The 72,089-nt window shown below is 37.1% G+C and overlaps 1 protein-coding gene across 2 annotated transcripts; it reads right to left on the bottom strand.

Annotated features, from left to right (window-relative positions):
- Positions 1 to 40,229: 40,229 nt before the first annotated feature.
- Positions 40,230 to 52,986, bottom strand: ETAA1 (ETAA1 activator of ATR kinase). 2 transcript variants are annotated; one of them, XM_045549747.1, is made up of 6 exons: positions 52,660 to 52,986; positions 51,326 to 51,454; positions 50,984 to 51,060; positions 47,680 to 47,792; positions 45,102 to 47,119; positions 40,230 to 40,720 (listed from the first exon to the last, which is right to left on the bottom strand). In XM_045549747.1, the coding sequence occupies exons 1-6, from the start codon at positions 52,880 to 52,882 to the stop codon at positions 40,602 to 40,604; spliced, it is 2,679 nt and encodes an 892-aa protein (XP_045405703.1). In that variant the 5' UTR covers positions 52,883 to 52,986; the 3' UTR covers positions 40,230 to 40,601. The 2 variants fall into 2 exon arrangements, with proteins under 2 accessions (XP_045405703.1, XP_045405704.1); XM_045549748.1 differs by lacking the exon at positions 52,660 to 52,986 and having other exon boundaries at positions 51,331 to 51,405.
- Between the last annotated feature and the right edge of the window lie 19,103 nt (positions 52,987 to 72,089).

Raw genomic sequence — 72,089 nt, 5'->3', positions numbered from 1 at the left:
AGTATCCCAGGATACTAAGAGAAAGCCTCTACAAAGTGATAATCAGCATCATGAATAATTTGTGTCAGAACAGAAGGAGCCTTAGAAATCATCTTGTCACACTGGTAACATCATTTTACAGACGAGGAAGCTGGAGTCTATAAAAGGTGCTTTTCGTGATTTCAAAGAACCTGCCTCCATGAGTCCTTCAGTGCCGTGGAGCCAGTGGTACCACAACAGCTTCAGGAAGAAATGCTAAGGTTTGAAAACTCTTTAGCCACGAAAGTTGGAACAAGAGCCCAACTTTTCAGACCCTGAGACCCAAAGACTGCATGTGAAAGGACAAGAGGGGGCATTTTGAAAAATTTCATTTTGTCAGCCAACTGGAGGACAGTTTTGCTTGAAGGCTCAGTGGAGGTGTAGTACAATACTGTTTCTGACCAAATGTTCCTACTGTCAATGAGGTTATTGTAAACTGTATTCCTGCCCTAAGTGGGTTTACTTATCTGAGGGTCATTTTTCAACTTTACCTCCCCCAAACCCCTGGGTGATTTTCTCACTGCTATTTCGAGTCCAAATTATCAAGAGAATCCCCCATTTGGCTGATAGCAGAGTTGCAACACTGGATTCTCCCTGTCCCCCTCCACACCCCCCCATCACGGTGCCAGGCTCCTGTCAGTTAAACCCCTGCTATAGACAAATCATCTATGTCACAGGAGTGCATAAGAAAGAGACTTTATTATCCATACCTCTGGGGGAGAGACTAGATCAGATCTAGCCTCATTATTTACCATAAATATTTGGGGCACAGGCTCCAGGGTTGAAGATTTGCAACCCACTTGCTGGATTATGTTCTAGCATCTTATTTTAGGCATTCTGATGTCTGCATTTAGAACCATCAGATGTTTGTCGCTGCCGTTCCCACAGGATATTGGGAGGAGGGCTGATCTATTTGTTTTGGGCAGTTAAAGAACACCTAGAGCAAACCCCAAGAAGCAGTCTTGGCCAAGCACACCACATCAAACAAGCCAGTGAAGCCCCTTCTGAGCCAGAAAGGGTGGGTCATAAAGCTGAACTCTGGACCAAAGGGAAGGGAGAGCTTTGGTTGCTGTGCCAAGAAGGGACCACATGTGCCCTCTGCAGGGCGAGCGCTTTGCCCCGACGTTCGGTGAGTCACGGTCTTGTGCATCTAAGACCTTCCTCACTAAGCCGCTTCCACCCGGGCAGAAGGAAATTAATTAAGATCCTGCATTGACATTCCCTTCAGAGCTCACGCCACCCTCTAGGAAGGGCCACGCATCACTCTGCGAGAGAGCGACCCAGCTGTGGGAGCTGTCTAGACCTGCTGTGATTAAGAAGGACTCTGCTGCCTTAACGTCGACTGTGTTTTCTTATGTCAGTATTGTCTCCTAATTTTAACATGACTTGTCAAAGGATTTTTTTTTTCCCTGCCTACAAAATGACACAAATCCTCTCCTTTTCCATTATATTCCATTGTGTGGCCATGCACAGAATCAACTTTTTTTTAAAGATTTTCAGTTTTCCATGCAATAGCTATAATGCATGAACATGTTTAGGCACTTGGAAAAACATTTTAGAATTAAAATACCTATGTCAATTACAGGCATGCAATACTGAAGATGTGCATGAAGCATGAGCATGGGGACTATATATTCCAAGGAAAACATCGCTGTAGTTATTGTGCATGCTCTATAGCCACTTTGCAAAGGGAAATGTCTCTGCCATTAAAATAGCATTTTTATTTAGTCAAGACACTAAAAGCAATTAGAGGCCAGTGTTGATTGATCACTTGCCAATTTTCAATTTTTAAATCCAAGCTGTTTTGGACGCAGTATGTGTGAGCACCCCCAAACATCCAGAGTCACTTTATTTGCATTTTATGTGCATTCAAAATAACTTACTTTCCCCCTTTAAAAAAAAATGATTGAAGAAACATTTGCTCTCAAGATGAAAAACGTTACACCCCAGAGCAATCTGTTGTAGTTGAATGATGGTCCCCTTGATATAATGATTCTTAATGAAAATTGTGAGGAATTTTCTGCTCCATAAGCTTCAAGGGGGTTGATTGTGGGGGACGTGGGCCCCCCACTGTAGCAACAAGAACAGCAAAGACCTTCCAGATATGCCCATCTTGTGAGGCGATGACATGTACTTGTTTTCCAGTCCTCAAAGTCTGTTCCTTAATTACTTTCAATATTCTCTCCTTAGTAATTGTTTTGGATGTTCTCCTCCTCCCAAAAATCAGAGGAAAAGTCACTTTACCACAAAATAAACAATGTTGTGAAAGGACAGGACTGTAGCAATCTGCCAAGGTTAGAAACTGAGCTACATAAAATTGAAAAGCTCAAAATTTATAATTCTTAGTCATTATTAATATTGTTTTTAAAGTTTTCAAGTACAATCACTAATCAAATGGCCAAGATCTTATTTCATTAGAATTTGATGAGTTATAGAACTTGTGGGAATGGTAACCAAATATTGCCTGAGTTGCATTGTCAAGGTCATCAGATGAAAAGTTGTTTCAATCTAAAACATGTTTCTCAGTAAGTGCTTCATTTGCCCAAGCCAGAACTTTTAATTCCCCTCAATGTTTTCTTTTTAACCACATATAGTTCTTTAGATGAATTCTTGAATAACTATGTAGCCATTAACAACTCTGTTCACAAACCACCTTGAGTACCTACCTTGTACCTAAACGCCATGACAATTATTGTAGGTACAAAAATGAATGCAATGGTCCAGCTTTCAAAGACTTACCGTCCCGTAAAGAAAACAGATACAAAACAAATACCATACAGTGTACAAATCTCATTTGTGTCTTTACAAAAAGAGCCTAGAGGAAGAAGTTACTTATTTTTTTTTTCTGGAAAAGTCAAAAGAAAGGTAAACCTAAGCAGAATTTTAAAATATAAACACAAGCATGCTAGGATCACAGGAGGAAGATGATTTGTACACAGGGAATAATATTTAGAAGAGTATGAAAGAGTGAAACCAGAGAGAGGGAAAGAGGCAGGAGAGAGATATAAAACTTCACCCAGTTTGGTGATACCAGACCACAGGCAGGAAGGGAGGGAGTGTGACAGGCCCTGCTGACAGGGGCTAAATCATGAAAAGCCTTTTGTGCAATACTTAGAAGCTTGGTTTTTATTCTGTGGGTGATGGTGAACCATGAAAGAGGTTTAGGCTTTAAGAAAGATTATTCTAGCGGCATTTTGGAGGCTGTATTACCGATTTGAAGGGAGAGAGAGTAGGATCAAGATGACTATTATATAGTCCAAACAAAAGATAATGTAGACTTTAACTGAGGGAGTAGAGACAGAAAAAATAGATAAGAGAACTATTAGAAAGGAAGACTTGATAGAGTTTGGAGTCAGAGAGAGGAAGTGCCATGGATGACTGTGACCCTTAGCCAAGAACCTCGATGCAGCATTTAAGGAAGGGTGGTATACATGAATGCAGGGGTTAGAGGTGGTCTTGAAATTGTTTTTAATTACTCATCATCAGAAATGATCATTTTTTTTTCAACTAATAGTCAGATTCTGCCTGCATGTTCTACTTTATTCTGGAGAGAGGGGAAAAAGCGCGGTCCATCATACACCACTGCACTTGGCAGATTCGTGGGAGAACAGTCAGTAACTCCCCTGGAGGCCCCATGAGGGCAGCCCAGAGATTACAGTCACCAGAGTTGGGCTAGAACCGGCCCTAGAAGAAACCACCAGTTGGAAAGGGGAAATTTCAGTTAAGTCACGTGGGTGTTTGGTCTATATGCTACTGCTCCCTGTTCTCTCCAAACCTACAAGTCACACGTGCACATGAATACTCACAATGACACACACAAACACATCAGAACTATTTGAGGAGTGTTTTCACAAATATTATTGAATATTTTGACTATAAATGCCATGTCCATGGAAGCTAAGATGATCTCAATACTGGGGAATCCACTCATTTCAAGATCAAGGCTTTGTTTCAGATATGTTCTGAAATGCCAATATTTGTTAGAGGAGAATTTGGTTCTGGATATTTCTCTAATTTCTTCCCTTGCTACTGCTGCTGTTTTCCCCAAAATCTTAGCTTTTTGCAATACAATTTTTCTCTGAAAATAAAGCTATGAATATCTACCTATTTTTGCCCAGATGCTGTGATGTGTTTTATATAACTTACTTTATTTAATCCTCACAACATCCTACAGGTATATACTGGCATTACCCTCAATTTTCAGATAAGAAACAAAAACACAGAGAGGTTAAATGACTTGCCCAAGGTCACACAGCTTGTAAATGTAGAGACAGGCTCAGCCCCCAGGAGTCTGGCTGCTTCTCCAAATGATCTTAGCTACTTTCTCTGTACAATTCATTTGGATTTACAGATGAACCAGGTTTTCTTGTACACAGACCACAAGTCAACCATTTTAATCATTGTCACCAATGCGTTGTGATTTTACAAGCTCAAAGTTCAAACCTGTAGTCATGTGACCCTGTGCAAGCCTAGGGAAAGGCTAAAATGATGAGATAGCACTTTCCCAGTCTGGTGACTACATTGAGATCCAGCTAAACTGCATGAATTGTCAAGGCTAAAACTAGGACTCTTATATCTTAGCTAACACCTGCCTCTCTCTGTGCTGAAATATATTATAATTAGCTGCTCTTCCTGGGAGAGATTGTAAAACTGAATGCAATTAAACAAAAAGAGCGACAGCAGATTGTATAGCAAAAAAAAAAAAAAAAAAGAAAAACAGAAAAAAATGCTTGGGAAGGTGCCGAGATGGATGCATATTCAAAGATAGCAATATTAGAGGCAAGGCAGAGCTTTCTCATTTTGCAGTGATGTTCACAATGGCAAAGACCATAGCCTTTGGCATGTGCTTAGGACTCCATCTTTGTTCACTGGTGCCCACACAGTGTCTGGGGTTGAATTAGGACTTGACAGGACAGCTATTCTCTGGCTGTGGTTTCACATTGGTGGAGGACCACAAGAAGCAGGTGATCTATGCTGTCCAGTCCACAAGCCTGACAGCCAAACAGCCCACTGGGAAGATCCCTGGAGTGCCACAGGTGAGTCTTGGCTGCTTGCAGAGGCTCCTGTGCTAGCTAAAGTAGCCTGATGTGGTGCCAGCCGCTTGGCTTCTTTGGTCCAGATTCTCTAGCTATGAAATGACAGTGCTGGTGTCTGCCCTATTTTCCTCGAGAATATATGATGAGACTCAGTGAGAGCTAAAAACAAATTGACTGTTTTATTCAAGTTTTGCAAATGAAATGCCATAATAGAAGTTCACAATTGGTTGTAGAAGCAACACTGGCCCCTGAGCAAAATTCCAGGGGAAGATCCCATTACTTAGCACAGGGACTCATCACTTTCCTCAAACTGGATGCAGGAACTGCCACTGTCCAAGAGGTAGGCTACACACATGTGCATGTGTGTGTGCACACACACACACAGCAAAAATAAAACACCAAAACGAAACAAAATATAATGAAAAATCCATGGTCCGTTCACTAACCATGAAAAGGTTTGTAAGTGCATCAGAGAAGATTAATCCTTAACTGAAGAAAAACAATAGTCAAGGTGAATGTGTACTGCAAAACATTTTGGCAAAAGAGACCTTGGCGAGAAGCAACAGGGAAGAAAATGAAAACTGCTAGCCTCATACTGGAACATATCAGCCCAGAGATACCATAGGATGCTTTACTGAACAATGCAAAGATGCTTTAATTTAGCAGTGTTTGTTTTGAAAGGTTTGCTACACCAGTGCTCTTTCCAGCACACCATATTTACTGTGTTTTTGGCTGTACCTGGAGGCCCGCTGTGGGCTGATGGATGTCCAGGTGTGGGAAGGCACGTTAGCCATTTATATGCACTGTGGATTTATTTCTTTGCACTTTTTTTGCCCCCCTCCATTGAAATAGTAAACTTTACTGTACTCAAAGCTTAAATAGTCCCCTAGACATTGGTGTTGTAAATTAATAATTGGAAATATGTCCTTTAGTATACCTCTTCCTCATATCACATCTTTCAAATGCAAAATTAATTTGGAATAAGAATCAGAGAAATGTAAAAGGTAACCTGATATTGAACATAACAAGGAGAAAAAAGCAAAGAGGATTTTGAAAATCATCTTCCTAAGGCATACTGAATCCCCAGTGCTCTACTTTTCCAGGTTAACAAATGTTGGTCTCTTCTAGGTGCTTCAACTAGATTACTGGCTGGCCATCTGCAGCAGGCCTACTCCTGGATGTCACGCCCCTGCTAATGAAATCTGGGCGTGCGCTCGTAAACAGACCTGGTGAATGGTAGATGTCAGCCATTGCGTGATGGGCAATCATCAATCATCCATTGTCAGTTATTTCTGTCCCAGTGAGTAAGCCTTTATTTAAAGCATAAAGTAAGAATGTTGCCAGACCACAGGAACAAGCCCTGAGCTGTTTGCAGGTGCTGCTATTCACAGCTGCCAATTAAACCCCTGACATTTCCATATTGGCTGTGAGGCACGGCATATGCTTTCCACATACCAATTCTTTTTAAAAAAATCATCAATCTTGGAGTATCAATACATGTGTCTTTTTCTTTTCCCATAGTTGCAATATTAAGCTTTCAAAAACAGTTTATTTTAGAAATAGAGGAAGGAGAATCAGAAAAAAATTCTAGTGAACTGAATTATTAAAATGCGCACATAACATTCTTTACTGTAGCAGGGAAAGTGGCCAACATTTCAGATGTGAAAAGTCTCCCCTGATGCCTAAATCTACACGGCAAAGTCTCCTTTCAGGATTTCAACTTTAAAAAAAATCTCTTCTTACTTTTTTTTCCCTTACTTTTGATTCCCAAACGATACTACTCATTTAATATAACCCGGTACCATTAAAAGTAGATATTACGATTTTGATCATGTAGCTACATTCTGTTCCTTTCATTGGGATTCAAAACCATTCTAGTTAATAAGTGTGCCTTGTATTTGAAGAATTTTATGAAATTTGCAGAGACTTTTTATTTAGCCTCAAACATAAGTGTGTGAAAGGGTGTGTTCCTACACGGAGTTCACATCAAGCCTTTACATTCACCACATATTTCCAAGTTGGAAGACAAAGCATCCAACCACTCTCAGAGGATTACAGCTATGGTGGATGTGTTCATCTATAAATACTATAAATAGGCAGGGAGAAAAAAGAACTAACTGCATGTGCCTTTCAGAAATATTTCACCATTTTTAATTGATTTTCCAATTTTTCTAGATATGGATCATTCTTGATAAGAAATGAGTTGTAGTGACAATCATGAAAATTTTAACTCTTCTTCCTGATCAGTCTTTAGAACATGTTATGTTCTATACGGTTTCATATTATTTTGCCAAGAATTGGATCAAGATCTTCTGGGATTTTTGAGTCTTTATTTTCCAGGTTGAGTAACAGACTTTGATAGGATTCTACCACCGTCTTCTTTTCCATCCCCTGTCCATACGGCTGAGCTAATAGAGTTACTTCCATGTCCTTTGAAATCCCTGATTCCACTGATTTCAGGGATGTCTGTTGAGAAAAACAAATTTGACAAAGCTAGGATTTCTTTCAAATAAACTTAGCTGATGACTGGAGCAGGTGATCCTTTCTGTCCCTCACGGTGGATAATTTTACATACTTTTTGCTTCTGAGAAGAGGAAAATGTTGCCATCCTTTTTGAGAGATACTCAGCATCTTTCCATTTTAAAAGGGAGGGAAGATGTGTTATAGCCATTTGTATAATGAAAGGCTACTAAAAGACCTAACTTGTAATAAAAATATTTTTCCTCTGTAAATTAATTTTATCATAAAAGCTGCCCTATCAACCTACTGAATGGTGAAGATCTGAACAAGAGTGGAAATCTTAACATTATATTGAGAACACGTGTGTTTGAAATGACGAGAAGACATTACGATGGCTACAGTGATCTTAAGCCTTTGGGCTATGTGAACACTTATCAGTTAACAGAGCTGAGGATGCTGCTGGGCCATTGGCTTTGGGCTGCTCATCTGGGATGTCATCTATCTGCAGGCTTTGAGATAAAAAAGTGAGAGGGAAGGGCTAGACTTGCCTCTGTCATGCTGTGTCCCTAACTAGTGCCATGTGGGCCACTTATCTCCACTTGATCCCAGGTCTTCATGTGCCTCTGATTGATTCATAATGATGATAATAGTGATGACATGATCATGCTATAATAATAACAATGGCAACCATCATCACGGCAGCCTTGTACAGTAGTTGAGAGCACAGATTCTGTAGTCAGCCTGACTGTGTTTAATCCTGGCTCTGCCACTTACTAGCTGTGTGACTCTGGCCAAGTTACTGCATCCTTCTGTGCTTCAGTTGCTTCCTCGGTAAAGTGGAGATAGTAATAGCAGCTGCCTCCCTGGCACGTCGAATGCTCAGAGCAGTACCTGGCATGTACCTCTAGCAAGTGCTACAGGAGCGTTAAATAAGATAACACGAGTGTTCCTAGCACATATACACAGGCTATCTCATTTAATGCTAATAACTTTTTTGCTGTATGTATATAGTTATTCCTATTTTTCATGTGGGGAAACGGAGCCTGTGTGAGGTTAAATAATTCTCCCAAGGCTGACAGCCAGCAATTTGCCAAATGGAGATTTTATCCTGGGTTAGTGTGACTTCAAAACCCACGCTCTCCAGGCTTCCTATCCTATGCAGTCATTTCACAATTGTAGCCACCGATCAAAAGAGAAAAAGCAAGGGGTGGAAGAAAATAGAGATAGAATCAGGGAATGCAAGTATTCCAGAATGTAAGGGCATCGGGAAATAATCTAAAGACAGGGGAAGATAAACATGTTCCCAAGGTCATTGGGCCAGTTAGTCACCACACATACAGCCCCTGAATGCATTTATTCATTCATTTATTTGACAGATATGTATGCCCCTCATATTTATGCACAAAGGTCAGCAGCCTTATGTGTAGCCATTTAATAAGAGCACGTGTTTTATGTAATTTTGTCAAAGAAGAAGGCCCGTGATAGCTTAGGGAAAGATATCAATGAGAAGATGCCAGTATTTTCCTGGCATCTTATTTGGTAGATTTGGGGGCTTCTTCTTCTCCCCTGACTAGATGGATCTCTTAAGGCAGAGGAAGCCGGCACGGAACAAGGCGAGGGCTGGCTGTCCCGAGGCTGAGTCCCATCAGCACATGCGTGTCTCTTGTGGTTGTCTTTATAGAGAGGCTAACAGCTATTGCCTGTGGCATTCTTACCATTGCGATGTTACATTTCAAATGTTTCCAAACCTGAAACACACAAGGTCTTTTATTTCCTTTCTACCTACTAAGGTTATTTAAGTTCTACAAAGCAAAGCAGAGTATTATGCAAGAAATTAATCATATCAGAGCAAAGTAGCTACTGAAAAATTGCCAAACACCATAAACATTGGTCAAAATGGAGCCCAACCATTTGCACAGAGAATAATTGAACCTATGGATTCACTTGGGGTAACTAAGCAACTTTTCATTATGAATTATAAAGCTTTTCAAACATAAAATGATATCTGAGAGGAGTGCATTACCTAAAAGGTTTCGATAAGCAATGAAAGGAGCTTTAAAATATGCAGCAGAGATCAATCATCCAGCTGTATAGCGTTACTTATACTTTGTGGCGTCACCTACATTCCTTGATAAACAATGTCCCATAACCTCTGAGCATTCCCATTATTTTCTTCAGCACCCAGACATAAGAAGTGACAAAAATGTCAGATGATGTTTTATTTACTAATATAAAACAAGTTCTAGTGGAAGTAGACATTCTACGACAATGGAGGTTTATGAAGCGCATTTCCCAGCATCAAGAATGATTCACATTGTCCAAAAAAAAATATATATATATATATAAAGCCTGCTGTTCATGATGAATTTTGATTGGAATGTTACTCATCATGGGCATGAATTTCTTTCATTTGGGAGATGACATGTCCTGCTTCTATAACTGAAGGGCAGCTGAGTATTCCTGGAAAGGAAAAGTGAGTAGTTGAAACAGACTTTTTGACACTCAAAACGTAAGGATACCTTCTAGTTATCTTGGTGTCATCTGCCAAAACAAGTATTCTGATGTTTTTTACAGTCATCCTTTTGTGGGAGACATTTTCATCAGTTACATGAGAAGCCAAACCCAGCATTCTGACTCACATGCAGGGCAGCTCTGCTTTCCTGTATCCTGTCAATGAAAAAACAAAATGGAATGAAATGAGAGAATCAGTTAGGAAAATAACTTGGTGGCAGGGAAGAGTTCCTTACTTGGAATTAGGGAGCTTCCAAGTAGGGAACTCGGACTTCTCCCCAAGATGCTGCAGGGTAGGATATAAAGCAGCAGAGAAAAAAGATCATTGACAGTTACAGATTCTCTTCTGTTTGACAGAAGATGGCCCAGACTGTGATCCTTCAGCATTGATGAATACTAGATAGAGAAGAAAAGAAACTAATGCAAGAAAGGTCAGGGAAAGTGGAATTAAAGCTGGTGAGGTACATGGAGACCAGAAAGGTAATAAAAAATAATAATAAGAGGGGAAATCTGGATATATGAAAACACAGTTTCAGGACTTCATGTCCTTTGCAAAAAGAAAATCACTTACCAACCTTAATGTAACTCAGGAAACACTTTGGTTTAGTAATGCTTAAACCAATGCAATGGACATCCATCCCATGCTTGTGGCGGTAAACTACCTCCCTTGACTAGGAGGAATTGGGTGCCTGCAGCCTGCCACTTTGGAACTCAATCTGAGAACATCAGTTTGCATTGTGGCATCTTGGCCAGCCAGCTTTGTGAGAGTGGTACAAAGCAGTCAATGCTCTATAGATACACAAATTGATTACTTCAATTACCAAAATCAATTTTTCAGAATAGATGGAAATGTATCTCAAAAGGTCATTTAAAATTAGCCTAAATGGCCCACCAGGCCCTGCATTTATAACAGCACCTTGCTGCACGTGGAACTCTCCCTCTCCTCCATCTTTGCCTACAGGAGGTCTGTGGCTCAAAGCACCCATCTGGAACCTGGTACAACAACAACCATGTTGCACTGCACCCTCTGCTTGCACGAATCTTTTCATAAGCAAACCTGATGAAGTTCTTAGTCCAGAGCTAGGGTTTGCTCCTATAAGTAGAAGGTCAGATATTTCATGGTTTTTTTTAAATGAAATAGGTGTTATTTTAATCATGGCTCTCCTTTTTCAACCAGCCTGCCATGTATGTTTTCATATGTTGTATATGTTGTATGAACACATAGACTATTCTGCGTTCAGAGATGATCTGCACTGACATACAACACCATTATCTATCTATCTATATACATAATATCTCTCACAAAGGACTTCTTGCTCTCTTAAAATAATTTCAGATTGCTTGGATGAATTTCTTTACATGTTTTCAACCTACCTAACGGCAAACCTCACTTCATTCTACACTCGTCTAATTAATTTGACAGGACTGGAAACTTGTTCTTCCTGTTCACACTTATTATTCATCTCTTCAGAATGAAGGAAAAATGAAGGCCAACAAAGCAGTATTTACCAAATGCCTCAACGCTAACTGCCCTTTTAGGCTGACTCAGCAGAATGCCAGCACTGAGACGATCTGACTTTAGGGCAGGCTAAGAAAAATGACATTTTATAGAACATCATCTATTGAAACAGGTCTTGAAGAAGAAAACTATATCTGTTTTCCCTTACAGTTTTGCAGTGGACTCTGGGGACCCCAATTTATCCCTGCTGTATCTGAAATCTTTGCTAAAGAAATGACAGAGGTATCATATTTTGCAAGATAAGCCCTCACTCCGCAATGGCAAATGTGGAGGTGATTTCAGGTCTTTAAAGCCCTGCAAATGTAACTTGAAACATTTCAGATATTTTGTGAAGGCCTGGGTTGAAATGCAGAATTGATCAGTGCTAGGAGAAAGAGCTTTTCTTTTTTGGTTAACTTTAAAAATTTCCTCAGCAAGCAAACTTCTGATAGGGGGGAACGATTCTCACAAGGTTGGTACAGGTGGGTAATTAAAAAAATAAGAGTGAATTTATCTGCATACATTATTTAAATACCTAAAGCATTTCTCTGCTTTAATGATAAATTACGATCAGTAAAATCTGTTGGCTGCCTCCAAGCTAACTAATGGATCACTAATCAGCAACAGTGGAATCATCCCAGCTAAGGTGGAACAAATATCTCCAAGGATGCTGCAGCTCATTTTTATGGTCTAAACCTGTAAAGATGCTTGTATATATATCTGTATACACTACATGTGTGTATATGGAAATACACATACATGTGTACAGGTGCATGAGTTAAAAATCTATTCTTTGACACCTCCTTGTCCACCCACATGGCTCCATTCCCCTTGGTCTGTTGTATAAGAAGACTGTTTCTGGAACTAATTAATTCTTAAAGAGATCAGATGATACATCTCATTGTTAGCAATACATTTTTAATTGTTCATTTTACTCAAGCACCATTTGAACACAAGTCAATTTGCAATTTTATTAGAGAACCAAAAAGGCCTGGGGTCGATTCCTGTTTTTTAAAAAAAGAAAAGGATAAAAAGCAGAAAAAAATTCATAAAGGATGTTAATCCTCTAATTAATTTTATGTATCAAGCAAGAATTAATGTGTCCTGCTATTTGAGCAGGAGTTTTCTTGCCAAGGAGTGAATTTTGTCATACCTTCCCCTCCAGAGAAACCTCTTTACAAGCTTTGCAGCCAAATACCCTGGCAACTAATGACTAGCTTTGAAGCAACATTCACAGACCATTTGCTTTGATGACATTTGGAGGCTTCTCTTCCCTCATTCCAATTCTATTGTAAGTAGAGTACACATGCCATACAGCCTTTGAAAACTGATCAATACAGTAAGATTTGTCAGGTTGCAGCTGACTAGTATCACATCTTTTAACTCTTTTCTTGGCTGACATGTTGTACACATGTTTAAGTTAAACCTTATGAAAGGAGTTGGGTAGATCATCCTTACCATATTTACAGGCACGCCAGTGTGACATGGCTCTTTCTTCCATGTTTTAACATCAAAAGCTCATAATCTGTGTAAGTTAACCTTCCATAAAACTAAAATTATATGGTCATAATACATAATCTGATGATTGATTACAGCTGTCAGAAAGTCACAAATTGTGAATGTTTACTACGTTGCACCATGAAAATTACTACACGCTTTGTAAAAATCCACCTAGACAAAATAGACAGTTTACATTCATAGGTTGCAGAACTGAAGCATACATGTTTTCTTTGTGACTTTTGGCTCTCTTAAAATCAATGTTAAAACCCTTAGGTCTGATTTTTCATTTCAGTGTCTTTGTGTAATGTGCCTCAACCATACCTCATCTAATTTAATAAGATGCAAGCTAAGGAAGTACTTAAGTTACTTATCAAGGGTTTTAGATGACACATTATTATTGTATTCAAAAGTCAATATTTGCTAATCATGTTAGTACAGGAACTGTTCCAGGCCTACAATTCTTAAATTGCAGAGATATTTAAGATTAATTAAACCTCTCTCCCCTGGTCCCCTCTCTCCACCTCTATGGAATGAGTAAGTCAATGACATCCTAAGCAAGCCCAGAGAGCCAGAGCTTCAAGTCTGAAAGCCGGTTACATCTTTTGAGCTTCTGTTTGCATCAGTGCTCAATTGTTGAGCCTTTCCAATTTGCCACTGTTGAAGGAATATTTGCATGTTTTGAGACCAAAGTTCACTAATTCACTTGACATAATTAGAGAAGAATGACCAGTCCTGGGCTTATAGCATGGACTCCATTATTTTTTTAAGTTAGGAGAATGCTGAAATAACATATGGCCTGGTTTCTTTTTTCTTTTTATATGACAACTTGTGGGTAAATTTGTGGCAGCCCAAGCTAAAAGGTCACCTGCCCCTTCTCAAGCTGGGCATGATGAGAACGGGTGACTGGGTCCACACCCTGGATGGTTTATGCTATTATGTCCTCCTTCCAATGACCTCTTTACCCTCTTTTATATAAACCTTGGAGCAGAAAAAGCCAACTGTTCAAAGACAAAAGTTCCCTTTACTTTTAGACAGTAAACTCATTATACAAGAACCATTTTTAACCTAATGTTATGTACAGAGCCCAGGTCTTGACTGAGATTAAGTGATAAATGAATGTGAAGTCTTATTAATATGTATTGACTATGAAAAAACTGGGAAACATAGTCCTTAAGTGATGACTTACAGCAGTAGCTAGTTCAGTTCCCTCAGGGAGAAAGACTAGTGCATTAACCCAATAAGCCACCCAGGATATATTTACAGGTAGTTAGTGAAAACAATAATGCTATGCAAACTGAATATCTGGAACATGAATCAATATAGAGCAGCTAATTAGGTTATAAATGCATTGATTTTATTTTTAAAATGTCCTCAAATATAGTCTGCGAGTAAGCATACAGAAATGGGGCTCTTAACCTGAGAAAAGCAAAGATCAGATTATTCTCTGCCACTCTCCAATCAATCCAGAAGAGTTAGGTAAAATACTCTGATGCATATTCTATATAATCAGAATGACACGTCCTATTAATATTCCAATTACTGTTGAACTATTAGCAATGCCCGAGTCTGGTGTCTTAGAGCCTCATAGCAGTAATCTGGGAACCTCGTGTCATCTTTTGGATTCATTCAATTTAAAATGAGACAATTTTCCCTTTAAAGCATTTTTATTAAACATTATTTTATGCATGGATTTAACATCCTAATTGATTTAGGGGGACTCTCACAATAAGTTGCTAACTCCTTTTGTTCTTTTCTTCACTGAAAGAGGTCAGTAGCTGTGATCTTATTTATAAATTTAAATGCCAATTTTTAGCACAGTGAGTTAGTATTAAAATAATAGTTATTCATGTTCACAGAAAGTCTCTATTTACACTGTAAAAACCAGGAATCTAATAATTTAATAAACTAGTCTAGAGTAAGAATGGGCCAGAGTTGTCAACTTCATCTTAGAACACATAAAAATCATAAAATCATACAAATAACAGTGACTTTGAAAAAAGCACTGAGATGTTTCCATTCTTCTGAATATTTTCTCAATCTAAAATTTGCTTATTTTCATTTTGAAACTCATCATTCATAGGGATCTATCCAATATCATAGACAAAATACAGTTCCATAAACTAAATTCCAAACTACTAGCTGAAAAAGGCAAATTTGGCATCATATTCATATGTGTCTATTGAGTCTTTTAGGAGGTTTGCTTTATCTTAAATTCAGCTACATGGGGCTATTGATGATATACATCTACATTCACTTTTGTTATCTCATTCTGTGTAGCTGCCCCTGCCTATTAATATCATGGATATGGTACTTGATGTGGGTGCCTTGGCACAGGATGGGAGAAGTGGAGATAGAGGTGCATGGATTTCAGAGATGTTTGAAGGGGCAAAGTCTAAAACATTAGTAAGTTGAACTTGGGATATAGGTAAGAGGGAGGAATCAAGGACGATACTAGAATTCTGCCTGAGTTACTGAGTAGATGGCCATTTCCAAAGATGGAAAATGCTGGGGGTGTGGGGGTGTTGATGTAACAAAAAATTCTCTTTGGACATGCTAAGTTTGAGATGCCCTAGTGGATATGTCAAAGGTGCAGTCTGAAGCTCAGAAGTCAGCTTTTGACAAAACATGTCAGCTTGAACATGGTGAGCATCTAGATGGTATTTTAAGCTGTGGAAATGGATGAGCTCCCCCCAGGCGTGAGTGTACACAGAGAAGAGTGACTGGAACAGCACCCTGCAGAATCAACACTTAAAAGATAGGCAGTAAGTAGCCTTTGCATAGAGGTCAGAGGTGCTGCTCCAGAAACTGGACCAAATGATGCAAGATGAACTATGAAAGGCATTTCTTTCCTCATATACTCAAAACTTTGCCCAATTCAGACATTTGTTTGTGAGGATTGCTTTGTTGTTCTTGATTGTTTAATTAAACTTTCAATTTAAAAATCCAAACAACTGATTTGAAAATGAGCATAATAAAAGAGTAAAAAGAGACAGGGGGACATACTAGGAACATCCTTTGTAATTGCTGTTCCTTCTGCCTGGAAGAAGCCTACATCTGGCTCCTTCATTTTCTTCTGGTGTCTGCAAATGTCACCCAATCAGTGAGGACTTCATTGACCACCTTATTTAAAATAGTAACCCTATCACTATCTATCTACCTTCCTCTGCTTTATTTTTCTCCATAGAATGTATCACCATGTGATATACATTTACTTGTTTATTTGCTTATTTCTGTCTCCCCTCACTAGAATGTAAGCCCCATGAGGAAAAGGATTTCGTTTCGCCGTTGTGACCAGAATACCCAGAAAAATGCTTGACACATAATAGGTGCTTAATAAACATTTTTCCAATAAATAAATGAAAGAATGAGCCAGCAAAGGATATAAAAGGAGTCAGTGATGTAGGAGGAAAACCTGGAGGTATGTCCGAAGTCAAAAGGAAAGTGTGTTTGCAAATTGAGAGTGATCAAGTATGTTGAATGCTGCCGGAGTCTGATGGGATGATAAAGCAAAATGACCATCAGCTTTGGTATGATGAGCCACTGCTGACCTTAGAGAGCAGTTACAGGGTAATGATGGGAACAAGAGTCAGAACGATTAGGGCTTGTAGAGAGAATGGGAGGTGCAGGAGTGGAAACAGTCAGTAGGTAACTGATTTGAGAAGTTTCGCTGTGAAGAAAAGAAGAGATCTAAGGCAGTAGTTGAAGGGGACTATGAGATCAAGGGAGGGTGTGTTATTAGTTTTTGCTTTGGATTTTTAAAGTGGTATATTGGCTATCTCCTGCTCCAGTAAATGACTGGATCTTCAGTCCCCAACCCCCAGACAGCGGACTGGCACTGGTCTGTGGCCTGTTAGGAACTGGGATGCACAGCAGGAGGGGAGTGGCAGAGGAGCAACTGAAGATCCCAGTTATTCCAGCTGAGGCCAGCCTAGATCAGCCAACAACCAGCCACAATTCAGACATGGAGCAGAGCCACCTAACTAACCACTCCAGGCAGAGAAGCAATAAATCTGTGTTATCGAATACCCCTGAGATTTTGTGGATTTTTCATACATTGAATTTATTGGAGCAGGAGATAGCCAGTTAAAATGGGATTCAGCAGTTAAAATTTCACGAAAATTTATGAGGAGGAGCCAAGACAGAGAAAATAGTGTTTATACGTAATCCACTGCTGACCTCAACAAAGTTTTGATACAGTGCAACATTTAAGACTTGCCCATAGGCTCAAGGGCAAAGAAGTTAAGAATATAACCAAATGGCCAGGAGTTAAAAAGAAAGTATGTGCATGCAAGTGAAGAAAGGATGACAGATGTATGCAAAAGCAGAGAGGGTCTCCAGGATTAGTTACTTTCTAAAAATAATAAGCATCTAATGATTGATCCAGTACAAGGAAACAGCCAAAAGGAAAGAGAGTTGACAATACCAAACTATAAAAGCTCAGTTCTAAACCCATGAAAGGCAAAAGTACTTTTTTTTCCCCAAAAGAAGCCTGATATCTGAGGGATAAAGTCAAAAAAAGAGTTAAGGTAATTAGCGTTTCTAACACAAGATAGAGTTTCATGTACCTTTTACTTATCGTATCTCTAGGATTCTAAGAAGCCATTCTAAGAGGCTTTTCTTTTTTTTAATTTTTTTCTTTCTTATTTTATTTATTTATTTATCTATCTATTTATTTATTTTTTGTTTACAGTATGTGACTTTCAACCCACTAAGAAGCTCTTTGTGGAGGAGAAACACCACATTAAATGTGCATGATGACTCTAGGACGTATTCTGATTGCAGAAATGTGAAAATGTGTGTTGGGGAGTTAGTGCCTCTTAAAATCAAGAAAATAAGGTAAATATTTGACTTGAACCACTTAGATTAAGAGAAAGATGTATTTGGTGAATAGCACTCAAACGATAACAAGGTTTAACAGAGAGCAGAACTCTCGGTGAGGTACAATTAAACAAGCAGTTAAATAATCTAACACACAAGTGCTTAAACAAGCAAACAGTCACAGACTGCCTCCCTCACCGCCCGGTGCACAGAGCGTGAGTCAGAAGAAATTATTTCAGCACCATTGAAAGGAAAAGCCATGTTGTGCTCGATTCTGGTTGACTTCTTGCAAATAAGGATATTAGAGAAAATGAGAAGTTTGTGGCAGAAGGTAGATAAAGTTATTCAGTGACTCAAGGAAATTAATTATAGAGGAAAAGCTCAAAAACTAGGTGTGCCTGTGGTGACCTCATGGAGGTAAGCTAGGATGACAGCTGTTGCAAGGGTGGATACCCTGAAGGGATCTGCATTTATAACAGCTATAAAGGGAAGCATAAAAGTCCCCAGGAGAGGCAGGCTTGAGTAAAATTTAATTGATATCTCTCATCCATCCCCTGATATTCGTTAATATTAGACAGAAACAGTTCTGAGAAATGATTAAGATGAATGCAAACAATTTAAATATGGGCCTGATTAAGCATTCTCAGAGAGAAAAATAAACTATTGCGAAGGCACGTCTTTTAACATTTTACTTCATCTGGACTTCTGCTGACCCTGAAAGAACACTTTACTTAAGGAGAAAAAAGAAATGTACCCCTGTATTGTCTGGAGCTGAGCTGTAAATTCATGCTCTACGTTGACTTTATTTCCAACTAAGTTTTAATATCAGGCAAGTTTTTTTCTTTGTTTATTCTTGAAATTAAAATATTACACAAAATGGCAAAACCTAGGTCGTAGTTTGTTATAACTGCTGTTCAGACACCACGTTTCAGCTGTTAGTTACACACCATGCTGTATGACTCTCAGACACTTCAGCGCCCAAATAACTGCTCCCTCTCTCATTTAAGTCATTTGTATCTGGATCACAGCGATTTCAGCTTTTAGTGAGGAAGAACAGAAGAGAAAAAAGTGCTCAAACTTTATAAACCCAGAATACACATGAACAATAGCTAAAGCAAACACTCATTTGACTTCCATGTAAGCGGTTGATAGAGACAGCTCTTCGGAATATTTCTATGCTGGCCAGTTGAAATGATTTGCTCAAGCCTTGGCATTCAAGAGGCAGATGTGGATGATATTAAAGAGAATGCTCAGGACAGCCCAGAATTTACCTAGAAAATAACTAAATGAAATCTGAATGTTCTTAAACCTCACCATTCTGTGATTGCAAGAAAGGTCACATTCAACAGTAATGGTCAATATCTTGGAGTCAAGAATGCTTTTCTTAAAACAAAATTACATAATCTGTTTCCTAAAATTTTTAAACTTTTACATAACCAAGGGCAATATTAACAGAGTAGAGGTGAGGGAAAAATGACAAAATACTAAAATATAGTTTAGACGTACATAAAAAGGCTACTATCTTAATATAAAAGGCTTAATATACAGAAGCTGTTGCAAAAAAGATTGATAATTGCAGGAGGAAATGGACTGCTGATAGAGACCAAACAGCTGTTCGGCTACTAATAAATAATCAAAGCAAAGCAAAATGAAACAATGAAATAATATGTTTTGCCTCTTATAAAAATAAATTGTTAGTACTCTGAACTGAGCAGGGTGTGGAGGGACCGGTGAAGTCTCTTAGATGGGAGATGAGAAATGAGATTTTAAATTGGAACAACATTTCTAAAGGGCCATTTGGTAAGGTAAATAAATATTTTTAAGTGTGTATATTTTGCCTTGGCAATTCCGGGGAATATATTCCGATGAAATAAGTGGAAAAGCACACAAAGATTGTGTATACAAATATAGGAATTTTATAACAATAAAATAATACAGGATGATTGCAAAAACCCTTAATGTTTATCAGTGAAGTTTGTTTAAATAAAGAATGCCAGTGCCATAAAATAGAATACTGTAAAGACTTCAAAAGGCTAAAGTGATTATTACACAGAGTTTTTTTTTTTTTTTGAGTTTAAGTATGGTTCAACACTAGGAAATTGAGTAATATAATTTCCTATATTAACATGTGAAATATTGTATGAGCACACGTATAAATATTTGTGATAGACTGAATAACGACCCTCTGGAGGAAATCCAGGCAATGTGACCGTGGAGGCAGAGATCAGAATGATGCAGCAACAAACCAAGGAATGCTGGTGGCCACCAGAAGCTAGAAGAGGCAAAAGGAACTGATTCTCCCCAAGACCCTCTAGAGGAGTGAGGCCCTGCCAACACCTTGATTTCAGCCCAGTGAAACTGCTTTTGGACTTCTGGACTCCAGAATTGTGAAAGAGTAAATTTCTGTTGTTTAAAGCCACCAAGTTTCTGGTAATTTGTGGCAAGCACAGGAAATCGAATCAGATTTTGGTAATAAAAATAGGATGCTGCTATAACAAATACATTAAAATGTGGAAGTGGCTTTGGATTGAATAATGGGTAGAAGCAGGAGATACATGGTAGAAAAAGCCTAGATTACCTTAAGCAGGCTGTTGGTGGAAAAATGAATGTTGAAGGTGCTGCTGGTGAGGACTAAGAAGAAGGTGAGAAGCATGACGGAGAATGCCTGTATTATCTTAGAGCAGACATGTATTGTCATAAACAGGATGTTGGTAGAAATATGAATGTTAAAATTGCTGCTGGTGCAGGGTTAGAAAGAAATGAGAAATATGATTTTAGAAACTTGAGGAAAGGGGATCTTTGCTATGCAGTGGCAGAAGGTCTAGCTGAATCATGTTCTGCAATGACCTTGGATATTTAGCTGAGGATATTTCCAAGCAAAATGTTGATGGTGCAGCCTGGTTTCTTCTTGCTGCTTATAGTAAAATGTGAGAAGAAAGAGTTAAACTAAAGGAAGAAGTGTTAAGTAAAAGGAGACAAAGACTTGATTTTAGAAATTCTCTGCCTATCAGATGGCAAAACACACCAAAATTAGGATATTCACTGTAAGGAAGATGTGCTCTACAGAGAAGGTCAAGGGTGTGGCTGGAAAACCTTTTGCTGAAGAGATTAGGTGTGTGACTCGTGGTTATGCTCAACCATCTCAGCAGAAGTGAAGAGTGGAGACAGGATGATCCAGGAAAGATCTGTGGAAGACCCTCTTGTCTAAAGTGTGAATCTCATGATATACACAGGAGACCCACAAGGTTTTGAGAATGTTATACCAACACTACTATTTGCTATATAAATACTGCTGGCTTGGATTAAAAAGGACAGAGAAAGGATGAATGAAGGAACAACTGGACTTCCCAAATTCTACAAGCAAGAAACCTGATAAAACTACTCACCCACAAATGTGTGCTACCCTTCAAGAAAAAGAAAGTATGAACCTGATGGCAGAACCTTAGGTCCAGAATGTAAAGCCATGGAAATGTGTATTGTATAAAATATGTATGTATTTTTACATAAATAGTATTTTATCTCATTCTATTTATTTTATTTAATTGAACACTATGATTTTAAAATTCAATCATGTTGGATATGCACACATCTAATCTGTTGCTCCCACCTCCTAATACTTCCAGTGGACGTTTTTATATATGTCCCTTGTGATGGTCAGTCGGATTAGTTCTCTCTGGCAGCACATGGTAGGGCTGTGATTTCTGACCCGCTTATTGTCAAATGGACCACGTGCCTAGTTCTGGCCAATGAAGGTATAAACAGTGACATATGTCATTTCAGGGCTAAAACATTTAATTACCCTTGGAGAACTCCCCAAGTACATGCTTTTCCTTCCTGCACAGGGATGAACCATGTTCAAAATGGGCCTGCTCTGCCAGCATGGTTGCAAAGAGAGTTAGAGGAGCAGAGAGGCCTCTGATAATGTGTGTTGGACACACAGCATGAACAAGAAATAGATTTGTGTTGTTTCAAACCACTGAGACTCAGGGGCCCTTTGTCTCACAACACAACCAAGCCTATCCTGACAGATACATCTTCTAAGACACTGTGTGAGAATATATGTAGGATATATATACCCAGGAGTGGAACGGGTGTGTATATTTCTAAGCTTCTGACAGATTGCTCTCCAGGATGGTTGCCCCAGCCTATACTGTCTACAGCCCCCATCCTTGCCAACATTTGGCATTTTTTACCTTCTAATTTGTGTCAGTCTAATTGGTATAAATGGATATCTCAGTGTTTCTTTCTTTGTTTTTCCCTGCTTAAAATTAGGTTAAGCAATTATGCTCGTTAGCCTTTGAGGTTTGGTTGCCTATGAATTTTCTTTGTTCATATCCTTTGTCCATTTTTCTATCACACCATTTTGCTGTGATTTTCTTGTTGATTTGTAGGACTTTCTTTTATTTTATAGAAAAATCCTTTGTTAGATTTAAAAATGGCAAATCTCTTCTCTCATACTGCCATTTGTCACTTACTCTTTCCATGATGACCTTAATTGACCAAAAATTCTTAATTCTGTTCTGTAATCAAATGCATCAACTTTCTGTACTTCTGTGATTTTATTTAAGAAATCATTTGCCACTGTTAAGTCACAAATACATTTTTATATACCCTATTCCAAAGCCTAGAATGCTAGAACACTGAAGTGTTAAGTGTTTGAGTAATATGATTTCTGGTACTCTTATTTTTCCTTTTGATATTTTGTGAGCGCTCACTACGTGCAAGGTGCCTTGTGAAGTATCTATCTTACTTAATTCTTACATGATCACTTTGAGGAAGACATCAATACAAACCCCATTTCAGAGAGAAGGAAATTGAGCCTCACAGAGCCATGTAAATTTCCCAGTCATATAGCTAATATGTGACTGAACTCGGATTCCAGTCAAGTGGTCTGATGTCGGAAGCCAGTCTCTGAGCCACCACACTCGACGTGCTGTTCTCACCCATCCCATTCTCAACAGCTACCCATGGTGTAGCACCTTCAGACCCCTCATGATTTCCGTGTGTGACATGCTCCCTAAATCAACGTGTGTCTTTGATGTTTTTAGGGCAAGGTGAGAGCTTGAGAACATCCTTCCCTCCCTCCTTATTGAGAGAACTCCTTATTCTTCAGTTTAGCCTGTCTCAGGTGACACTTCCACTTCCCTTTCTTACTAGACCCTCTAAGAACAGACCAAGTTAGCATTTTGTGCTTGGCTCTAATATAGCATTCTGTACTATGTTGTTTTTGCTTCCACTTCTGCAGGGCTTCTAAACCCCTCCAAACTTCAAGCTCTTTGATATTCTGAGGAAGATATCAAAATTGCCTTATTAAAATTTGTTTCTCTGACATCTGGTATAAAACATCTATAAAAATAGATAATTCTTAGTTGAAATAAATTAAATAAATTTAGTTTCCAAAACTTTTGAGCACACCACATAAAACTCTGTTTGATGTCACTGTTTGTAGACATAAGATAGTATGAGTTCAAGGTTCAGCTAACTGACATCTGTTTATGAAGCATCTGTGTGTGTCACACATCAAGCAAGGTCTGCCTTTAGGAATCCTTAATGAACAATGTCATCATTTCTTACATGTACGTATGTGGCAGTGAATAAAAAGAGACAAGGTCTCCGCACTCCTGGAGGTAGGGGGAGGAGACAGACAGTGAATGCCTATATATCACAAATGGAATTCATTGTGTGAATACCTCCAAGGAGAAGGACAGAGTTCTCTAGGAACAAATAACGGGGGATCTATTCAAGTGTGGGGTCAAGGGAGTAGATTGGAGGAGGAGTTCCTGAAGCACATTTGAGAGATGAGTCTCTCATCCAGGCAGGGCAAGAACATGAGGCCGGGTGTGGTGGCTCACGCCTGTAATCCTAGCACTCTGGGAGGCTGAGGTGGGAGGATCGCTCGAGGTCAAGAGTTCGAGACCAGCCTGAGCAGGAGCGAGACCTCCGTATCTACTAAAAATAGAAAGAAATGATCTGGACAGCTAAAAAAATATATAGAAAAAAATTAGCCAGGCATGATGGCACATGCTTGTAGTCCCAGCTACTCAGGAGGCTGAAGCAGAAGGATTGCTTGAGCCCAGGAGTTTGAGGTTGCTGTGAGCTAGGCTGATGACACTGCACTCCAGCCTGGGCAACAGAGCAAGGCTCTGTCTCAAAAAAAAAAAACATGCCAGGCAGTAGGAACGGCACGGGCCTCAGGCAGGAGGGGTATGCTTTTATCTAGAAAATCCCTGCAGATCACAGGGTTGCCTCCTTGAAGAGGAAAACAAAGAAACAGTTCCCCTGGGATTTAAAAATCCCACAAGTTCTTGTTCAACAAACACATCCCATTTTAGTGATTAGTGTCATGAGGTCCATCTCTTTAAGACAGAGGACTGTAAAATATTCCTTTGTTATAACACTGTAATTTGACATTATGAGTTTATTTTAATTAAAGTATTTGAATAAATCTGAATTATTAAATATTTAATTAAAGTATTTGATGCAAATCAAATCAGAGAAATCAGGTTTCTCTAATGTTCTTCAAACACACACATATTCACACACTCATGATAATACATTCTCACACACATTCACAGACAGTAATGCACCCTCATTCACACACATACACATGCACACACACTCACATATTCATGCTCACACATTCTCATGCATATTCATACACAATAATACGACCTTACACTCACACACATGCTTGTACACACTCTCATGAGCATGCACACATTCTAATGGGTATAGTGTACACACATGCACTTCATCCCTAGAAGAACAGATCATTTATTTATTCACTATTTTAACAAATACTTGTCAATAACCTACCAAGAAGCCAAGCCCTAGAGATACAGCAAGAAACAGGAGTCATCTCAGTCTTCATGAGGCTGGCATTTTAGTGGGAGGAACAGATCAGTGAGAAAACAAATAAATACAGATGATACTTCCCAGTTGTGATGAAAGCCAGGGAGGAAATGAGCCAGGGGATGAGATGAGCAGTTACTGGAGGAGGCCCTTGGACAGGAGAGACAGAGGCTTCCCTGGAAGGCAGTGCTCCCACTGAGGCTGGAACAGTAATAATGAGCCAGCCATTAAGAGAACAGGAGACAGAACAGTGCAGGTTGAGACAAGAGCCAGTGCCTGGAGAAAAGGTTGATATAGACAAGGAATCAAAATGTGGTCATCGTGGCCAACTTTAGTGAGCAAGGAGGAAAGTGGAACAAGACGAAGCTAGGAAGGGAGACAGGAGTCAAATTAAGCCAGGCCTGTAGGTCATGAGACTGAGTTTGATTTTATTCTAAGAACAAAGAGAAATAAGGGACAGTTGACAAGTGCCCCCATGTGATAGGATTTGTGGTCTGCTCTGGGAACAGTCTGGAAAGTGGACTGGAGAGAGATGAGAGTGGACGCTGGGACCCAGGAGGAGGCTGATACCATCTGCCAGGAGGGGCGGCGGTGACCTGGGCACCAGGGGTCACAGCAGGGTGGGGAGAAGAGCATGATTTGGGACTGATTTTGAAAGTAAGAAACACAGGCCTTTGTCCCAGCTGTGATGTGGTGGTGAGAGGAAGGTAAGGCTAAGGATGCCTTCCAGGTCTTTTGTTTGAGCACCTGAGAAAATTGTGGTAACCAGACCTTATTTAATCGCCTGTCTGTGTCATAGTAATGGCTCATATTTATCCAGAGCTTACTGTGTGCCAAGCATGAGTTTTATGTGTATTATCTGATTGTTCTGCACAACATCCCTGTGTGAAGTAGGTCCTATCATTATCTCTGTCTTACAGATGAGGAAAGTAAGGCTCAGTGAGGTTAACATCCTCAAGTTCCAAGGACGTGTCTACAAGTGGTGGAACCAGAGTTTAAATGCAGTACTCTGAACCCAGGACCACCTTGGTAAGACAATGAATAATCATGCTTCACGAACATATCATTCTGGATTTTAATTGTCAAGATCCTTATTACTAGCTTCTATTACGTCCTCAAGTCCATTCAGACGGTGATCATTTCACTGCAGCTCGTACCTCACCCAAGACATGGAAGAACAGGAGAACTACTGATAAGTTATTTCTCTATTTGTGCTAGAAAAACAAGTAGCAAATGGATTAGAATTATACGTGGAAATGAAGTTTGAGGATTATATCTGTTCCATCTCTGGTTAATATAAATAAGGGAGTTAATCATATATAAATTTTATCTATATTAAAACAAATGATTTCAGAGATGAGTGCTTTGGGTGTATTTTTCCCCCTTACCAACTAGGGTTGGGAGAACACTGTGGCACGAATCAGAGTATGTTATTAAATACAATATTACTCCACTTAATTAGATTATTCCTTTTCTGGTACTTCTGGAGCTTCTTCTCCCCATTCAGCAATGCACAACGCATCCTTGACTTGTGACCCTCCTTTCTCTGCGCTTACTCCTGATAGCACCTGCCTCTCTGACTCCAGTTCCCACCACATGGCCAGTCCTCACTCTTCCTGCCTGGACCTCTCAGGATCTGTGCTGCTCTTCTTGTCCACTTGGCTCCAGGCAGAGCAGAGAGGGTGGGGGGAGTGCACCCCCGGCAGGCAGGAGAGCAGAGATCAGCCATAAGAGGAGGAGAGCCAAGTCCAAAGTCCTATCTCAGAAATTTAAGGAAAGTTTTGTCTGCACTATGTGTGCAGGACCCATGCAACAAACCAACATTCAGATTCTGAATGCTGAACTGTTACTGCGTGTGGAGTTCACTGTTCTGTGCTCAATTTAATATTTATAATTGAGCACACACGACGTAAGGACCATAGTCCCTGTGCCTAACTCTCTAAGAATAACTCCTATCCCTCATATATAAAGAGAACAAAATATAATGTAACTAGAGACGGTTCTGGAAAGGCCAGTGGGAGGCACAGAGGAATACTTGGCTGGAGGGTTTATAGGACAGAAGGGGGAAGAAGGCCCAATCCATTATACCCATCACACGGTTGTTAAGAACAACTCTGAACAAAATAGAGGTTAGATTAATGCCTAAAGGAAAGAATGGATGTATTTTTTACACTATGTTCAATCCTCCTCCCTCCCTCCACCCACGTACCAGGATGTCTCTCTCAGAGGATAAAATGGGCAGCAGGAACACAAGGCAAGGAATACAGAGAGAATTAAAAACAGGGCGGGGGGGAGGTGAAAGACACCGATCAATTAATCCTCCGTTTTTCAAATCAGAGAAAGCCTTGGCATTCAGTGATGATGAATCAATGTTGCTGACAGACACATAATGTTAGGATCCTAATAATCTAATTCCTCCATCAACAGAAGAGGCAGGTAATTACCACATTATCAGAAGGCTTAAAAATACAGGAGGGAAGGCCACACAAGCACTAGGCTCATTGTCTGACTCATCCTGTTTACAGATTTAGGACTATGTTCTAAACTGATCAACACTGCTGGAAAGGGTTGGGATGGAGGTGGGAGGAGTTGGTTAAAATCCACAGGTCAGCCAGGTGCGGTGGCTCAGGCCTGTAATCCTAGCACTCTGGGGGCCTGAGGCAGGAGGATTGCTTGAGTTCTGCAGTTCCAGATCAGCCTGAACAAGGGTGAGACCCTGTCTCTACTAAAAATAGAAAACAATCAGCTAGGCATGGTGGTGAATGCCAGTAGTCCCAGCTACTAGGGAGGCTGAGGCAGAAAAATTGCTTGCGGCCTGTGTGCCTGCGAACAGCCACTGCACTCCAGCCCGGGCAATATAGAGAGACCTCATCTCAATAAAAAAAAAAAGAAAAGAAAAATAAAAAATTCAGCAAAATCCAAAAATCCAAACTAGATGTAACTATAAGAAAGAAGCCCCAGAGTACACTGGAGTACACATTGCATTTTCCTCCATAGTGAGATGGAGACTCAAATTATTTAAACTTATATGTTAAAACCCTTTAAGGCTAGAGAAAAAAAATGCCAGAAGGTAAGAAAGAAAAATGTAATAGTACTATGTTCTGCTTGGTGGTATTACAGTATACAGTTAAAAACAATAACTTCTATTTTTTCTGAATTTCTGAAATTTATATAATAAACTTTTTTAAATGGAAACAATTGTTTTAACTAAAGAAGAAATACTATCTGCTTTTCTGAAAAATATGGAAAATAGCAAATACATTACTCTGCAAAAGCAGTTCCTACGGCCCCTGCAGTGTGGTCACAGTTTCCTTAATGTTCACCCTAGACCTAACTGTTGATTTTGAGTTTTACTTGCAAAATAAACAGTGAGCCAAAAGCAAAACACAGATAAAAAAAATTGAGCTTGATCTGATTTATTCTAAAAGCAGGGACTTTCCTAAGGCAAAATTCCTTATGAAAACATTCTAATAGCTAAAAGAAAGCAACGAGCTCGTACTTAAACCAGGTGAATTCTCATTCATAAATTTCTTTCCTGCTCCTTTAACATCATTAAAAAATTAAAAACTGCTGCACTTGGACTTTCAATTTAGTATTTATATGCTTTGTAGGACAAAAGTGTGTGAAAAATGTATAAGGCACCCAATTGATGTTTGTTAGTGTGGTAAGTTTTCATAAATATATTTGGGATCAATTTGAACCAATATTGGAAATCAGGTCTTAGTAAAAAAAGAAATTTTGCTCTCTAATACATACTTAGATGTTTTTAGATTGAAGATCAGGCTTTTATAGGCCTATGGTATATAAATTTGTTGTTGATTTCAGTGTTTACTAGTGATTGTTGAATTTTACCTCATATACCAAATCTATTCTACTCAAACCCTTTGCTGCAAGGAGCTCAGCCCACTTAAACATTTTTCATAAGAGTGTGCTCATTTCTTTTAATACAAATCGATGGTCTGATTTTTCTCTTGCTAATTTATAAACAATAGTTTCCCCTTCTGTATTTGCATTATGGTGTTTTGAAAAAATGTTTCCAAAATTTTGAGAGGAAAAATAAAACAAATGCTCAACGGCTCCTTATTCTCTCTTAACTACTTAGTACATTTTTCAATATCGTTGATATTCTACTTTCCCTCTCCCCTCCACACACACACTTCTTAGACAACATGGAAACAATGGAAATAGGATGCATGTGCTGGAGGAAGGACTTCCCTGGACCTGGTTCACTTCTGCAAATGGAAAGAATGGCAACAACAAGGAATTACGCAGATTAGCTATACTTGCAGAAAGAAGTCTTTTTTGAAGAAAGTAAGAACAGAAATTTGGCATTGTGAATAACCTCCATAGTGCCTATCCTCCTTGACTTGGGAAAATTAAGACTAGACAAATTCATATACACAATTCTGGGTACTCAGGATAATTCCAGCTGACATGGAATGTAGCCCTGAAGTCTCCCATACACAAAACCCCTGAAAATAACTGATGCTGGAGAAATTCATCCACTTTAAAGATAATTAATGAAAAAAGGAAGCATCACCAGAGTCACACACATATGCTACAAGGAAAAGAAGGAAACAAACAAGAGAACTGGCCGGGCGCGGTGGCTCATGCCTGTAATCCTAGCACTCTGGGAAGCCGAGGCGGGTGGATCGCTCGAGGTCAGGAGTTCGAGACTAGCCTGAGCAAGAGTGAGACCCCGTCTCTACTAAAAATAGAAATAAATTAGCTGGCCAACTAAAATATATATAGAAAAAAATTAGCTGGGCATGGTGGCGCATGCCTGTAGTCCCAGCTACTCGGGAGGCTGAGGCAGTAGGATCGCTTAAGCCCAGGAGTTTGAGGTTGCTGTGAGCTAGGCTGACGCCACGGCACTCACTCTAGCCAGGGCAACAAAGTGACACTCTGTCTCACACAAAAAATAAAAAAGAACAAAAAAAAAACCAAGAGAACTATCTTACGAAGAATATTAGGAAGAAAAATGTTCTACTGTGGTAACAGAAAAATTGGGATCAAATTTTTCACTACAAATTTAAAAAGTTCAATCAAGCAATACCTTCTATGAAGAAAGAAGATGAAAATGCATTGAAGGTTTCAGGGAAGAGAGTGTAAGACAACAGGAAGAGATAAAATGTAAGTTCACCTATAAAGTGAAAGAAAAAAATAACATAGCCATTACAAAAATAAAGGCAAAATAGGAAAAAGCACAATGGAGAAATAATTGAAGAACACACAATAAAATAAATAGAAGACAGAAATAAGAAAAGCAAGGAAAATGAAATTAAAATAAACAAGTAAAATGGAATAGAGGCAGATTGACCCAAGATTTTCATAGAGTCCCAAAACAAAACAAAACAAAACAAAAAGCCGAACAAATAATTTACAAACAAATAATACAGCTTAAGAATATTTTACTGAAATAAAAGATCTGGACTTATATAGTGAAAGAACAAACTTTGACAAAGAGATACATCTTCAAAATAATAAACAAGACATATCCTAGCAAATTTATAGGATTCCAATTAAAATGAAATGAGTGCTTGTATAACCAAGCACAAAGAATAAGGGGTGGGGAGGGAGGGATAAAGGTGGTCTCAGGCTTTTCCATAGAAAAAATCAAAGCTAGATATTATAGAGGAATACTATAACATCCTCAAGAAAAGAAAGTGGGTGAGGGGCAGGGAGCCTAAGAATGTTACACCTGGTCAAACTATGACTTAAAAAATAAACCAATATACTAAAACCATAAGAAGTCAGAAAATATTGTTCCCATGGGTCTTTCTTGAGTAATCTATTAGAATGAGAAAATCTATGGAAAAGATGATTGATAATGGCCTTTATTCTCAACATTGAGGACTAAGAGTAAAAAATATAGATGTAGGATTAGAGTTATAGGAGAGTACAAATATTGTATGCTCTTGTGGTACAGAAATAATATAACTAACAAAAATGGAAAGGGCAGGAAGAAGATGAGAAATAGTGTAAGTTTTTTAATTTCCTCATCTTTAATAGCTGCAGATCAAAGTTCATCACTAAAAGCTAACAAATCATTAGTAGAAATATAATTATATAGAGAAAGGTTAATAGCATGAAAGATAATATAATCAACCCAAATCAAATGATACAGGAGAGGGAATGGAGAAGGGAAAAAGAAATACAGTAACTTTATCATTGCTAATGAAAACAACTTAGGTGTGTTTAAAGAAATGGGGAAATAGAAGATTAGTGAATTATGTGATGTTCTTGCTGTAAAGATACTCATTAGAACAAAAGTATAGAACTTGCTAATTATCAGAAGAAATGAATATACATACACATGGGGGAGCCTACATGAAAGATTTTTAACAGGCATAAAAACAAAAAGAAACACATAAAATTGTACAACTAAGACCAAATGCATTTATCATCATAATAAATATAAGTCAATTAACTCATCTATTAAGAGAGATGGACTCAACTAAGATTAGGAGATTCTAGCAATAAATGCAAAAAGGGATAATAGATATTGGGGAGCATAAATTAGTATCTGCCACAATCATCTCCATTAATGATGATAATAAGGCATTTAAAAAAACAATCTTAGTTTTTTTTAGAAAAAAATAAGATAAATAATACAATGAAAATTACTAGCAGGATACGTAACTCAGTCTAAAGCCTGAAATGTAGCCTTTTAAAAAAAAAAAACTGGAAGCGTCTCCATTAAAATCAGGAATATGATAGGATACCCATAACAACCACAATTATTCAGCAGTTTTCTTGCAGGCACTAACCAATGCTAATAAAAATACATAAATGAGAAAAATAAAATTTGTAAAGGAGGAAAAGAACTTTCCAGTTGTTTTGGTTATCTATTCATGCATGCAACACCCACTTAAAAATTATGGACTTAACATTGATTATCTCTTATGATTATGTGGGTTAGCTAGACAGTTCTGCTTTGCTCTCTACACTAATTCAAAGTTTCTATTCTAAATCACTCAAATAGTTTTTATTTATTTATTTATTTATTTATTTATTTATTTATTTATTTATTTATTTATTTCTGAGACAAGAGTCTCGCTCTGTTGCCCTGGCTAGAATGCTGTGGCATCAGCCTAGCTCACAGCAACCTCAAACTCCTGGGCTTAAGCAATCCTTCTGCCTCAGCCTCCCGAGTAGCTGGGACTACAAGCATGCGCCACTATGCCCGGCTAATTTTTTCTATATACATTTTTGGTTGTCCAGCTAATTTCTTTATATTTTTAGTAGAGACGGGGTCTTGCTCTTGTTCAGGCTGGTTTCAAACTCCTGACCTTGAGCAATCCTTCCGCCTCGGCCTCCCAGAGTGCTAGGATTATAGGCGTGAGCCACCGTGCCCAGCCATTCACTCAAATAGTTAACAATTCTAATATAAGATTCTAATATTAGATAATGTCTAACTATTTAAAGAAAGATTTTCAATGCAGGACAAATTTTATCTGTAGGCCATCTATTATATCAAGCTGCCATGGTGATGATAGTGTAAAAATTCAGTTAACCTGAAGATCATTAAAAATTATTCAACCTAAAGAAGAGAGAAAACAACTATAAATAAAGTATAAAGAGTCTCAAGTACTTGTACAAATCAAAAGGGCAATTAAAAATCAAAAAGGAGGCCGGGTGCGGTGGCTCACACCTGTTGTAATCCTAGCACTCTGGGTGGCCGAGGCGGGTGGATTGCTCCAGGTCAGGAGTTCGAGACCAGCCTGAGCAAGAGCGAGACCCCCCCCATCTGTACTAAAAATAGAAAAAAAAAAAAAAATCTAAAAGGAAAGGAGATAAATAATAGGGCAGAAAAATATATAAAGAAAAAATTACTATAAATTTTCCCAATTTAGTGAAAGACAATTACAGCTACAAACAGCTCAGTGAATCTAAAGCAGAATAACTATAAAGAAAATTAAACTAGAGATATCATAAAGTGCAGAAGACCAAGCCAAATAGTTTGGACCATATAAAGTACTTAATGATACTGACTTTAAAATAAATAATTCTAAAGATATAATTGAGGTGTAAACACTTTTGTCTTGAATTTCTTTACATATTTACACACAGCTTTAGGAAGGTATATATTAGCAATTAGGCTGTTTCACTTCCTTATCATTCATGTGATCACTGGAGTATCACATTTAACTTTCTTCAAGAACTTTTCCTTTGCATTCACAACTTGGCTAACTGGCACAAGAGGTTTAGCTTTTGGTCTATTTCAGCTTTTGGCATGCCTTCCTCATTAGGTTTTATCATTTCTAACTTTTGATTTAAAATGAGAGACATGTGACTCTTCCTTGCACTTGAACACTTAGAGGCCATTGTAGAGTTATTATTTGGCCTAATTTCTATATTGTTATGTCTCCAAGAATAGAGAGGTCTGAGGAGAGGGAGAGAGATGAGGGAACAGCTAATCAGTGAAGCAATAAGAACACACACATTTATTGATTAAGTTCATCACGTTATACAGGTGTGCTTCATCATGTTATACAGGTGTTCTTGAATGTTCCTTTCCATTGCCAAATTTTCATTAATATTTACGAACTACTACAACTATTCTCAATACTACTTAGTAATGCAAACACCTATAATTAGCCTGATACATTAACAAACATAAAAATTGACCTAGCAATTTCTCTTGGTTGAAAGAAACAAATGTTTCTTAACCCCAATGGCAACCAATCTAATGTTTCATATGCATTCTTTAACTTTTCTTTTATAAATGTATTATGTGCATACATTTTTAGTCTACCCATATAGTATTCTATTAAAAGTCTTCCCCCAATAGTTGTGTTTAGTTTAATTCATACTGTCAAATGTAATAGTTCTGGCCTGTTGCTTCTAATTGTTGCAAAATGTGCTCTTTAGCAATGGTTCTCAGATCCCTTGGGGTCTACAGGAGAATTTTTCACTGCTATTCACTTGCAGTCAAGAAAAAAAAAAAAAGGCTCTTCACTTAATTCCTGTAACAAAGCAATAATAATTATTATATTTTTTGCCGAATAATAATTATTAATTTCATCAAATTTCAACTCTTGAGCATATATCTAATTCTGTGAGGCCAAATGGGGAGTATACATAAAGCCCTTTTGCTAGGTATTAAACTGTAATGGTTGTCTAGAGGAAAATACTTGGTACAAGAAGAATTCACTTTTTGTTTTGTTTTTGTTTTTTTTACATGGAATAACAATTTCATTTGAAAGAATGACCGACAAGGTATGGTTAGTCAGACTTAGGTATTTGGCAGACATTATTTCAAACATGAACCAAATTAATATGTCACATCAAGGAAAACAATAGAATTTTTTTGCCAATCATAAAATTCAAGCTTTCAAGCAAAAGTCAGAATTTTGGAAAACTTGTATCAGCCAACATGAATATGTCTTCATATCAGTAGTGTTAGTATAGAAAGGTGATTATATAATGAAATGCACCAACATTTGAAAGATCTGCATAACTCAGTGAACCAATAGTTTCCAAATGATCATTGCATGATATTTTACACATGTGTAAAAGATCTATTCGAACACAATATGGACCAATTGATTTTAATAAACTATAAAAAGTTCATTAATTTGGTTTCAAATTTTCACAGCTAACTTTATTTTTAATAAAAAGCTTTAATTGATATACAACTGACATATAACCATTTCACATACTTAAACTTCTGACATGAAGTTTTTACCAATGTCATTTCCCCTGGGACATTTTCATTCTTTTAATCACAACTACTTTGCCCATTCATGTTAAGTTTGCTTTCCCTAAATGCCTAGATATTTGAATGGTGTCAATGTTCTCATCACCGGCTATTTCTTTTATAACTCTATTTATGTTGTATTTGAATTTCACTTCCAATGTTGTAACTTTTCTTGCTGCACTTTTATCTTTCAAATATCCATTTCTATAAAATGTTATGTTTATCACTAGGAGAGAAGGTGGCACACAACTACAAGTTTTGCTGTCTGTGTATAAACTGAATTACAGGTGTGCCGTCATCAATCGTTGACAGACTTTGAAAGTGACACGATTGGTCACTTAGGATTCGCATGTGTCATTTATGTAGTGATTTGTGGACTGAGTAAGTGGTAAAGTGTGTACTTTATACAATTATTCATAGTTAGTATACCACGTTAACGGCAATCTGAACAGTGTTGTTCAGGGACTAGTGTCACGTAACTGAACCTCACGCATGTTGAGTGCAAAATGAGGAATACCTATTCTTTCATTTTTTTTCTCCTGGCCTTTATGCTACTGTCATGTGATAAACTCCACAACATTGTTGTTACTTTTGCTTAACCAGTCAATTATCTTTTAAAGAGACTTAAAATTATACCTTGAAAATCATATATTTACCCATATTTACCATTTCTAGTGCTCATCATTCCTTTGTGTAGATCCATATTTCCACTTTCCTAAGTGCCTGATATCCAGTATCTTGTAATCTATTTTTTCATGTAGTTTGTTTTTCTTATTTGGTTGTTTCAGCATGAAGGGTACATGCAGTCCTTGTTATTCCATCTTGGAACTAACACAAGTAACTTTTAAGAAATTTCCACTTTTCAAGTGTTGGTATAATATAAAAGAATATCCACAATTATATGAACAGATTATTACAAGACTTCTTCCTTTCCCAACTGTGTATCTGTGTGAGAGTGGGCTTTATTTGTACACTTCAACTATAATAACATATTATATCAAATTAAATGCAGAAACATATATGAGAATGTAGCTATCTTCTATAAAGTCAGACATCAAAGATTAGTCAAAAATAGAAACAATGCTATTTTTCTCACTCAAGTTTTTGTTTTAGAAAACATATTTTTTATAAAAGCATGTTTGGGCTGATTATGGTGGCTCACGCCTGTAATCCCAGTGCTTTGGGAGGCTGAGGTAAGAGGGCTGCTTGAGGCCAGGAGTTCGAGATCAGCCTCAGCAATATAACCAGACCCCATCGCTACAAAAAACCAAGTCCCTTGAGAGGACTACAGGTGTGTGCCACCTGTAGTGGGTGGGAGGACTGCTTGAGCCCAAGGTTACAGTAAGCTATGATTGTGCCACTACACTCCTGCTTGAGCAACGCTGTTTTCTAACAACAAAAAGCATGTTTGTTAATACCAATAGATAAAACCCACATAAGCAAAAGCTTTTGGAGTCCTCAGGCCCTAGGACTATAATATTTGAATACCAGTACTCTATATAGTGCTTATCTAACCAGAAACCTTAATTTTACTACTTGAAGTTTTATTATCAGCTTGAGGTATGCCATTATATCTTGGACAAGAAAGTTAAGTTTTCCCCAATAGATTTAAAACTAGAGCACCTAAAAGATAGTAAAATAAGGAATTAAAATAACAGCATTTCAAAATAGCTATGCATTTTATATATTTCTCTATTCTTTTGTTTAACAGTTGAATGAAAAAAATGCAACTTCTATGTGGATTAATATAATCAATATCTACCTACCCACATAAATAAAGTATGGCAGCAGTCATCTGTAATAGAAATTTGGATTGGAAAAAAGTTCTCCTAACCTATAAAATTAGGAGACCTATAATCATGATATTTTTGGCACAAATGCCTGAAATGCTCTTTACCATACAAATAATTTCCATAGATCACTGGTTCGTATGAGTTGTTTCCAGATGACAGTATACTCAATGATTAAGATCACAATATTTGGAATTAAGACTACTTGGGTTCAAACTCCAGCTCTAATTTCTAATTGTGTGACTTTGAGAAAGTCACTTCAATCCGCTTACTTTACTTTCTCTATTTGTAAAATAGGGATTAAAGTATTACCTCTATGGTTGTTCTGAGAAGTAAATGAGTTAAATATAGTTAAAGAGCTTAAACCATTCCTGGTAAATAAAACATTTAGTAATGTTATACAAGTTTAGCAATTATGATTTCTTTTCAATATGCCTATTAATGTACTTTAAAAAGACACATCTGTGGCCGGGCGTGGTGGCTCATGCCTGTAATTCTAGCACTCTGGGAGGCCGAGGCGGGAGGACCGCTCGAGGTCAGGAGTTTGAGACCAGCCTGAGCAAGAGCGAGACCCAGTCTCTACTAAAAAATAGAAAGAAATTAACTGGACAACTAAAAATATATAGAAAAAATTAGCCAGGCATGGTGTCACATGCCTGTAGTCCCAGCTACTCGGGAGGCTGAGGCAGTAGGATTGCTTGAGCCCAAGAGTTTGAGGTTGCTGTGAGCTAGGCTGATGCCACGGCACTCTAGCCTGGGCAACAGAGTAAGACTCTGCCTCAACAAATAAATAAATAAATAAGTAAATAAAAAATAAAAAGACACATCTGAAATCAACTTCTACACGTACTCATTCATGAGCTCTAAGAGAAGGCACAAGGACAAGTTTCTTTTCTGAATCCCACAAGTGATTATGATTACATCTGACAAGAATTAAAAAGCCCGGTCAGCTGGGTACAGTGGCTCATGCCTGTAATCCCAGAGATTTGGAAGGCTGAGGTGGGAGGACCCCCTGAGCACAGGATTTCGAGACCAGCCTGGGCAACATAGTGAGACCTCATCTCTTAAAAAAAGAAAAAAAAAAAAAGAAAAGAAAACAACAAAAACAAACCCTGGTCAGATTTTAAATAAATTATCACTTATACTAATCAGTGTTAGACTAAATTAAAATTGTTTCTAGAAATAATTCATAACCCTGAAGCTCAGGGCATCAGAGTCCAAGTGTTTCAAGTGGTGGAAGTCATAATCTCTGCCACCATAATGAGTCTAAATTCATTCAACATTTGATGAGTAGCCACTGAATATCAGTATCAGGTGGACACAGACGAGTAAGGTGTCTCTGTTCTTGGGAACTTAAAAGCTGGTGATAATAGTTGTGTATAATGACATAAGGCAAGTGTTTCCCATGGTGTGGTACATGTTTGCATATCACTGGCTCTACAATAAGCAACCCAAGTATTCCTGAGATCAGGGTTGTCTGTGTACAACAGGAAAAGAGTAATGATAGCCTCTACTATGCAATAGGCTCTTTTCTGCAATAATGGCATTACTGGCATCAGTCTTTCTGAGATGCAGAAACAGCAGCAGAACTTGAGCTGGAACTTCCCAGGCCTACCAGCTCCCCTTCCCTCTGTGGACACAGATTTCCTACAGACTGTAAAAAGCCAAGCCAGGTAAACCAGACAGCCCTCTGCATGCTCATTCATGGTCCACTCACCCACAGACAGCCCTCTGCAGGCTCATTCATGGGCCGCTCACCCACAGACAGCCCTCTGCATGCTCATTCATTCATGGGCCGCTCACCCACAGACAGCCCTCTGCATGCTCATTCATGGGCCGCTCGCCCACAGACAGCCCTCTGCAGGCTCATTCATGGGCCACTCACCCACAGACAGCCCTCTGCATGCTCATTCATGGGCCGCTCACCCACAGACAGCCCTCTGCACGCTCATTCATGGGCCACTCACCCACAGACAGCCCTCTGCATGCTCATTCATGGGCTGCTCGCCCACAGACAGCCCTCTGCACGCTCATTCATGGGCCACTCGCCCACAGACAGCCCTCTGCATGCTCTTTCATGGGCCACTCCCCCCCTGGGGTTTGCAACAAGGGCTGAAGGAAGAAGAATCAGCAAAGGAAAAAAGAGTGGCATAAATGGCAGGAATTACCTTAGAAACCCAATCACAGGTTCAGATGAGCTGGGCCACTATAACCCCACCTACCTACAAGTGCCATAAAGTTTCCTTTTAAAAAAAGGGAGTCACTTAGAGAAAACTATTATGTAAATAACATTATAGGCTATATGAGAATATGGCAGAATTATGAAAGAGACACAAAATGACAAATTATAAAATACTACTGTAAGATATATACAACTAAACAACATATAAAGCATTATAAAATTGCCCCATGAAAGATACAAGAAATAAGTACCATAATGATCAGAGAGAAGAAATCAATTCCAGTAAAGACGGTGAGGTACAAGATTCAAAGAAACTGAGAATTATTAGGCTGAGTCTAAATGAATGGACAGAAGAGGCTAAAAACACTAATAAAAGCAAGCAGTAAGCAAGGAGCTTAATTTAAGCAAGGATAGAGATATCCAAAGCACAGTCAGAACACAGTGAAGATACTTTACAAAGAGATAAAAGATTTCTAGTTTTTTTTTATTTTCTTACATAGAATTGTATTTATTTAGGTTTATTATATATTTTTAGACAAATAATATAGGTTAGCAAAAATTTATTAGTCCAATGTATATATGAAAATGCCATTTACAAAATGATATACAGGCGGTCCTTGACTTAAGATAGCTCGACTTTAAGATAGCGCAAAAGTGACATTCAGTAGCAAATGTACTTTGAATTTTAAATTTTGATCTTTCCCAGGCTAGAGATATGTGGTACAATATCCTCATCATGCTGGGCAGCAGCTCAACTGATACTCTACACTGTACCGTGTTGCCAGATGATTTGCCCAACTATTGGCTAATATGTGCTCTGAGCATGTTTAAGGTGATCTAGGCTAAGCTGTCATGTTTGGTAGATTAAGTGTATTAAATGCATTTTTAACTTACTATACTTTGGACTTACGATGGGTTCACTGGGATGTAACTCCATGGTTAAGTCGAGGAGTATCTATATATCAACAGAGCAATAATAACCATATTATCATAGCTCTAAGATCTGAATAGTAGTAAAAACCACACCATGATAGGTGTTTCATATCTCTTAACTTTTCTGAGGTCTCCTAAAGCCACTTAGGAAGCATAAAGCATCTTTACTGCCTTAAGCCCTTTGGTTAGATTTCTATTACTGGCTCAGCAAATTCCAAATAGGCAAAAAGGTGAGGAAAAAAGTAATAGAGAAGAAAAAAATCTGTAAAGTGAGTAAATTAATTGAGGGGAGAATTACAGTTACAGGAAAACTGGAAAGACAAAGATTCTCCTTTTTTATCCTGAAAAGATTAATTCTTTAAGACAAAATGTGGAACAATAAAGATTATTAAACAGTCCTTAATATGCTTTTAATTACATTTTGTTTTATACTATAAAATAATTAATGCCCCCTCAAACTATTTTATGTGTTCACACTTTGAAGCAAATGGTGTAACTAAGTGTCCAAAGAAATCATTTTAATCCTAGCACAGTTTGCTTGTGACTTTGAAAATAACAGTATTAATTTTTCTCACCTATATAAGAAAGAAGCTGGACCAGATGATATCTGAAGTTTCTGTCAGTTCTAAATGTTAATGATACTGCATTACTTATATAGCTAATCCACTACTTCCTTTTTCATAAACTATACTTCTTAAATCAGTGTTTTCCCTAAATATAGTGGAAAGTTTCCAAAACGTTTCACATTTTAGAAATTCCAAAATTCAAATCTACTTCTAAGAATTAAAAATAATTTCCTTACAAATAAATTAAAGTCCTTTATTTCCTACCATGTTCCTAGAAATATGGAAACATTATTTAAAATTTGGAACTGTATAAAAACCTTAAAGCAATAATTAATGAAAGTAAAACCGTAAAAATGTCTCCATTAACTTAGTAAGTTGAAGCTTTGCATTAGAAAAAGGTATTACATTAGAAAATTAAGTAGATTACCTATTTTTGGTGAACCTCTGCAATCATAGTACTTAAAAATATAACTACTTTCTTCTGCATAATTTTAGTATATACTTGCTAACTTTCCTGAATTTCCAAAACTTGTATGTAATTACTTTCCCATACATTTCCAAGGAAAGTTTTCATTTACCATTGCAAACATTGATTTATTAAATAATAAAGTAGAAGTCCATGCTTTATAAGTCAGCAATACATTTCTCATAGAGAATTAAAGAAAAAAATTTTCCTATCACAGATAGTTATCAATAGTCTGTTAAGTCTTCCAACCAATATTTCATTAAAGAAATTAAGTGGGAGCTGCATTTACACATGATGCTCGTGCTTTGGTCATTCTCCGAACCAGGGCTTCTTGTCTTTTTCTCTGAATTTCTTCAGGAGAACATTTTCTATTTTTCTCCTCTTCCTCTAAAAATTAAACAAAATATAGGTTTTAGTTTTATCGCCTACAAAGTCATTCTGAATATGAGCTTTAATTTCCACTATTTTATAACCCAGATTTGCCATATTGGCCATTAAATCAAACTAAACTACTAAATACAAGATTCCAGGTGCATACAAATAGATATAATGCTCCAGGTCAATAGAAAATCAAGCACTGATCGACCTGTCCCTATCTGACACACTCTTTTCATAGTGTGATAAAATTCAATTTGATTAAAAACTGTTTATTTTGACTACCCATCAAATAATTCTTGTGAATAATGACATCTAATTTATATGACCTATGAATGAATATCTTAAAAAAGAACTGGGATTTTAAATGTTATATACACTTTAGTAGAAAACTAGGCCAAATATAATGAGTTGGATATCAATACCTCAAATACTGTATTTGTACTATTAAATAAGCTTTATTAATATTCACATCTATTTTTCCTCTATAGAGTTATAAAGTTTTTATTTCATCTATTGAGAAAAAATATTTTAGAGTGACAGAATGAAATCTCTCATGTGAAACTGGCCAACTGTGACTCACTACAAGATTTTTATTTGGAGGATGTATTTTGTAGAAACTTTAAAATAGTCTCCATTAACTTAGAAAGTTGAAGCTTTGTATTAGGAATTATTTTCTCATTTAAATAATATTTTTAAGTTTAAGACCATCCCCTAATACATATTTAAGTAAACTTTTATTGGTAAAACTGTTTGTTGTAAAATACACCTTCTAAGAAATAAGAATTTGTGATACTGTCAGAAGAGAAATATTATTTATACTGACATCTAGAAAAAGATTCAGAATTTATTATAAGACATTTCTCTTGTTAACTAAAAGAGGCATTTTCCAAAATATATTCTGTCTCCCCTGTCTTTCTGGGTATAATCAGAAATGGGAGAGGGTATTCAGGGTAAGAAATATATACTTTAAATAAATTCCCCAGATAATTCTGATGTATTTTATTTCCTAAGCTAGTTATCTAACAGACTGTAGCTATTTTTCCTTACAGAAAGATACTAGAAGACACTTTATAATTAGTTTGACTAATTATTTAGTATTTTAGTCTCAAAGTCTAGACACACAAAAAAACTCAGGATACACACAAACACAGAGAGTTTACAGATTCAATTGATTATATGAAAGGAAAACAGGTTAATAATCTACAACAGCAGAAAAGAATATAACCTCCTAAAATTGGTCTTACAATTGGCTTGGTGATATTTTAGAAAATAATTTCAAATGATATCAAGTCACACCATGAAAACTGATTTAGGGAGTCATCCATTTTTCCCATCAGTCCTTCCTTCAACTCAATCTATAATAAAAATACACAGCCAAGTCTCACACTATTGCAAGGTACTAAGCAAAAGTGATTAATTCTTTACTTTCATTTTAAAGTGCAGGGATTAGCAACTTTTTTCCCATAAAGGGCCAGAAAGCAAGTATGTTAACCTTTGAGATCTCTTTTTGCAACTGCTCACCTCCACCACTGAAACACGAAAATAGTCATGGCTAATACATAAACAAATGATGTGTTGTTTTCAAATAAAACTTTGTTTATGGACAATGAAATCTGGATTTCATATAATTTTCAAATGTCATAAAATAGCCTCCCTTTGATTTTTTTTAAACCATTTAAAATGTAAAAACCATTTTTAGTGTGCTGGTTGTACAAAAACAGGCTGTAGGGTGGATTTGGACAGGCTATAGTTTGCCAACTCCTTACTGAAATCAACGAGGAAGTGAGTTTTGTTTCAAAGATATTCCCTGGAGAGCAGATTGCCATATATGAAAGTAAAAGAAAGGAGAAACACTAGAAAACATCAACAAGGTTAATATTAATTAAGAGATTGCATACTGTCAATAAACTTAAAGGAAAAATTGATAAAGTAAGCTAAAAGGCAGACTATCCATCCATAAAAAATGCAGATGGGATGATAGGAGTTTTAGAAAAACTCAAATACTCCAGAGAGATTTAGTCTTTAATGGAATTATAATGACAGTTGGCCCTTGAACAATATGGATTTGAACTGTGCAGGTCCACTTATATGCAGATTTTCTTCTGCCTCTGCCATCCCTGAGACAGCAAGACCACCCCTACTCTTCCTCTTCCTCCTTAGCCTATTCAATGTGGAAGATGACAAGGATGAAGACCTTTATGATGATCCACTTCCACTTAATGAATAGTAAATGTTTTCTCTTCTTTATGATTTTTTTAATAACATTTTCTTTTCTCTAGCTTACTTCTTTATAAGAATACAGTGTATGATTCACATAATAAGTACGTGTCAATTGACTCTTTATATTACCTGTAAGGCTTCTAGTCAACAGCAGGCTATTAGTAGTTAAGTTTTGGAGGAATTAAAAGTTATATACAGATTTTTGACTACATGGGGGATTAGCACCCTTAATCCCCATGTTGTTCAAGGGTCAACTGTGTATCTAACGAGAACATGGCTGAATTAGTTACAATATATCCACTTTAGTATAACCTTAAATATTTAAAATTATTAGAGATTGACAACAATTTTTAAAGTTTCAAATATCTAGTCTGAGCTCTAATGTAGAGAATTATCCATTGTCAGTGTTGATAATATAAATTGGGGTAACATTTTGGAGAGAAATTTGGTGATATCCATTAAAATTTAAAACTTTCTCTTATATCAATTTTTTAGGAATAGATAAAATCATATAAACATGCACAAATTTATATAGAAGGATATTCACTGGAGCATTGTTTATAATTGCAAAACACTGCAACCAACCTAAACATCATAGAGAAAGTTAAATTATTCTACATCCATATAATACACCACATAGTCATTAAAAAGTCATTGAAGTAAATCTATATATACTAACAGGAAAAGATAGCTATAATATATTAAGTAAAGGCAAAAGCAAGTTGCCAAATAGTGAGTATATGACTCCAGCTATTTAAATAAATTTATAGGCATACACACATATACATATATTTATACACACACACACACACACACACCTTTTTATATGCATAGGAAATGCTACATGATGTACACCAAACTGTTAGTAGTGGTTTCCTAAGGAATGGTTGTGGGAAAGGAGAAATAGAGGACTTAACTTTTTACTTCAAATTATTCTATACTGTTTTACTTCTTTCTTTTTAAACAATCAATGTATTACTGTTATAAGTTAAAAAGAAGAAAGTCACTTAAATAGTAAAGTTGTAGCAGTAATGCCAACCAAAGAGTCACTGAATATTTAATTGCAACTTGTGATAAAAGAAATTAAGAAATAAAAAATAATCAAGGAAAAGACCTACTTATAGACTCATCAAAGAAGGCCTCTATGAGAAATTAATACTTTTATTAAGATACAAGAAAGCACCAAGAAAAAAGTGAGGGTGGGGGAGTCAAATGTTGGGATGAAGTAGTTTTAGTCAAAGGGAATAGCAGTCTAAGTTCCTGAACTAGAAAAGAACACATGAGAAATGGAAAGACAGCTGGTGTAGCTGAAGCTTAGTAGGTAAGGGGAAAAAAAGGAGAGGCAGGTTAAGGAGAGATAATCCAGGGCTTTGTAGATGACAGTGTCAAGTATGGATTTTATTTGAAATGTGATGGGCAGCCACAAGGTTGTCTTAAGCATAGGGATGCCATGTTTGCCTACCTGGTTTTAAAAGACTATTCTGCTATTTGGAGACTAGACTTGAAAAGGGACACATAAAAGAACTGCGATAGTCAAGAAATGTTGGCTTGGACAAGGCTGGCAGCAGTAGAAAGTGAGAAAAATGGATAGTTCTTGAGATATAATTTTTGAGGTAGAAACAGTGGAACTCATTGACAGAATGGAGAATTGGGGAAAAGAGGAACTGGAATCAGAAATGACAGGTTCTATCAAATAAGTAAATCACAACTTTAACCATCACAATTATAATGTTTTATATTAGACATGCTAGCAAAAGTGTTTAATTAGAAAGCTCTAAATTTTAAAGCATTGTTCACCTCACTGTTCTACTAAAAGTAGGAGTAAGATTACTCAAGTTTTAAAACAATGGCATATTTAGTAAATACAACCTTAAAACAGTGTAATACATACATCTAAACTTACAATTTTCCAGGAAATTATTCATAAATCATTCAGTAAATATTTACTTAGTAACTATTACATGCTATCACTGTATTAAGTACTGGGAAAGAATTTGATGTAATCTTTTGAAAATTAAACCACCTATTCTTCATGTACTACAGCATAATTATTTGCAAGAATCACTTTAAGAATTCTAGTTAAACATCATAGGATAGTTTTACCTTATTACGCTCAAAACAACAATTAACTAGTTTTATTAATTTTCAAAGAAAACTATTTCATACATACCTTTTGAAGACTGTTCCAAAGATTGCTGTAGAACAGCCTCTCCCAGTAATGGACTGACAGTAGTAGTTTTCTTTTTCTCCAAACCCTGTGTAATTTTGGTATTGGACATACTTCCTGTTACACAATTTTGATCAAACTGAGAAACAATCTGAGAATTATTCGTCTTTGTAAATGTATACTTTGAAAATCTAACTGTATTGTTAAGGTTGCTCTGAGCTTCATCTGTTATGGTCTTATGGGATAGTTGCTGAGTACTCAATTTCTTCTTATAAGCAGCAATTTCTGTATTCATATGATCTGAATTCACATTCAAACTTGAACTTCCTGCAAGAGCCAATTTAGAACTATTCACTTGTATTGGAACATTAGTGTTACTCCAAGAGGCATGCAGATTATTGATCTGACAATTTGAGTTCTTAGAATACATAGTGAAATTTGGTGTAGTGCCTAAAAAACTTGGAGAATTTCCACATATTTCTCCTTTGTCCACCTTTACTGATTTATCTATTTGTGAGCTATTTGTTAAGGAAGATGTTTGCACTGAGATGCTGCCCAGATTCAAATGCTTTGATTGTACCAAATGACTTCCTTGTTTAGATGTAGTAAACATGTTTTTGGCTCCATGTTTGGAATTATTATTGATCACAAGTATGCTTTCTGATGTCTTGGTATCCTTTCTAATGTCCTGTTGCTGAGTTAGTCTTTCAATATCATCACATGCTTGGTATAACAAATCATCATCTACATCATCTGCTTCCCAGGTATTCTCTAACTGATGACATGCTTCAATAATTTCATTGGCAAAGGATGGATCATTCCAATCATCAAAGAAAGAAGCTAATTTTGATGCATTAGTCTGATTTGGGTTACTAACACTGGTTTCATTGCCTAGAGTTTCAGAGCCAAAAAAATCAATATCAACAGGTGCTTTAATAGACTGATTAAAAATGGGCTTATTTTTTTGTTCATTAGAATATCTTGTGTTCAAAGCAGACTTCTTTTCAGAAGCATTTACACTCGAAGTAAATTTAGTATGAGTAACTTCCTTTATTTTTGTCAGATTAGATGCAACTGCATAATCTTGAATTTTATCTTGGACAATTTTATTGAAAGGTTTCTCAAATTTCATCTTATTTTCAGTGGATGGTAATTTGTTTGATTTATCATTTGGATTTGGTGAAAATCTATATTCTCCAGCATCTATTAATTCTCTGTTATGTGTCTTTGAAGGAAGCTCTTGTAATATTTTTGCATCTCTTAACCTGATATCTAGACTTGTATTTGTTCTTGACTTACTTTTATCATTTTTACTATTAAAGGTACAAATTCCCTTTTGATCAGTAACCCAGGCTGTTTTAGATGGGAATAGTTCAGGCATTTTCACATTTTGCATAACAAAAGCTTCATTACATAGTAAGTTTTCCCAATCATCCTCAAAATCACTGTTACTAAATGCATCAGTGGTCTTATTAGAAGTTTCTGGCTCCTTAGTAAAGGAAGTCACACATGATTTTGTCATTATGGTAGTATCTGCTTGAGGAGAAAGTGAACCCAGGCTTTTACTTGGTAATGTTTCGGTGACCAGAGTTTCATTAGTAATGACTTTGTCCTCTTTCAAAGCATTTTTCTTTCCAAAGGTAGTATTACTGGTGTTCAAAGAAGCTTCTTGGCTTAACTGTCCACTACATTTCTGAGTAGAACCATCGAAAATGGCATTAAAGGCTGCTTCAGCATTTTGATCAAATGGCTTCTGACTGCTATTGTGATCATTTACCACAGATATCTTGGTGTTTCCTTTGATTGGCTTCTTTATTACAGCATTATCTATTTCAGTACCTACATTACATAATGACTGCATCTGTACATTATAATTATTTACAGTCTCTGTTTCTGAAATTGTCTGGATAAAATCGTAATTCCTCTTGTTTTGCTCTTGGATCACATCTAGCTCTTCCATATTTTTATCAAATTGTTTAGCCAATTTCATAAGTTCTTCCTCTTGATTTTGAGTTTTTAACCTATTAAACAACATTAAAAATTATAACTAAGAAATGTTCTAAATGACATTATATTCAATTATTATTTAACATATTTTGATGTTAACACGCAAAAATTTTAACACTTACGTAATTACTTTAACTCCAAAATTTTACAGATTAAAACTAAGAAAATTTTATTAACTATTTTGATATATTCACAAAACCAAAAAAAAAAAAAAATGTTTTTTTTTTAAGAGACAGTGTCACTCTGTCATCCAGGCTGGAGTGCAATGGCATGATCATAGCTTATTACAGCCCCAAACTACTGGGTTAAAGCAATTCTACTGCCTCAGCCTCCTGAGTAGCTAGGACTACAGGTACACACCACCATGCCCAGCTAATTTTTTTATTTTTGTAGAGATGGGATCTCACTCTGTTGCCCAGGCTGGTCTGAAATCCTGGCCTCAAGTGATCCTCCCGCCTCAGCCTCCCAAAGTGCTGGGATTACAGGCGTGAGCCACCTTGCCTGGCAAAAAAGAATATTATAAAAAAATATTTACTTCACTGAAACTCAGAAAATCTGAAAAGTCAGAACTCACTTTGTACAGCTGATTTTTGCTCTTGATTTTCCTTTTGCTACAGTGGGAGTACAAGGAATAGCAGTTTCACCGATCCACACGCCCAGCATAGAGTTTGTTGTTGGTTTTTCATCCTTTTGGCAGAGGGGGAAAAAAGAGGTATAAAGTACCAAAAAAAAAAAAAAAAAAAAAAATGAGAGAGAGAGAGAGAGAGAGAAGTGAAAAAAGAAAGGAAGAAAACAAAACCTAACTACTTTGAATTATTTTCTTAGAGCAATAAATTCTGGTGGGTGATAGTCAAAAACAATCAGAAGTTGGGGGATGGCAATAACAAGTTACAAGAAGTGATCCATTTATGTTTCAGAGAATGAAAACATTCTGAACTACATATTGCTTATTTTCAAAAAAATTAAGTTTTAAGAATTAAATTATTTATCAAATGCATACTTAATAACAAGAACACGTTTTTATCAAAATAAAATGGATATTTCAATTGTCATAAGATACTCATACAAACATTAGTATCAGAAACAACAAACTGTGTGGCAGAAATCATCAGAATTGAGAATAAAGAGAAATACATATGGAATTGTTTCTGTATCATCTGATTCTCCAAATTTTCCTCATCCTCACTATAATCTTTATCTAAAGTTGGACAATCCATGTTGACCTAAATTAAGAACAGTTAGAAGTAAGGTCAGGACTGAGTTACAGATAAGAGCAAGGTTAGAACTGATGCTAAGAATGAGGTAGGAATAAGAACAAAAAATAAGAACAGAAAGAGAAAAAGTTTACCTACTCTAGATTGGGATAACATATAGGAAAAAGCCATTTTAGATCTGGATATTTTTGCATGCCTTTCAATCAGTTGATCACAAAAAAATAAAGAATGAACTTTATGCATCAATTGTAAACCAAACCAACAAATCAAATTGATTAACCATTTTTTACTCTATGTTATAGTACCTAGAATGAACATAAATAACTATAACACATGGTTAAAAATAATCTTATCACTAGATTATAGGTTACTGAAAGACAAAGACTATGATAGCTTGGCATCTACCGCAACACTGGGCATAAAGATGTTGGTTTACATTTATTTACTAGAAGGTTTAGGTGAAAAGACCCCTACAACTTGGTACTTCAAAATCCTCACAGAATCAACAAGCAGTTTTTCAAATGTCCACTTGAACCTAGTTGACTTTAGCTTTACAAATACTCAAGAAAATAATTTTACTTTCAAACTCAATATTTATTTTCCCCTTTTTTTCAACAAGAGTCTTGAATTTTAAGAAAAATAACACTCTTAATGATTTAATTATGGACTATACCGTTACCAAGTAATTTGAAACTCAACCAATTTTCAAAGAATTAAATTATGACAACTTTATGTGTCCAACTTTATATATGCATGGGTCCTATGTGTATGTTTGTATATTATTTGTGTTATATTTTATATATTTCTTCATTAATAATTACATAAATTAGTGATTCCCAATTACAATCCAGGTGCTGTATAAGGTATCTAAATATATTATATATTATTTCATTTAGTCCTAAAGAGTATACTATGTAAAGCTTTATGAATAATGGTAAGATATATACCATCTTCAAATAAACAACATTTGTATAAAAAGTATCCCTGAAAAGTGAAATAACTATCCAATTAAAATGGAAGTACATATTTAAAAAATATGCTATCTCTGAAAACACTGAGAGGAAATGAAATAATGATTTGAGGAAAGTAACTCACCTAAAAATAAACATAAGTATTTGTCATTCTGAGAACATGACAAGCTTTTAAAGAGACCTTGATAATGCTTTAAAAATGCTCAGCTGAAAAGGGTAACATTTAAAAGCAACTAATTTCACTGTATTTTTTCTTTGATACAAGTTACCGCTTGTGTACTGTTGCCATTTCTTTATGTGAGCTATTACTTCCAGCCCATTCAGGTAAAGGGTCCAATAATTTATTCAACTATCTTTTTATCACTACTTAGGCTGGCCAGCCCAAACACATTTTATTATGCTTCTTTCATGTGAAACCCACAATTAATGAAGATCTACTACTAACTTATAGAGTAAGTAGTATTATGGCACAAATGCTATTTAACTAATGAACCATATGTAAAATGAATTTCTATGACATGCCAAACGTGGAATGTAGAGCTAGTAGCAACAGAGATGTTTTGACTGTGCTAGCTGTAATTTTGGATATTTTATAGCTGTTAAGAAAAACTTTATTTCCTGTCTCTTCCACCTGGATGATGGTGATTCCTCATAACCACATTTTGGGCCAGAGCCATCAATTGTTTATGGCTAACGTAACAATGTTATGTTTCCAAGGGCATGTTAAGGAAAAATACCGTACTTCGTTCAGAGAAGACACTATGGAAGACAACTGGATGTTCTCTAGATTTAAATATTGTTAAATAAGAAAAAAGAAGAGAGAAAAGTAAAGAAACTCAGAACAGTTTCGTGTGTCGAGCCTGTGCTTCTTAGTTATAGCAGTATGATAAATAGTATTAGTCACTGAATTCCTTTGTGTCAAATGACTGACTTAAACTTATATTTCTATTTCACTGAAGCAGTACAAGAACTGAAAATTTGAAGATGGCTTTATTACAGTAAGTAACAACCTTAACATAACCTTACATTTATAGTGCTCTATAGTTTACAAAGAATTTTTATCTTATTTAATCCTCATAGTGATCTAATGAAGAGTTCAAGACAAGTAATAATTCTAGTTTATGGCTGAATGAACTGAAGTTGTGAAAGTTTAAGTAACTTGCCTAAGGGTCACCCAGCATAGGAGGCTGAGTGAGGACTACATTTAAATCCAGTGCTCTTGCCACTTTTATAAGTGTTTCCTGGTAAGCCAATGAGTATTAACAAGAGCAGTTTCAATGAAGAAAAGCCGTACTATAGATAGCAAACAAATACTGATCACAAAAATTATAAAAGTTTAAATTTTTATTAATTGCCCTATTCTATTATTTTAGTAACTTGAAAAATGATGCCATATGTTAAACACAACATTAAAGACAAAATAAACACAAAGCTCTAGTCAAAAATCATTACTCTAAAAAAATTAAAACAAGATATATGCCCGAGAAAACATATACATTACCAATTTTATATTATGTTTGTTTTTTTCAAAACATGTATTTCAGACGTAGAAAAGGTAAAAGTAATTTTTGCTGCTCTATTTTGGGGAAAGAGAATTATAAAAGACAAAACATTATTTTTCATTTAAAGGAACTGTACAAAGACTTAGAGGCACATTTTTCACTATTTTACAAACTATAAAACTGATATTTACCTGAGGAGCAATACGATTAACAATATGTGAAATCTCATCGCTATCTGTGGTGTAAATATGTTTTTTTCTTCCTTTACCTAAAGAAACAAAGACATTGCTATAAATTTTAAACAAAAAAGCTTATTTTTAAAAAATAGCTGTCACTTCTTCAAAAATGATTTTAATTAGTGTAGCTTAGATGACTACACACTATATATCACATACATATAGATAAAAATCACATAAGATTCTTAAAAAACATCTGTTGTATAAGTTTCTGATGTTGTTACCCAACTAAAATTCTACAGTTAAATCCGAATCATTTATCCAATATTTACTCACATAAAAATGTTAATAAGTTACCTAACTGCTTTGTCAATGGAGAATTTTGATCCCAAAAGATATCGTTCTGTCCATCTGGATCATTAGGAGAACTGAAGGTAGATGACAATAAATCCATTTTCGGCACTCTCTTTGGTGTTTCATACCTTTCTACATAAAATATGATTAAAATAATAATTGTTACATTTTAAAGCATTACTTTACTTCATAATACCCCAAAGTCAAATAGCTTAGACTAATTTTCATAGTCAAATATAAAATTTTTTCCCAGAGACGATTGTATCACTTGAACCACCACTGAAATGCTTGTTTCATATTAAAAAAAAAATCCATGTAGCACTTCACAAATTTGACATTATAAATAGCAAGTATTTTCAGATAATCTAGAAGCTCTATGAATGCATTATACAATACTATATAACTTGGTCGCTCCATTCACTCATCATCACTGGACTTGGAGGTTTTGGGGAACCACCTGTATGTAACTTATAGGTAGATTTCAAAAATTAAGTGTCCCAACAGAAACTTCAGTAAAAGTCTGTTTCACCAACTCTGTCCAACCTATATTAACTACAGTACTTCAGAAAGCATTAGTGATCCAATCCTTGGGAACTTTTGCCTAGAACCATTTTTAAATTTCTACAAAGTTTTGTTTTTGTTCATTCCCAAATTGCTTTATGGGAGTAAATTAAGAAACACGTAAGGTAACAAAAGCAGTATTTTAAGAACACGCTCTAGGAAAAGATTTTTGTATGAGTTTCAATCCCTACCAGGATTTTTTAGAACTCTTTTAAAAATGAAACACCAAAAATTGATGAGGATGAGAAACCCTTAGTTTCCCACTTAGAGGTATGTTACACATAGCAACTTCCGGTTTATTCATAATGAGATGAGACAACACCAAAGCTCTGAGGAGAGGAGCTATGGCTTTTCACATGGCCCCTTCTCTAAAGCACGTCAGGGCAAAAAAGTTTAAAGGCAAATAAATTCCCTGGAATAAGCTGAGAGCAACAGGCCTATGAGCTGTTCCTCCCGGCTCCACCACGGCTGCGGACTGGAGGAGCAGCCTAGACGGCCGCGGCCCTCCCACCAACAGGTAAACCCCATGACGTATTCCTGCGGCACGGGCAAGTGCGAGGCCAAACCTAACCGGGCAGTGCTCAAACTCGGGGACAGAGGCCGTGGGGGGGTGGCACGCGGTTACTTGTGGACTCGCGAGGGTTATTCTGGAACCCCAGAGAAAGAAAACGCACTTCCAGGCTCCACCCCACCGCCCTCCCCGATTCCCCCGGTGCAGGCTGGGCTGTGGGGGTGCAGCGCCCAAGCCCAGGCAGGCCGCGCTGCCGGCGTCTCACCCTCGGGGTTACTTTTACTGCACGAAGCGGCCGCTGGCGGCTGCTCTTGCTCCCGCATTGGCCCGGGAGGCCTCTCTCCGGCCCCACGGAGCCCAGAGCGGTGGGCCGACTTCAGCCGCCTTCTCCCTGGCTCGACCACCGAGCCGCATTCCTCAGCCGCTGGTGTTTTGCGCGGCGTGTTCTTCAGGCCAGGGCTGTCCCCATGTTTCCTTCGCCGACTCATGGCCTATGACCTGCCTCCACCAGCCGCTTCTCTCCTCACATTTTGCAACCGGAGGAGCCGGGCAACAGCACTAGACGCAACACCCCAAGCAAACGGCCGCCGCCATTTTTGCCGAAGGGGCGCGCGTATAAGGCGGCCACTCATTGGCTGCGCCCGCGAGAGGGGCGGAGCTGTCAGGGTGCAGGCGGCGCGCTTCCGTCCGCAACCTGGACTGGATTCTGTTGGGGCGGGGCGCGGGGAGGAGATTCTGCTCGGCCTGGAAGGCAGAGCTGGTAGGGCTAGTGGTCAGCTCTACTTAGCTGAGAGTGGGAACTTGTTGAGGTGGAAAGGAGGTTGAATACACTAGCAGCTTTGTATTGAATTTGCAACGAAAACTGCACATTCCATTCAGATTATTGTGAATTTGTCAAGAAGAGAAAATAAAACTGCAGTTTTTCATAGATGGTAAGTGCATAGAAAAATCCAAAAAAGTAAACAAAATTAACTATCAGAATTGCTGATTAAGGTCAATATTTAAAGATCAATGCATTTCAACAGATTAGTAACATATAAAATTGAAGTTCTAAAGAAATATTTATAATAGCATATAAGATAGCAAATAACTGGGAATAAATTAAATCAAAGATTGCCACTTCTACAGAGAGAAGTGTAAAACATTTGTGAAAGAAATCGAAGCCCTAAATAAACGAAGGGTTATATTATAATATGTTCATGGGTTGTGATTATCAATATTATTACAATGTCAGTTTGTCCCAAATTGCCCTATAGATTCACTGAAAATACATTCATAGTCCCAGTAGAGGGGTGTGTGTGTGTGTGTGTATAAAACATGACAAGTTTATTCTAAAATTTATATGAAAATGCAAAGGACTAAAAATATACCAGAAATTCTTGAAGATGTCTTGAAGAATAATGAAATTGGATATCTACTAGATATCAAGACGTACATAAAGTTATGATAATTATTAATAAAACAGTGTTAAAATGGTGAAAGGATAGACAAAGATGAAAGAAATAGGATACATAGCCTAGGAACAGCCTTCCACATCAAAGGACACTAGACTAAAGATAAAGGTGACCCTCCTGAGCAATGGGAAAAGGACTTTTGAAAATAAATAGTACTCAATTTTATATTCACCTAAAGAAAGGAAGAAACATGGCCTTTACCTCAAACCATGTCCCCAAATCAAGTGTATATTTATTATGAATTAATTATAAAAGGTAAAACAATATTTTAGGAGATATAAATTGTCTTCATGACAGAGAATCAATTTTAAATAGAACATAAAAGTCACCAACTATATAGAAAATAATTATAAATTCGACTACATTAAATTGATAACTTGAGAACTTTTGTCCATTCAAAGACAACATTAACGAGAATGAAAAGCAAGGCACAGATTGGGTGAAAATATTTATAAGACATATAATCAAGGGCCCATATAGAGGATATATAAATAACTGATATAAATCACTGAGAAAATGATTGACCATCAATTAAGAAAAATGGATGAGACACTTGAGCAGGATCTTCACAAGAGAAAATCTAAATGGTCAACAAAGTTGTAGAACGGTGCTCAGCTCCACTGTTAATTAGAAAAATGCAAATAAAAACCACATCAGAATGGCTGAAATTAAAAAGACTGTCAATACAGCTATCAAGGAAGTAGACCAATGGGGGAACTGTTCTATACTGCTGGTAAGAGTATAAGTTGGTACAACTACTTTGGAAAACAATTTTCAATCTAGCAGTCCCACTCCTAGGAATATACTCTGTGGAAATGCATGAATTTGTTCATCAAGATACATTTTATAAAAATACTTTTAGCAGTAAAATTCAAAATTACCCCACACTGTAAGCAAATCAAATGCCTTTTAACAGTAGTATGGTAAATACATTGAGCTATATTCACATAACAAAATGCTACATAGTAAAGAAAATGAAAAACTACACCTCTGTGCAAGAACATGTATAAACCTCACAAACATAAAGTTGAGGAAAAAAGACTAAATGCCCTCACCCCCCCTTCATTATATTATGTAAATATTATATAAATTTCAACAGGCAAAATTCAACAATGATGTATAGGGATGTAAGCATAACTGTTAAAATGATAAAGAAAAATCTAGCAAGTGATTACCATAAAGGTCAGGATAATAGTTACCTTTGGGAGAAGAGAAGGGATAGTGATTAGAAGTGGACAGGGAGGGGAGTATCCCATGTATTAATATTTATTAGCTTTGTTTATTTTCTCAGTCTAGTTGATTAGAAGAGTGCTCATTTTGTGATAATTTGTTGAGCTATACATTTTATTTTGTGTGCTTTCTGTGTATATTATATTTATGAAGAAAAATTTTGAAAATTTTAATGTAAGGCAAAAATCTTAGTTTCCACTGATGAAGTCATATATTTCTTCTATATTTGTAACTTACTCTGTTTTTACTCTTCAGTTTGGCTGATAGAAATCGTAGAACTAAATTTGAGGTTTATTTCTAGCAAATCATAAAAACTGTTAAGACCAAATAATTCCATTTTCTTGGACCTTCTACTAATACATTCCCTTTCCATGACTGTTTTTAACATATATTTATATATGTGTGTGTGTGTGTATGTATATATATATTTATACATACACACACACACCCCGTTGTTTGTTTTATGTTTTTATGACTGGGTATGACAGGAATATAAGTAATGTTATGTCTTTTAAAATTCAAATTAATTATTTGAACCTCCACTTCCCTAAATGAGTTGGAATATTGTTATTTCTCTCAGCGATCTCTCCTACCTCTGAAATGCCCAAAAATACTAAAAGCATAAAAAAAAAGACTTCATTTACCCAAAGAAATTCCCAGCTTACATTTAGGAAATAGTTGAAATGGTTTAAATAATTTAGTGGTGCTTATAGGAATAATAACCATATGATAATCCTTTAAAACATTAATGCTGCAAATAAAATAACCGTGAATAATTTACCATAACTGTCCAAATTCTATAGGGCGTAAGTAACCATTGTACTAAGGAACAACTTGAGCCTAAAGAACAGGCTTATTATTTTAGCACACCTAGGGTGGCTATAATCTATAATCATTATTTGGTAGGAAACTATCGTAAGTTTTAGCTTGAAAGTTACTTATTTCACACAATCTGTTACAGTTCTAAATGTACTTCAAATTAAGTGTACTTCCTGAATATAACTCCTGAAATAAGTATCGTACAATTAACTCCTTAATAAAATGTTTTTAATGTGAAACAAAAGTCCCATAGGCTTTCGAATGCAAAAAATCCAAATTTTGGCATTTCTGAGCATTTGACTAATTTATATATATAAGTAAGGTTTAATACAACTGAAAACTTCAGTAAGTAAAATGTTTGCTTGGTTCAGTTATAGAAATTATTCATAAACTTGAAGGTAATTATTAAGCCAAACATTGAGACACTGAGAGTTGCTAAGGAGCTTCTCTGCCTGCGCTGTCCTCCTCCGTTACATGACAATGATGCTATCTGCTGGATCAATGTCTAAGTGTGAGCAATGTTTGTTTCAAGAAAAAAATAACATGATCATAATTATGTGATTATATTTACATTATACATACAGAGCTGCAGCTGAAAACCTATGAGAGTACAACTGGCTAAAAGTGAACAAGCAGCAAAATGAGTAGAGGTTTTTTTTACAGCCTTGTTACTGCTATGTTTTTACCCTAAAATGCACTTGGGTAAATGCTGGGCTCATTTTCCCCTCAGTCCTGACCTATCTGCGTTTGTAACTAGAACCACCCACCATGCCTAACTGCTCCATCAAGAGCCTCTGCTGCTTAGGTGATGTGTCTGGCCAGATCTGACTGTCACAAAAAGATACATTGAGACAACCATATTCTCTCTTGGAGATTTGAGCTAAGAATTTGCTAAAGGGCCCTGTGTAAAACCACAGGTTTTGGGGGGAGGGAGTTTGGGAAGGGAGTTCAGAAACTATAAAGAAGACTGCTGGGAGTGGAACCAAATGAAGCAGCAAAATTATGCAGACTGAGAGCTACTGAATTAACATCTGTTGATTCTGGATACCTTGAAACCCAAACAACAATTCAGCTCCAGTGTCCCTCAGGCCACATTCTATTGTGATTCCAGTCTTTTCCTTTTCTCTTTCAATGTGAGCCCTTACAGTAAACTTCCTTTCCTTGATGGTCTCTATTCCTTATATCCAAACAACCTCCTAAAACAGAGCAAAAACACCAGCAGTGGAACAAGGGTCATAGTCTTAATTGTTCCTCAATTCTTGAGAATGAATTAGGAACAGAGAAATGCAAGGTACAAAATGCTTTATTTTTAAATGCTATTTGAAAAACACAATACCAACGCCACCCTTATGGACATGATGATTGCTATAAAATTTGGCAGAATCACATTTAATTATAAATGATTTGAGCGGCTTTTTATAATAAGTTAAAAGAATATTGTTCTGAGGCCGGGCGCGGTGGCTCACGCCTGTAATCCTAGCTCTGGGAGGCCGAGGCGGGTGGATCGCTCGAGGTCAGGAGTTCGAGACCAGCCTGAGCAAGAGTGAGACCCCGTCTCTACTAAAAATAGACAGAAATTATCTGGCCAACTAAAAATATATATACAAAAAAAAAAAATTAGCCGGGCATGGTGGCTCATGCCTGTAGTCCCAGCTACTCGGGAGGCTGAGGCAGTAGGATCGCTTAAGCCCAGGAGTCTGAGGTTGCTGTGAGCCAGGCTGATGCCACGGCACTCACTCTAGCCCGGGCAACAGAGCGAGACTCTGTCTCAAAAAAAAAAAAAAAAAAAAAAAAAAAAAAAAAAAAAAAGAATATTGTTTTGAAAAGTTCAAAATTGAGTGCCACAGAATCCCATTTAAAGATAGAGTTGGTATTTTAATAGGGATGGCGTTGAATCTGTAGATCACTTTGAGTAGTATAGACATTTTAACAATGTTGATTCTGCCAACCCATGAGCGTGGCATGGCTTTCTGCCTGTTTACATCCTTGACTGTTTCCTTCCTTAGTGTTTCATAGTTGTCCCTGTAGAGGTCTTTTACCTCCTTAATTAAATATATTCCTAGGTATTTTATTGTGTTTGTTCCTATTGTGAAGGATATTGTGTCTTTGATTTAGTTCTCAATTTGACTGTTGTTAGCATATAGGAATGCTACTGATTTCTGTACATTGATTTTGTAACCTGAGACTTTGCTGAATTTGTTTATCAATTCCAGTAGTCTCATGGCAGAATCTTTGGGATTTTCTACATATAAGATCATATTGTCAGCAAAGAGCAATAGTTTGACTGCTTCAGTCCTCATTTGGATGCCCTTGATTTCCTTCTCTTGTCTGATTGCTCTGGCTAGGACTTCCAGCACTATGTTGAATAGAAGCAGTGATAGAGGGCAACCTTATCTGGTTCCAGCTCTAAGTGGGAATGCTTTACAGTTTTTCCCCATTTAGTATGATGTTGGCTGTGGGTTTGTCATATATGGCTTGTATTATTTTAGGTAAGTCCCGTCTATGCCTATTTTGTTAAGCGTTCTTACCAAAGGGTGTTGAATTTTGTCGAATGCTTTTTCTGTGTCTATTGAAAGGATCATATGGTGTTTGTTTTTGCTTTTATTTATGTGGTGAATTACATTTAATTTAAAAGCTTTTGCACAGCTAAGGAAACTGTCACAAGAGCAAACAGACAACCTACAGAATGGGAGAAAATATTTGCATGTTACACATCTGATAAAGAGCTGATAACTAGAATCTGTATAGAAGTCAGGAAAATCAGCAAGAAAAAAAAAATCAAACAACCCTATCAAAAAGTGAGCAAAGGACATGAACAGAAACTTTTCAAAAGAAGATAGACTAATGGCCAACAAACATGAAAAAATGCTCAACATCTCTAATCATCAGGCAAATGCAAATCAAAACCACAATGAGATATCACTTATCTCCAGTGAGAATGACCTTTATCAAAAAGTCTCAAAACTGGCCAGGCGTGCGCGTGGTGGCTCACGCCTGTAATCCTAGCACCCTGGGAGGCCGAGGCGGGAGGATCGCTCAAGGTCAGGAGTTCGAGACCAGCTTGAGGAAGAGTGAGACCGCATCTCTACTAAAAAAAAAAAAAAAAAAAAATAGAAATTATCTGGACAACTAAAAATATATGTATAGAAAAAATTAGCTGGGCATGGTGGTGCATGCCTGTAGTCCCAGCGACTTGGGAGGCTGAGGCAGAAGGATTGGTTAAGCCCAGGAGTTTGAGGTTGCTGTGAGCTAGGCAGATGCCATGGCGCTCTAGCCCGGGCAACAGAGCCAGACTCTGTCTCAAAAAAAAAAAAAAGTTCCAAAACAATAAATGTTGGCATGGATGTGAAGAGATAGGAACACTCATACACTGCTAGTGGGACTGCAAACTAGTACAACCTCTGTGGAAAGTAATATGGAGATACCTCAAAGAGCTACAAGTAGAACTACCATTTGATCCAGCAATCCCATTACTGGACATCTACCCAAAGGAAAAAAAGACGTTTTATAAAAAAGACATCTGCACTAGAATATTTATAACAGCACAATTCACAATTGCAAAGATGTAGAAACAACCCAAATGCCCATCAGTACATGAGTGGATTAATAAAATGTGGTATATGTAAACCATGGAGTTCTACTCAGCCACAAAAAACAATGATGATCTAGCACCTCTTGTATTATCCTGGATAGAGCTGGATCCCATTCTACTCAGTGAAGTATCCCAAGAAAGGAAAAACAAGTGTCACATGTACTCACCATCAAATTGGTATTAACTGATCAACACTTATGTGCACATGTAGTAATACCATTCATCGGCTGTCAGGCAGGTGGGAGGAGGGAAGAGGGGATGGGTATATTCACTCCTAATGGATGTGGTGGGCACTGTCTGGGGGATGGACATGCTTGAAGCTCTGACTCAGGAAATATATATAACCTAAACATTTGTACTTCCATGAGATGCTAAAATAAAAGAAATAAATAAAAAAATTAAGATAGAATTGGGAGTTAAGACATTTTAGCAATGCATTTGAACATGAGACAAATTAATAGTGTGCACTGACTGTCATCTGAAATCATTTTTTCTTAAGTTTTTTGGTTCAACTATTTTGTAAAGACCTAACTAAACATTAAAGAAATAAGTAATGTATTTGTTTTCTCTGTAGCCCATACTACTGGGATGACATTGTGACCCTTGCTTTATCATTTTCCTCAATTTCCTCCCCCTCTGAACCCTCCAATACATTTTTCTCACTGGCTTCCAACTTTAGATCAATAATGCCATTTGTTTTCTCAGCTCTTACACCTGAGCTGGTGAGTAGGTTGGAGAGATTCCCAACTGCACCACCATGAACTTGATTTTTCAATGGCACATGATCAAGTGTCACTGATCAGCTCAAGTTCTTTGCATCCTACATCCCAGAGAAAAAAATTGACCTATGATATATAAAATTCCTCATTAAAATTATGAAGAAGATAAGAATGCCTATCATATCCAGTTTTGTTCAGGGTGGGATGTAGCGAGTTTTAAAACAAATCAACCAACCACAAAAACCACTGTATTTCTAAGCCCATTTACAGGTCAAGGAATCCACATGACAAAGTGCAGAAGTCCCTAGTGGAAGCTTCTGGAAAAAATCTTTAAAAATTGCTTGTTGTCCCTCTTCCTGATAGAAATAAGGAACTGCAGAAGCCGTCATGGGATTATGAGGTCTAAAGCCACAGTCTATGGATGGTGGAGCAGAAAAATTCAAGGAGACTATGCTCCCAAGGTATCACAAGGCCACAGTACCTGGCCTGGGTGGCCTACCTCTAGACCGTCAATCCTTTATCCTTTGACACTCATTAGTCCTTTACTTGTTTAAAACAGTAATTTTGATTGTGGTGCCCAGACTAGTAGCATCACTGTCACCTGGGAACTTGTTACAAAGCCATATTCTTGGGCCCAACTCCAAACTTACTGGTTAAGAAACTGAGTGTGGGTCCAGAAATCTGAGTTTTCTCAGATTTAAATAACATGAGCCCTCTACGTAGTTTTGATGCTCCTTTAATGTCTGAGAACCCCTAGTTTAAGCCACTGTCTTTCAGTCTTTCTAAAATCCCAGTGCAAATTAAAAATGTATTATTATGCATATATGGTGCAGAAAAACTTGGCTAGCCTTAAAAAAAGCAACATTGTTATGCATACTATATTAACAGCTAATATAAAAAAATAAGAACTTGTATAATAAATTAAAATGCTTATAATGTAAATATGATATAGAAAAAAAGCAAGTTATGTAGCATTTATCTACTATTCATATACACATGAGTTAGTACATATACCCACATACATTTCAAAGAAAATATTCCAGATATCATCTGTATTTATCTTGGGATTATGGAATTTGATTAATGGTTATTTTCTTTTATTTTTTTTCTTCTGAATTATCTGCAGTGAGGATGTACTGCTTTGAAAACCAGAAAAATATGCATAAAGTATTATATATTAGGCATGAAAATAATAGGTTTAAGAATAGACACTATGTGAGAAGGCTTTAAGAATAGACTTATGAAAAATCGTACATAAAAGTTCATAATGAAATAAATAAGATTTGTAACGTTTTTGGCAATCACTCTATAATACCAAATATGCTCCCTGAAATCTTTACTATTACAATCAAAATAATGAATATATTCATCACCTCAAAAGTTTCTTTGTGTCCCTTTGTATTACTTTTGTTTGTAATATGTAAGTTGATTTAATTTACTTTGGATTCGTGGCCCTTTGACAACGAGTTTGAAAAATTCCTAAGAATTTAATGATCAGCTCTTATGAGCTAGTGTGAGCCGGCTATAGCACACCACTGATTGCTACCTCTGATTCTCCTTTCTCCATTTTAAGTAACCTCAGTTTCTTTGACATTTTCTCCTCTTACTTATTTTTCAAACCTTTCATCAGTTTTAAGCCTCTCAATTCAGTGGTTCAGCTCAGACTGGGGCCTAGAGTGTCCTATACTGTAGGTTACAGGCTTAAAAATGAAGCCAAGCAGTAAATGTTAAAGGAAAAGAAAGCCTGGGGCAATTTACTAGGGCTGAAAAATTGGAAGGTTGCTGGGAAAGACAGCTATACCATAGAAAGGGTCCCTTTCTAACTAAGTCACTCTTGGGAGTTTGTCTGTGAATGTCAGTTAAGAGGACAAAGTGAAGCAGGTTACCCAGTTCTGGTGTGGGGCATACTTTTGCACGCTGTGCTTTCTGCAAGCGCCACTTAGTAGCACTAATTGAATTCAACCCCACTGATCATTTCAGGTACCAACCCCCATCTGGGCTGTATCTGCTCAGGAATAATGGCTGTGGGTGTCATAGAGGTAATTTGAAAAGACATTTTCCTCTCCTGCTTTAAGTGAAACCTTAAGAATATAAAAAAACCTGAGCAGTCCCAAAATGTCTTATTCAGGGTTAATAACTTTCTTTCCACTGGCCATAATGAAATTTAGTCGTCATCTATGTGTTTTTGCTTTTATGCATACCAGAAAGATGGCCTGATTTTAAAGCTTGTCCTTGACTCTTCTTCAAGCAGCAAGATCCAGATCATTCAATCTGTCACCATAATTTTAACGTAAAACACTCCTAAACTTCCTAAACGGTGCCTGAGACTATTATAAATTTCTTTATTTTGCAGTAAAAATAAAATCTTAAAATTTTTACAGTTCTTAATAGTATATAGGTTAGCCTAGCCAAATGCATGCCTAGGAATGCTAGAAATGTCCTAGATGCAAATAGTTGTTTTGGCGAATGGTTATTTACACAGAATATTCTGGCCAGAGCTGAAAATGGCCTTTCATTGCATTTAAAACATATTGAAATTTTAAATAACATTTTAGAACAATTTTAATGTAAAAAAAAGGTAGGAAAGACATTAGTTAAATGGCAAAACCTGTATTACAAAACTGATACTACTCATTTCAATTCAGTTCCCAGCGTAAGAAAATTTTGATTTCAACAGGGCTTTTCCTATCTTTCAGACTACTGGAAAAGATGATTAGTGCATGTCACATGAATGTAAAGGACTGTTTGGCTTTGGTCTAGTATTAATAATCTAGGTGACAGTTGTTGGGGAAAACTGGGTCTTGGGATTGTCATCCCATTGGCCAAAAATGTATGAAAAGCACATGTACATTTATTATGCTGTTGAATGGCTTTTCTAAGCTGGTTATGGGTTCTGAGTGCTCCAGAGGAAGGCCCCTGGACCTGCCACTCTTCATGTTTCCAAACCTTCCCTGTCTTCTAAGTTCCTGCTATTTAAAGTATAGCATGTGAAAGACCAACTCCGGGATCACCCAGGAGCTGGTTAGAAATGCAGAACCTTGGGCCTGTCACAAACCTGCTGATTCAGAATCTACAGGGTGACAAGATCCTAGGCCATTCACAACCACAACCAGCTGGACAGGTGACCCTCTACAGGAATGTTCCCTAATAGTTTTTGCCCACAATGATTAATGCCTCTTTTTTCTGGATTCTCACCTTAACTTTGGTCTGTTCTATATAATTTAACACTTGATTATATTATCTTACATTTCTCAATGATTATTGGAGGTGTGCAAATCTTGTTTTCCTGACAGGATCCCTAAATCTGGGGTTGGCAGGGCCCATGTTGTATACTGGGCTCTTGGTACAGTGCTGACTGTTACAGAGGTTTGCAATCGATGCTTAGTATTCCATTGTCTGTTAAAGCCATTTCATATTCCCTTCTGTCTTATGTTACAAAACATTTTGTGGCCAGGTTTAGGAAAAGTTATTAAAAATTATCCTAATATTAATAAAGATAGTATTTACATACTTTAGAAAGAAGCTATTAATGAGAATGGAAAATTTCACATAACTTCATGTATATTAATAGTTTCTATTTTCTTATGAATGCCAAGACATAAAAGTAAACCAGATGTCGCTGCTTGGCTAAAGGTTTATAGTATAATCATAATTCTTAAGTTTTCCTTAAGATCATATTGGTAAAAACAAAAAAGTTGATATTTATTGCAGCCCAATGTAAGTACATCAATAGCAAAAAGATTAAAGATAATATGGCAGAGTGGTTAATTTAAAAATTTGTATGGCAGTATCTACTTTGTGACTTGGCTATAGTATTAATTCTTTAATTTCTAAAGACTCGTAAGATTGCAGCTTACTATTATTATGAGCTATCCCTTATGTTTAAAGTATTAATACATGTCCATCAGAATTAGTTCCCAGATTGTATTAATGCTTAAAGAATTAAAACAATGTTACCAAGAGAGAAATGAAAAGTCTTCCAGGAAAAAGAGCAAATATAACACATATAGTACACACACACACATACACACACAAGAACGCACACGTGAGAGTCGGCTGACCTGTGTTACTGCTGCAGGCGACGTTGGAAAGAGAAATGGGTTTTCTGTTTAGGCTGATATTTTGTGAATTTTTTTTAACCCTTGTAAAAAAAACCAGTAATACGCTTTTTTTTTTAAGAGCAGAAAAAATAGTTTTCCTGTTAGGAAAGACCAAAAACATTACTCTTATATAGTCTATAGATTGTTTTTTTCACTGGTATTGGAAGAACTGGCCTATGTTTGAAGATCTGAATTTAATTAAGACTACATGGAATATAGTTTAAAGCTGTGAAGACTTTGCTATTAGCATGTTAAATAATTTTTCTTAAGGCATTATTCATCTACACAGAAAGAGACTATAGAATATTAAAGATTTAAAGGTAGATTATTTGTGTTCATATCTTTTTAAGTTAGGTTTTGCTTGATACATTCATGAGAAGAGGGACTTTAATTTGCATATGCTTTAAGAATAGTTAGTAACTAATCTACAAATAATTAAATAAAATACTTTTTGTTTGCTTTCCCACAATATTTTTTATATGTTTCCCCTAAAGGTTATCCAAATTTTAGTTTATTAGTATGTCTTTTTTCCTTCCTTTGAGTTATTTTTAATAATCTCACAACACTGTGGATTGGTTTGCGAAGTCCACTATAAACTGAGTGTAGTTGACCTCACATCCCAGAAGCTTCAGAGAATCTTTGTCATTTGAGGGCTGCCGCTTTTGCAGGCATCACTGGGTGTCCTGGATGTGAAAACTTATAATTTTCAAGACTGGCATAGAGATAGATGCTCTGAAATGCGTTCAGGACCGTCAGGATTAGGTCTTCACAGGAGGTTGGGTCTGGTGGAGTTATTCATTCAATATGATGTTTAGGTGGCTGAAATCAGTGAAGGCAACAGCAAAGGTCAAAGAGCATGACCCCACATTTTAATTACTGGAATTGTGTTTGGAAAATTCCAGTTTCCCCTTTATACCTGCACATGAATACAATCGTCCCCTGGAGGTTTGGTTGTGCAAACTCTGTGGAGATGAACAGAGTAGATGCTGGTTTTGTATGGCTGCTATTTTGGGCCTGCTAGAATCACATGGCAGAGACATAACTTGCCTCAATTCCTGCTTACACACAGAACAGATTCTTCTATATGTAGGGGAACATATGATTTAACACCCAAACTAGGACACTTCCGACAGTGAAAGGTATGCTGTTAACAATTTCATCTGGATAAAAGGTGGATACCAGGGGCATTTAACTAATGGATGAATGAGGAATGTTGAGGAATGAATGAATCAGCATCCAGGTTTTTATCAGTGGGTTCTCAAGGACTCTGGATCTTCAGACTTGAGAAGGAGCTGGTATAGCAAAGCATTAGTTTTGGAGGTACACGGCTGGTTCAAATCCACTTGCTGTCTGTGTGATCTTGGAAAAATTTGCTAATTACTCTGTGTCTCTTTTTTTTTAAAAATTATAAATGTGAAAAATAATCCTTACTACCCAGGGTTGCTTTAAGAATTAAAGAAATGATGTATGGATAGCATTTAGCATGGTGCCTGGCATAGAATAAGTACTCAGTAAATGATGATTATTATTTTTAGCTGTTGTCCCTACTTGACCAGAACCTAGTCCTGTGTATAAGAATAAGATACAGTGCAGTCAAGGTGGAGAGGAACCTTTTGGGCTTTGTGCTCCCTGAGTCCATTATAACAAGACAACCCCAGCCTGATGTTCCATGATCATTCAGTCCTACCGTGGACTCCCTTCATGAACACTGGCCTCTTAACAAATGTTTAGGCTGAGCTATGAGAGCCAGAGCCCAAGCCTCTGGTAGGGACCTATTTCTTGTGTGGGGTTAGCCTGATGCAGCCAAGATGACACAAATTTCCAGGACATTTCCCTAATGCTCTGCAATATTTATCTTTTTCTTAGAAGAGCACATTAGCAAGATGGAAGATTACTCACAAATGTATGTATTACACACTTCTCTTCGTATTTAAATAATGTTGAAATCCACTTTTCTAGAGGAACATAGGGGAGCTAGGGTCAGTGGTTTGCTCATGAAAAAAGATTTCAAAAATTTCAAAAATTATTAAGAATGAATTTATATAAACTTCAACTCAATAAATGATATTAAAAAGAAAGTTTATAAATACTCAATATGTACCACTTCCTAATTATTTTATTATATTTTGCTAATATCTGTGCTTTTGAGTTTCTTTGTGTCTCTTATGTCTTTATGGGAGAAATGCTCTACACTAGTCTGCTGCTGTCATTCCACATATTTTCTCAGCTCTATATTCAGCAGTGTCCCCTTGGCAGCTTGAAATTAGCCATGATGCGAATATTTGCACCAGGGGAACTGGTGAGCACTACAGAACCAAGGCTTGATTTGTTGTTTGTTGATTGTCTAGACCTTAGCATGTGATATAGAAAATGCAAATTAAAATTAAAAGTATGCCTTGACTATAACCAGTACAGTGTGATAACACAAAAAATGAGGAAATACTCTCCCAGTATTTAAAAAGAATTCTCTGATGGAGCCAAGAAATCACTCAGATTATTGACGAACTATTGATGTTCCTACATATATCTTCATTGTTTCACGTTCTTATTCATGTAAAGAAATATATCAACCAAAATTCATGTCAGAACTATACTCTTGCTCATCAATTGCAGCCATAGGTTGGCAATGAATGCGAGAGTTTAATAAAAATCAACAAAAGCATTCTGTGAGATTCAATTAGCTATATAAAATTCATAGTAAAGAATATTGTATGTTTTATTATTTCCAAATTGCATGCTAAGCATCTTTCATATCAGTAAAAATTTATAATAAATGTATATGTGTATCTATCTAGCTATGTAACAGAGGGAACTGCCCGAAAAAGGGTAAAATGCTTTACAAGTTATCTCTTTAAAACTCCCTTCCCCACACTCTTTTAGGAATTCAAACCTGCATCCCTGCCCAATGCCAGTAATCAGAGGGGCAGGGAAGTGTCCTTTGTTCTTTGTACCACAGGAGATGGCTCACACGTAGAGGTCATGAGGTTGGTCATGAGATTATCTTCATGGAGATGGTATGGGTGAGTCAGAACCATCAACTATAGTTACACAGTAATAGCCTGAAGCTAAAAACCCTCCCTTTAAAAGCTATGTATTTCTGCTTGTAGGTAGGAAAATGGTACTTTAAGACAAGAGTCTGCCATTCTCAGGCAAATTAATAAATTTCTCTTTCCTTTTCCTCAAGCCACTTGTCCTTGTTCTTCTAATGCGGCCTCTTTCAGTAGCAGCTATATCTATATTAAATTTTTTTTCATGGGGGGAGCTGACTGTTAACTATTTACCAGAACTCTATTTGCTGGAACCTATGGATCTTGCCTTATCCAATAAAGAACTGCCCCTGAGAGCAGTGTGTAATTATGGGAGTTTCTGCGTTTGGCCATTGTGATACAATAAGCCCATGGAGATGCCATATCAGTAGGGATTAAATCCAGAGAGGTGAAGCTTGAATATTGAAAAATAAGAATGAATGGTGACAAACTGGAGGCACACACTTGAAAATGGACAGAGTAAGTCAGGATGGGAGACTAAACAGCTAGAGAGAGGATGAGATAAAGGATGGCAATGGTTCCTGATTTCTCTCATTAATGGAGCCTCTATGTGAAGCTGCCATACTATTGTTCTGGCCACATTTATGTCCATGGAAAAGAGCCCAAACTCTGTAAAATAATTTAAAGAGGTTTATTCTAAGCCAAATATGTGCGAACATGGCCCAGAGAGCCATGCCCAAGAAACTTTGAGCAAGTGATCTCACCATGGCTGGGTTATGTAAGGCTGGCAGCGGGCACTCCTTCCCTCCCTAAAGAAAAAGAAGTCCACAAGACCTGCCGAAACTAACTTCTGGGCCCAGCTAAATTAAAGAATAACCACACCCAGATAAGAGAAGTTTCAGTTCCTGGAATCCATACATACCAGGGGCCCCTCCTAGTTCTCAATACCCACCCTAAAACCATAACGGAAAATTCCTAACTCTTCATGCCAAAAGTCTTCACGCTGAAAAACCCCATCCCCCAACTTTAAAAACATATATAAGTCTACTCAACTCTCCTGGGCTGCACGACTTCTTGGGCCCCTCTCTCCCTGGACCCGTGAACCTCACCTGGGCCCCTCTCTTGGGACCCGTTATCCTCACCTGGGAGCGCTCAGATAAAGCCTTGTTACTTGCCCCTTTCTACTCTGCTCATCTTTCTTTCTCTGGTGCCAACCATCCAAAAACCTTACAGGTTACAGTTTGGTTTTATACATTTCAGAGAGATAAGAATTATAGATAAGTCACAAATCAATGCATGGAAGGTGTATGTTGGTTTGACCCAAAAAGGCAGGACAGATCTAAGTGGGGCATTACAGGTTATAGGTGGATTTAAAGATTCTTTGATTTGTAATTGGTGAAAGAAATGAAGCTTTGTCTCAAGGCTTGGAATGTTTTAAGATAAGAAGTCTGTTAATCAGAGACAAGCCACTGGGTATATACCAGACATATACCCAGACTCAAGTGATCTGTTAAGTAAATGGATGACCTGCAGGTGTGGTTTAAGCTTTGTCTTGTATAGCCTTAGGTCTGTTAAGGAGTTACAAAGGGTATCTCCAACAATGTATGATGAGGTTTATCTGACCTCTCTTCTCATGGCCAACAACTAAACTTTTGCGTATTTCTGGGGTCTCCTTGGCCAAGAAAGAGTCTGTAGAGTGAGCTGGGGGTGGAGGGAAGCTTAAGATTTTATTTTAGTTCATACTTATAAAGGCAGTATGTTCTCCCAGACAGTGTAGGAGCCTGTGAAGCTAGAAGTGTTGGTGAGGTGGAAAGTGAAATTTCGTTGACCCATAAAATTAATCATTGCAAAAATGAAAAAAAGTGAAATTTGGTTGGGGTAAGCTTCCAACTCCAGAAAATTAGGGAGAAGCTATAGCCATTTCAGGAAGCGTATTTAGTATAGTAGAGTGATTATTTTAAAAATTGCAAATCTTCATTATTGCATTCTGAAATTTTATGTAAGATCTTTTGGAGGTCCATTTTTAGCAATTGTACCCTTCAGTCCTCACATGGTATCTATTGTTATGCCTATTATTAGTGTCTATGTGTGGTATAATATGAAACATGTTTGGCCTTTGTACCTAGTTCCCATCAGAGCACCTAAAACCCTTAGAATTTCCAGAGTGATAAGCATGTCTTTTGTTATTCCTAATGGCTCCTTTAAGATCACACCTGTGTTTATACTAATGAGATGGTTTAGGGTGGGGCCCCTAGACAGCCTCAGGATGGGGCCAGTCACCAGAAAGACCTAATGATTAGACGATTAGAGGGATGGACATTTCAGCTCCACTTACCAACTTCCAGGAAGATGGGGGTTGGGACTGGAAATTAAATTCTATAAAAACTCTTGAACAACAAAATTTGATGGGCTTCCAGGCTGCTAAACACGTGGAGGTGCAGGGAGGGTGCTATACCTTGAAAGGGCAAGGAAGCTCCATTCCCCACCCCACCTGCCTCCTGCAATACCTGGCACTATCTGTCACTATCTTGCTGTTCATCTGCATTCTTTATATCTTTTATATTAGACCTAGAAACTTAAGTAAAGTGTCCCCCTGAGTTCTACGAGCCATCCTAACAAATTATTAAACCCAAGAAGGGAGTTATGGAAACTTCAATTTAAGCCGGTCATGAGAAACTCAGGTCCCAGCCTGGGACTTATGGTTGGTTAATCAAATTGGGGGACAGTCTTGTGGGATAGAACCCTTAACCTGTGGAACCTGAATTGAATTGAATTATAGGACACCCAATTGGTGTCTGCTGGAGAATTGCTTGGTGTTTGAAGAGAAACCCCCACACATCTGGCCAAAGAGTATTTTGTATTTTGTGTGGGAACAGAGAGGAAAACAATTTTTTTTCCTTTTGACATGACAATAATATTTTGTGCTTGTTTTCCTTATTTTAAAAGCAATCCATATTCATTGCAGAAAATTTGGGAGTCACAGAAAAATAAAAAAAATAAGATTTAGGCCAGGCACAGTGGCTCACGCCTGTAATCCTAGCACTCTGGGAGGCCGAGGCGGGAAGATTGCTGGAGGTCAGGAGTTCGAGACCAGCCTGAGCAAGAGTGAGACCACGTCTCTACTAAAAATTGAAGGAAATGATCTGGACAGCTAAAAATATATATAGAAAAAAATTAGCCGGGCATGGTGGTTCATGCCTGTAGTCCCAGTATTCAGGAGGTTGAGGCAGAGGGATTGCCTGAGCCCAGGAGTTTGAGGTTGCTGTGAGCTAGGCTGATGCCACGGCAGTCTAGCCAGGGTGACAGAGAGGGACTCTGTCTCAAAAAAAAAAAAAAAAAAGAAAAAAGAAAACTGTCAATTCTTTGTTTTATTTCCAAAAAAAGGTATAAATGTGTCATTTGCCTTTTAAATTTGATTGTATTTTGGGTAGTCTTGCTTTAAAATTTAATCTATATCTTCAGATAGTTAAATGTATTGGCATTTTTGTTTATGACTTGTTTTCCTTCCTCTTATGCTTATATTATCTTTCCATAACTTAAGGACAAAAAAAGGCCACAAAATTTCCCTTTTTCCAGAGATACATATACACATACACACATATGTATACATACATGTGTATATATACACAAACACATACACACAAAAAATATATACACATAAAACCTTAAATCCATCTGAAGTTCAATTTTGTGTATGAAGGGAAGATCTGGTTTGATTTTTTCTTTTCTGAAAGACTTAGCATGCTCATCAGTAGAATACATTTTTAGTTAGAATTGCATTTGGCTTTTAGAGAGATCTGAAAGACAGTAGCTTAGACCAGAGGCTCTGAGACTTTTAAATAAACATCAGAATCTTCTGGAGGGCTTGATAAAACCCAGATTACTGGGCTTCTCCTCCAGACTTTTTGATTCAGTAGGTCTGGGGTAGGGCCAAAGAATTGGGATTTCTAACAAGCTCCCAGGTGACACTGATTCTGCTGGTCTGAGGACCACACTCATAATTACTGGTTTAAACAAAGAAGGGATTGATGACGACCAGTGGGTAAAAGATTGATAGTCTAGAGGTAGGCCTCCTAGGCCCAGTACTGTGGTTGTGTGATACTTTGGGGACCTAGGCTCCCTGAATTGTTCTGCTCCATAATCCTTAGAGTGTGGCTTTAGGCCTGATGCTCCCATGGTGGCTCCTGCAGTTCCATGTTCCGTTCAGGAAGGAAGAAGGGGAACAGGCTCCATCTGTACTCCCCTCTCCTTCTGCAACTTCTGCCTAGGGATTTCCGCATCTAGGTTTTTGGCTAGAACTTTGACACATAGCCACCTTTACTTGTACTAGTGACTTGACAATGTAGATTTTTTTTAAGCTAGAAACACTGCTACCCTGAAGAAAACTGGATATGGCAGACATTTATGTGTTCTTTGTGATTTCTATGGTAATGTTTTAGTGTCTTATCATTAAGATGTTTTTGGCTTCCTATATTGACAAAGATTCTCTCCTAGATCAAACTGTGTTTAGGCCCCCATCAAAGTTTGGATTTTTGTGTTCATCTCTGCATTGTCTCATTTTAGCATGAATCTTAATTAGTCAGTTTAACCAGAACCCTCCACCCTCAATATCTGATCACCCTTGATATCTAATGGGTTCCTCATCTTCCACCATCCCCAGGTGATGTCTGGTCATCCTGGCCTGCCTTCAGCAAGAGTCCTGTTGAGTTGGGTTAGCCAGAATCCCCCTTAATCCTGCTGTTTCCTCTTAGTAATTTTCCATCCATTGACTCACATCCTGCTCCTTGGCTACAG

The sequence above is a fragment of the Lemur catta genome, chromosome 4 (genome assembly GCF_020740605.2).
Source record: "Lemur catta isolate mLemCat1 chromosome 4, mLemCat1.pri, whole genome shotgun sequence".
NCBI classification, from domain to species: Eukaryota; Metazoa; Chordata; class Mammalia; order Primates; family Lemuridae; genus Lemur; species Lemur catta.
This window is presented reverse-complemented; position numbering and strand designations above follow the sequence as displayed.

Excerpts from the sequence above, each read along its gene's own strand:
- ETAA1 (XM_045549747.1), bottom strand. The coding sequence starts at position 52,882 with ATGAGTCGGCGAAGGAAACATGGGGACAGCCCTGGCCTGAAGAACACG. Across the intron at positions 51,455-52,659 it reads CAGTAAAAGTAACCCCGAGG|AAAGGTATGAAACACCAAAG; the intron begins GTGAGACGCCGG and ends TATTTTATGTAG. Across the intron at positions 47,120-47,679 it reads GCAAAAATCAGCTGTACAAA|GTTAAAAACTCAAAATCAAG; the intron begins GTGAGTTCTGAC and ends GTTGTTTAATAG.